The following is a 72,089-nucleotide window of genomic DNA, read 5'->3' on the forward strand; positions in this document are numbered from 1 at the left end:
AGACTGACTGATTGACTAAAATATAGGGCAAAGCAAACAGATTGTTATGGTCATCAACTTAGAAACCTTATACAAATGCCACTAAAATTCACAAACAAGAATTCTCTTATGGATAAGTGCTGCAACGGTGATCATAAAAAATCATTTTTCGTCTTTCAGTGTACCACAATGCGTGATTATCATGCAGATGCAAAGTTTGTCAAAACAAAATTGCAAGTTTAAAGTTTTCACCGGCCGAATTCAATGTTTTTTCAAGTGGAAAAAAAGACAACCTGATTCGACTGAAACCTTAAGCGCAATGATATATAGACAGGTGTAGGAAAGTTAGAATGATACCACTTGCAGCGAGCCCATCAAGGATGATTCTTTCGTTTTTACAGCTTTGATTAAGTGTCAGAATTTGCATAACAATCATGACAAACTCTGCTGGTATGTGAAGAGGTCAAACATGGTCACTCTGCCGTTGACAAAACGGTCCATTTATTTTTACTTTATAATGTTTTTTAAATACAAACGAGAGAACGAATCCTCTTGCAATCTTATTATAATGAAAGGCCCTGTACGCCCTCTCTTGTAAACTTCAGCGAAGTTTGGGGATATGTCTCTCCATCCTCATTTAATATACAGTTGTATAGGTTTGGTCTTCATAAATTATCACTTCAGTTCATCGTTTCAAAAGTGTTTCAAAGCATTTTGCACCGAAAATTGAGTAACCCCTATCTTCCTCTCCGCATTTTGAGTAACCTCCTTGAAGTTTTCAATCATTTGAACGACCCCCTCACATTCCTCCGACCTCCCCGGCCGTAAATGACGACTCCCAAACCTAGAATGAACTGAAGGTAGGATGTTTATTTTGATGAGCTCCACATAAATATTTGGCATTTTTTCAGAAAAAGTGCAGTGAAACCATTGAAATAGGACAGAGTCCTACAAGCCCCTGGCCAGCTTTATTATCATGGTAAAATTCTAGCTTGATAGCCTGTGACTTTCAATCGTAACTTTCATTAAAATTCAAAGTTTTGCTAAGGCGAAAATAGCCGTAGTGTATTTATCACATTTCATGTTAGAAATAATCTCAGGAAATAATAAACATTTGTCGTTACAACAAAATGAGGTGAGTTGGGCACTGAATGTATCAGTCTGTTACCCTGGCAATAATTCCCATCACGGTGTGTTGACGATACTGCTATAAGTAAGAATTGTAAAAGTTGGAACCGGCCTTTATTTCTAAATCAATACCCGCATATTCAGTATCGTATATCAGGGCATCAGCAGAATTATTTGCATACAACTTCAATTTACCCTCAATATATTTTTGCAGTGATGTGATTGATATAATGGTAAGAATGAGGACAGAATCATAAGCCGGAAGAGACATCATATTTAAACACTGGAGCAACATGTTAACACATCTCGTGTCGACTACCCAATGTTCGGAAATCGTATAATCATATAAATATCGCAATGTCTATAAGATAGTAATATAAACTAATCCTCCCTTCTCCGAATCAGTTAATACAGAAATTTGTTGAAGAAAGAAATTAGAATATTGCTACGTACAAGCAGTCCAGGATAAGTAGGTCATAGAAAATTAGTATGTTTTCAACCAGATCAATAAACACCTAAGAGTTTAAACAGAGAACTAAGCTTTGTGTGAAGGTAAGGCCATTTAAAGAAAATTCTTTGTTTGCCGTACTTAGATTTTTGAAAAAGCCTACCTGCTAGCCAGGGAAAAAAACAAACATATGGCATGCAAAAACACAAGATAATTAGCATAAGCTCATTTTGATTTTGGTTTCTCTTGAAAAAATAAGATTTTTCTCTGTAAAAGTGATAACATTGTGTTTGTTTTTCTTGATTTTCTTGTAAAACCTACAAGCATGCGGGCGGCAAACAAATAAGCGCCTACGCCCAATTCAAGCGCCACGTGCCGTGATTCACAAATCACGTTCAGCAGTTTAAGCTTGAAACAGATGCCTTTTCACCCCAATTTACTTTATAGGTCCATCTACAATAATAAATCACCATCCGGGCTTCAACGTCGCCTTCTACATACATGAAGGGATGACGATCAGACCAGTAGACCGAAGAGCTCAAACAGAGAACGACTTTCACTGTCATCTATCGTGTTACATTTAGTCAGTGTGACGATGCGAAAGGAGACAATCCCAAATAACAAAGTGTGACGAGTCAATTAAGATTTCATTTTCAAAACAATGATTTCATTTTCAAAACAATGATAGAGTCCTCGTTAAACTTAATAGGACGAATGTTTTGACCGGGATGGGGGGGGGTGGATATTTGGCCATGGTGTGTTGCTCTGAATCACCTTTACACTCACGTCTAGAGGGTGGAAAAGAAGCCGCAAGGAAAACATCTACGACACGTGTTGTTATGTGACCGGTCAGTAGATTTATTTCGTTTCGCAGTGGAGGCACAAGCATTGTATTTTAAGCGCTTGATGCTATCTTGGTGAACTTGAACTAACAAGCTTAGTGAGACTGCTCCGGACGACAAACATCGATGTCATTCCTGGATAAGATCGTCACTCCAACATACAATGCCTGCTATTGTTTAAAATGTGATGACAAGTCACCAGTGACTTTTTTATTCGATGGTTTTCAGATCAATATAGAGTGAATAATTCGGCCTACTGTGCTACTAGTTATCAAATGTAATTGATATTTATTTATAATTAAATTATCTGTTTGTTTGTTTGTTTGTTTGTTTGTTTGTTTGATTTTTCGAACTCCAACAAAGGTATGGATTGTTTCACCGCTTCAAAATTACCTGAGGCTGAACTCTGGGCGTGATTGAAATCTACCATCTGTCTTTCTGTACTTTGAAATTCATAGGCAATGCAAATAATAACATTCCGTTTATTTATAAGTTGGGGCGCGTTGATAGTTTTCTATCGGGACTCGTCTCCTACAAGATATTTGTCGGTATGATACTGAGTGAACGAGTGCTGTGTGACAAGCTTGATGATCTCGCCTTAGCAATGACAACTTAACGACGTTCATATATACAACAATTAGGCAGCGAAGGCCATGGTACAGCAGTGAACGACCTGTAAAGGCTTTGTTATTTGGGATTGTCTCCTTTCGGTTCAATAGAGGTCAAAATGTAGGGCAACAAGTTCATTTAACCCGCTTATTCTGTGCCACTTAGATCACAGCTTAGTAACTTCCTGTAGAAACACTCAGTGTTTCGTTCACACCTGGCGTTCTAATTCTTCGTGCAATTTCTAATGAGGTCATCATTCATGGCGAGTTCGGTTTATTTTAACTGAAAAACATGGTGTAATTATCTGTATCAATGGATATGTTGCCATTAGAAATGAACGCTTTTTGTTTTTGCAACAATACACACCTCGTGTCGACCCTTTGCTTCAATCAAAGATTCATCAAATGTTTTCAAATCAAAATCAATATCGATTTGTAATACTTCTCTACTACGATGAAAATCTGTCTTTCCGTGTCACTGGACTGGTACTCGCCTCGCTTAACAGTCGTCGTGCCTTGTCGGTCTCTGTCTGTCCATTTGCATATAGGTATGTATATTCACTGATGAGCACACCCTTCGATCAAAGCAGACGCATAGATGGTTGGTGATTGATGCCGACCCATCACTCCAAATCAAGCCTAGACATCGCGGTGTTTACCGGGACAACGTATATATTGTATGCTATTTCCCAGAGTTCGAAAGATATGCAACTACCAAAATCTTTTTTTCATTTGCATACTATTACAATATAGAAATCCATGATGAAAGTGATCTATGGCGCGTAGTCAAGGCCAAAATTCGAACTCAACATTCTGGATTCGTACTCCCTATTTGGATTTGAACTCGCAATTTTCAACTTTCGAAGTCCCATTTTGCATTCGTACAAGGCCAAAATTCTAACATTCCATTTTGGATTCGTAGTCGCCCCTTTCGTCTATCGAACTCCCCATTTTTTATTCGCACCCGCTGTTTTAAACTTTTCGAACTCCCCAATTTGCTTTCGTACTCACAATGTTCAACTTCCGAAGTCCCATAAAGGTCCCCCTAGAGCACTAGCCAGCGAACACAAGCCAAAGTGAGCTTACAGATAGTCAAATGCTATTTACAAAAATCGTCGGTGTTATTTTGCATGAAGCTACTCATTACCGTGGACGAAAACGACAATTCTCCGCGCTGTGTAAATATCCCAGCGCTGTGTGAGAATTGTCGTTTTTGTCCACGGTAACTCATCACTTTGTTAGGGAGTCCAAAACACATGAGTGACCTTGCAGTGGCAAATTCAAAGATGACTATTGACACGCTAAGATATTTTAAGAGACATATTATGTCGACTGGTTAAATCAAACTCTTCCTAGATTATGTAAAAATTGCTTCTAATAGTGATTTATTTCTACCACGAATCACCTTGCGCTCGGGAAGGTAGCCTATGTTCAGAAGTAGGTCGAAGCGACCATGGGGGCGACCGGGCGGTCGGCAGCCTCCCTGCGATTGAATACAAACCCAGGTACTATAAATAGTATAATGTATGCTCAAGAGTGCATCATGACAAAAGACACCATTTCAAATAAACTTGAATGAAAGCAAATAAAATGGCCTACCGTAACTAAACGTTTGCACCGTACCATGTCCTATGACCACGTGACCTATCCTGTTTGTTTCGGGTTTTCATTAGACCATAGACTGCCTATTCGGCCATGTTTTACTTCTTCTGTCGAGCGACAGATTTTGCTTGGTTGGGAACATTGACCAAATTATCGGCAAAAAGTATGGACTCAGACGTGAACTGTTGAGATAGTCAATTACAGGTCAGGGTCAAATCTAAGAACTATCATCCCAAACCATGGCGTGGAAATAGCCAACCAGGCTATTGACACGCGCGTGTCAATAGCCTCGACCTTTTCTAATAGCCGTCTTGCTCGTCTTAACTGGCCTCTCTCTGTTGATCGAGGCGCATGAATGATTTTGTCATTAGCCGACATGATAGTGACCGAATTAAGTGGTAGCGGCGGCAAATCATGGAGTTATAGCTTCACAAATGTTGCTGGTTTATAATTTTCCACCCTCTTGAACATCACACTGTCACAGGAATAACCATAAAACTCTCAAATGCCATATGACGTAACTATGACGCTTTCTGACTTATTATAGTCCAGAAGGAAAAAACGTGGCCAACTGCAATTAAGCAACTGAGGGATGCCTATAGAAATACTGACAACTGCTAAGAAAATCGTCGATGGTGCGACTTCGAGTAAAAAATCGGGAGTTCGAAAATTATAAGTACGAAAGTTTAAAAAGCGACCACGAATCCAAAATGTGGGTCGTCTAGAATGAGAGTTAGTCAAAATTGCGAGTTCGAAAGTAAAAAAAAATATAATAATAGGAGTACGAATCCAAAATGAATGTTCGAATTGTAATCTTTTGCGAATCCAAAATGAAGAGTTCGAAAGTTGAAAACGGCGATTACGAACAAAAATGGGAGTTCGAAAGTTGAAAATTGGGATACGAATCGACATTGGGAACTCGATAGGCGAAAATGGGAATTCTGAATCCGAAATTGGGAGTACGATCTCCTAAATGAGATTGATTGTTGGAAATTGCGATTACGAGTTTATCTGGGGAGATAGGACCATGTGTGATATTTTAATCTAATTAATATATTTATAGTAAGAGGAACAAATGTTTGAGTAAAAGTCGTGTGAACAGACATTTTGAAGGGAAACGTTAATCTGTAATTAAATATATCAAGTTGCCTTATGGGTAATTCAGGCATGTTATTTCACCTTACTCATTATATAGGTCTCCTCTGTTCATAACACCCCTGAAGATGAATTTCTTATCAACAATTCATCTATGAAAATCACCTTGAATGTCAGGTTACGTTATATAGTGAAGTAGTCTTTGAGGAAAATTTGTGAAATTTACCCGAATGCAGTGGCTGGTTACAACAGTACCTTGAAGGTTCAAAACAGTGGTCGTTAGGTGTGTAAATAGAACAACTCCAAAGACTTCAAAACACGAAAATGTGTTGACCTTTCGGCATTACCTTCATTGGTGAACATCTTCTCTACATTGTATATACCAAGCCAATTGTTAAACTTGAATAATACAATGCTTTCTGTACACTGTTCAGGCACGACTGGGCGTAAATTACCACTCAGCGTCGAATTTACAACATATAATGACGTTGCTAGGTGACATCAGCGGTGCCCGTTATTAATGTTTGTCGTGTGCTTCAAAATATGTCTATAAACACTCCGTAAATTATGTTTGACACTTCTACTTAATCTACGTTAACTATGGATATTGATACAAACAGTCAAAGGATGGTTATCACCAGTCATTGTGAACGTTTTTTAGAGGACTCAAATGTTATTTTTCTTTCCCTATTTCATTTGTCTCGAGTCGACATTTTTACCATTGAGTTCCAAGTTGGCAGTCATCAACACCGCTTGCACTGTTGCCCGTTTACATGTCCATAGTGATCTTATTGCAGTATTTTGGTGACAACTAGATTGACAATTAAAAATATTGTCATGTGTATTTGTTGATATTTCGTCCATCTCCATCTTCGACGAAAGGTATAGAGCAAATACTCATCTCGTGTAAGACAAAATATCCCCAACTCGTGTGAAAAATCTGATCCCAGGTCCTTGGGGTGAGAGGTTCTATAAGTCTCACTGAATAACAGTGGGGATTTCAGTAGCTCTAGTGCGAATAAAGCTGCCAAACAGTTCTCTCCACTGATTTCGGCAAAAACCAGAATTTCTCACCTTGCAGTGGTGATAATGACAACATAGTCTCACCATAGCAAAACTCTCTCAAGGTCAATGATTGCAAAAATATTCATCTTTCGAAAACAAAAAAAAAGCCTTTGCTAGCCTACATTAGGTAGTTTCCTACATTGTCTGCTAAAATTGTGATATTTGCCAAAATGCACTATTACAGGCTTTAGCCATTACCTTGAACTTTTAACCAGGTGGTCGTCAAGATAACCGCCTGTTTGGTGTAAATAAGACAGATCGCTAAAATGTGTGACCGTACGACAGTAACTTCATTGATGAGCATGTTTTTCATATATATGCATGTACCATGACCATTGTTAAACTTAAGGAATGTGATGCTTTGTGAATAATGCTCAGGACAATATGTCGCCAGTCATTGTGAATGTTTTTATAGGAGTATAATGTCCTTACCCATTCTCTCTTTCATTTGTTCGGAGTCAATAGATCTCAGCAGTTCTTTTGAACTTAAACCAAGTGGCCGTCAAGATAACCGACTATTTGGTGTAAATAAGACAACCTCGAAAGTTTCTCAAGACTTCTACAATGTGTGGCCTTTTGACAATACTTTTATCGATGAGCATCGTTCTGATACCAAGGCCATCGTTGAACTTTAAGAATGTAATGCTTAGTGAATACTGGTCAGGCAAGCATGTCGCCAGTCATTGTGAATGTTTCAATAGGAGTCCAATGCCACTATTCTTCATCGTCTGCACTGTGACCCGTTAACATGTCAACAGTGATCTTATTGTTGTATGTTGGTAAAAATTAGGATAAGTAAGACATGGCCTGCCTTCGGTTTCCCGACTTTGCCCGGTGTTTGTGGTCACCAACCAAGTCCAGTTTTTACTGGATGTCTTTTTCTGTGGTGAGTAGTGTTGACACCTATAGCCACCACCTTTGAAAAATGAAAAAGGCATGTCGAAATTTTCTTTAGCCCCAAGTCATGCATGCAATTGTAACGAGGTCAAATATCTACCGCTTTTTCTAATGTCGACCTTTGTTTAAAGTACTAAATTTCATATTTTTCGATGGCTACTGTTGCAGTTTTAAAGTTTGCTGCACTATGTTAACACATTTTGAGCACGCATAGTTTTTTTTTTCATCAATTTCCCAAATTCACGTCTGGTACACGTTCAAGTCACTTGAAATATAGAATTCCTTCACTCATAAGTCATGTGGTTTTATTAGGCATTTCAATCGAACACAAAAACTATATAAAGATTTCTCAACTCCAAAGCAATTTAAATTTTATCTTTTCTTACAATATGAGGGAAAGCCATCAACGCCATATTTAATGTCATTGCGAGTAGGAATGAACGAATTTCAAAATGTCGATCAATTTCCTCTACAATCATGTTTGTAAGCCTGCTTATAGTTTCAATGTTGTCAACAGATACACAAATTCAGTACCACCGCGGTCATTTATCAGATTCAAGAAAATGCATCACCAGTGACCAGTGAGAATTTCAAGTCTCACAGGACAAAAGTGAGGATGTCTCACATAGCTAGTGAGAATTAGGCCATCAAACAGTTCTCACCACAGGTAGGGAAAGACACGAATTTCCAAGCCTGCAATGGTGAAAATGACAGAGTCTCACCATAGTAAGACTCCCTCAAGACCAATGTGATAGACAAAATATTCATCTATCGAAAACATCATCATTTGCTATCTTATATTACCTGGTAACCTATTTTTCTAGTAAATTTGTAATATTTACCAAAATGCAATGACAGCTTATAGCAGTGCGTTTAGCTTTTACCCTTCCTTTTTTCAAGATAATCGATTGTTCTCTGTAAATTAGATAACTCCAAGTTTCTCACGACTTCTAGAACCCTCAAATGTTTGACCTTTTGACATCCCTGCATTATGAGGCAACTTCCTAATATATCACGCCTATTTCTGAAGCCCTGTGATCGTGATTCGTTTTTGAATACTCGTCAGTCAACGATGCCAGTGTCACCATTCAACAACACTCGTCAGCTTTCACTAAGTCTCAACGAAGATGCCCTACAGCAATGAGTGGCAATTGTCCTAAATATAATTTCTGAGGACGACCAATGCTCATAATTAATCTTCTGTAAAAATTGGATGAACCTTAAATTGTATCGTCGTTGGAAAGCGACGTGATTTTCCTTTTTCACTGAGCACTAAGACAGGGGATTTAGAGACACCACGGAGAAATATTTGTTGTGTGCATGCATATAATAAGGGGTTAAAATTACACTGTCTAGTCTCATCACTAAAATAGGAGAATACATTATAGAGATTCAAATCAAATAAACTTTATATATAATCATGCCAACGCTCCATGATATGAAAACATGTGGCATCCTTCAACTTTTCACCGGATTTGTCGTTTGCTGAACTTGTCATCACAGATGGTAACGTGTCAATCTAGCTATCCCTAAACTCTCTAAACTTTCAGATTTCATGGCATCAACGACTGTCAATATTTTCTTTACTCTGCCAAGTGCAATGTCTAATAGATGATGTAAGCTGCTGTAAGCTAAAATAAATAAATAAAAAATAGGCAGGAAATACGAGTTATTATGAAAGCAAATTTGAGCTTTATTTCGCTTCCAAGGGTGTGAATATTTTCAAAGCATTCGAAGAAAGAGAATGCAGAAAATACTAGTAGTTAAAAACAACATTTTTGAAATATAGAACAAGGTGACCGATAGAGGTGTCGGATGTGGAGTTGATCATTGAATTTAGTATAAACTATTTTAAAGGCGAACCATTCATGTCATCAATAGCAACGTCATTAAACTCGGTTGTCATACTTGTAACCCTTCGTTGAAATTTAACAATGACCTGTTCGAATTGCTTTGTTTTCTGCATCAACCATCTCTTCTTTCAACAGTGTTCTAGATTAATTCGATGAGTGTTTTTCTCTGAAACGGAGAAAATTTATCAATCATGTTATTAAGTACAATATTATTTTCAAAACTTGTTTAAAACAACCATGCAAGTAAGATATTATTTGTATTATATTCTCCAAGATCGTGAAAGTTGGACTCAAGCTTCATTGATTTAAGTCTGAATAAGTCGACAATAAGTTCTTGATTATTAGCAAATACGAGAACTTTCTTTATTTTTGTACCCTTAGTTGTAATTAATGCGTTTGTTAGGGTAGTTTTTTTGTGTGTATGCCCATGTGGGCAAAATAAAATCTTGGAGTCATTATACCAATAACCGCGCCTTCCGTGAGAGCCTTTTTTCTATGTGTCTCATGTAGTCGCTCTCCGTTGGCCTATGTGTGCAAATGCGTGTCTCCACGTAAATTTGTAAGATAAAAGAAGGGCCTCGTTACCATTCTAGGTCAAATTGCGACAAAAATGTAAAAAGGTCAGAACGCAGATGCCCGTCAGCAATGTTTATGACAAACCAAAAAAATAATCTTCTAGAGCGAAAAAAGGTCATAAATAATTTTCAATGAGCATCAAAGGTAGGTTAAATAGTGATGTTATAAGTTGAACATTTGACATGTACATATGGAAACTGCACACGTCTTATCCCTGACAAGTGCGAATAATACATATGTTGGTGAGTGATGGAGAGTGTATCATTATTCTTAATCATCTAGCTTTAATAGAGATTTGCTATGAGATATTCAAATATTTCTGTAATAAATGTAATAAATGGCAAATTATATAACATTATTTATCATCGGTAGTAAACCAATATAGTAATAATATTATATAGGGCTCAGCCCTTGGTGTCGCGCCAGGGGTTATTAAAGATTGGCAATGAATGTTATTTGTATTGATTCATGATAAACTGTAATTGTTACTTCATAAACGTTTATATGACAACTATGCCCAGTTTCCCTCTGATGAAAGCAGTTCACGCACTTACACGACGTCAAACCCTGCAGCAGGGCAGGTATAGATTTTCTGTAGCGTGTAAAAATTTTGGACAAAAATTGGCAATTTTTACAATGATAACAGCCTATTGCGTTAAACAAGGGACGTATTATGCAATAATTATCATTGCAATGGTAACCGCACTGCTCACCTTCCACTTGCCAGCTGAAAACTATAGCGTTCCGTCTAAAACTTGCAATTTTTAAATCTAATTATTGACACAGGGGGCGCTCTCCTATAATTCAATCCTAGCATTCTTTGCGTATGCCCCCGTTCATCTGCACGACAGTTTTCTCCGTTTATCTATATCAACGATACTTTGTATCAGCGACAAGGTGTATAATAACATTTACTGGCTAATAAAAGAGGTATATTTTATAAAAGGCATGTTATATCATAGTAATTTGTTTCGTATTTGTTTATTTACGAGTACTCAAAAACAAACATGGCGGTGCCCATGAAAGAAGGGTACACTTCCGGTTACTCGCATAGTATATTATGAATAAGCGCATGCGTAGTCAGTAAGCCGCTGGCGCGACTATTAATTATTTCAACAACATTATATGATTTCATGTGATATTTTCGCCAAGTTACACGTCACTAGTTTTCTTTACAAGTATATAATCATTTTTAAATTTGGATCTAAGTTTGTAGGCTAGAATATAGTCAACAGATATAAACGTTCAGTACCCAAGCAACATTTCGAGCATCAGTGCGCAGACGCACAAGTCATCTCGCCTAAGGTGACTTGGGGTGGAGGAGAGTGTAAGAGCTGATAATGTTCTGAATGCTAGGACAAAAGTAGGAATGCCAAGGACAACATTTAAAATACGTATGACGGCATATTAAATGCCAAGGACAACATACTGAATGTCTTCAGCAACATATTGAATTATTAGGACAACATATTGAATGCCTGGGATAGCATGCTAAATGCATAGAACAACATACTGCATGCGCAAGACAACACTGTATATTTCTAGGACAATGCTTTGAACGATATTTTCAATACACATCACAACATGATAATACTGAGGCTTGACAACATGATATTAGACATCTTAAGAGGCAGTCGTGGCTTTCCATATATCGTTCACAAAATACATGTGGGAATCGATGCCGTACCTTTTAACTATTCCATGTCATCGTTACCAGAAGTAAGTCATGCAAATAACAGCCAGTGTGGCAATCAGGCTGTAGTACAGTACATGAACATTTGTCCCGCCACCGCATTCTGAAAAGTAAAATGGTGGATGCGTTACTTGCAGGTCAAGGTAGTATGCATCTCGTGTTATACTATGGAGAGAAACTAAATATGATACTTTCGAAAGCCTAAGATTTTTCTTACACCGAGACCTTTAAAATGAACACCAACAAGCGGTAGAAGGGAAAAAAACTTGATTAACAAAAGACTCAGAATGTCTGTCTCCTAGGTGTATTCCACCTTGAGTCTAAACAAAAGATTGCATTTAGTGTGTCATGTTTCATACAATTGATTCATAAAATGCTGAACAAGTAATAACGCTGAGATAGGACTGAAACTCGAAATGTCTTGCTGATGATGTAAATAAAATTGTCGTATAGTAATTTTGGTTCTTCGACAATTGTCTATCCCTATTGAGATCGAAATAGCGTATCTTTTATATTTTAGTTTTTATATTTTGGTTTGACAAGCCGTTACCCTTGGGGCATTCACGATATGCAAGACAAATATTTTCAGCATTATATAAATTTAATTACAAATATAGATCGTTGTTCTAATAAAATTTATGTTAACTAATTACTGTTATTATATGAAGGGCCTCAGACAAAAAAACAAAATGCAATAACTTAAAACATCAGTGGAATATGATAATTGACAAACTTTGCCTTTTCCTTACCTGCTACTTTCTCACCTCCCTCAGTGGTTGCCGTGTCTAGAAGTAAAATATAGCATAGCGACAATGACTGTCCCGATCGTTAACATTACCATCAATGTGGGATAACAGACAGATAAAGAATTTAACAGTGGAGTCATCCTGAGTAAATACGTGATATTGATGAGTCGGGTGAATTGATGAGTCGGGTGAATGATATTGATTGTAAGGTGATGTGCCTTTCCTACCTGAGCACTTGGGAACTTCATTGTCCCATTGCCCGTCATTGCATGTAAGGGTGCCTTCGCCAACGAGATGGTAATCAGCATTGCAGGTATATGTGACAGTGTCATTATGTGCAAAAGTGTCTCCTTGCTTCTGTGCGTTTTCAACTGATCCAGGGTCAGCGCAATCAGCTGTAAAGTGAATATCAAAGGATTGTTCATGACAAATCTATATAAAATGGTATTTCATACGCACATATGTCTCCGGAGTATACCGAAACATTAATTATTATTTCAAATTATAATATAATACAAATAGTTAGTGAGATTAAATTTTTGAGCATATGAATAAGGGAAATTTTGCTCGACATCTTTCACAAAACGGAGCAATGAATTAGGCGTTTACAAGAAATTCTTTGTTTGCCGTCAGCGTGCTGGTAGGTTTTTAGAGAAAATTAAGAAAACAAGCACAATGTTAACACTTTTACAAATAAAAATATTATTCTAAAAGAAACCAAATCAATTTTGATCTCATGTTTATAGACTCGGTTTTTTAAGTATCTAAGGATAGCAAACGAAGAATTATCTTTAAATGGCCTGATGTCCCGAGTTAAATGGGTTGTTTTGTCCGGTTTATAATGGTAACAAACAGCGTCGCACGACCAGGGTTATCCTTTCACTTTTCTACTCCTAATACAAAACTGAAAATGAAAACAAAGAAACAGGCAAGCCTACCAAAAGGACAGTTCCTTGTACTTATTGTTCCTCCGTCTAGGGATTCGCTAATCACCGCGCAGATGTGAGTGTACTTTGCACAGGCCCCGGGAACGTCTCTTGTTATCGTTACAGTTGCACCAGTATTCGAGGCTTCGCCATTAGCGCTGACTGCGATGTCTGATGCACCAGAACCTAATGTTGCTGTATTAGCACTACCTTTTGTTGTCGCAGTGTAGTAGCTATCACCGTTTGCATAGTGCAATTTCACCGCCGTCACTGTATTGTCGGTGCCGCCCACGTCACAGACCACTATATCAAACGTGTATGTTGTTTCGTCATTACAGAGTGCTGTAGTTAAAGTTGCTGGTGTCGTAATTGTGAAGCTTTTGACACCAATATCTAAGGAGAGGAGATCAAAGCACAATTGAAGCAATTAATTTTGATTGAAAATGCGTTTCGCGACAAGGATATTAATTTGCTACAATATTGGGAAAAATTGATCAAATCATTTTGATATTTTCACGACAATCATATTTTACCATGACTGTGTCATATAAATTTTGGGTATGTAATGGGGTTGCCGGGATTGAAGCTTACACCTTTTAAATTTTATCGCAGGAAAATTCGAATTTCTTGTGTTTAAAGGTAAGATTTGGATTGTTTTACTTACGGTAGCGACGAAATTTTGAACTTCGTTGCACAGAGCTGTAGAACAGTTGTAGAAACCACGTATTTTGTAAAATTAACACCACCATACAGTGCGCTTTTAGTTCAATATCACCTGAACGGTACTGAAGATTCACAATCATACATGTTGAGACGATTCAGTAAATGTTGTAGTGCAATTGAGATAGATCAATAATTACCTTGAGCAGTTGTCCGAGAGACTACTAACGTGATGACCGCAAGAAATACAGCCTTCCTGAAATTAGAAAAGATAAAAATAAAACTTTCTGTTTCCGTCAGAATTGGTACGGTCTAAGATGACTTCCATGACTACGTGTGTTTGGAAGATGAAAGTGTCTTGAATCTACATAATGTATATCTCTCGTCCCTGTATAGCTTACTTCATTTTGCTGGTTTCCAATGATTTCTGAGGCGATTGCTGTGTTGTATCAAACTGTCCTTCTGTCAGTTCACCAAGTCATTTTATTTACCACGGTCTCGAGGGGCGTGTTCTTCTGGAGACCAATGACAACACACCGTAACTGTAGACTTATCTTTATTGCTGTCAATTTTACAAGTTACACCCAATCACAAAGCTATAATATGGTACGTACCCGAACGCTTTGGGCGCTGTGTCGTTGACATGTTGACACGAACTTCTTCGTTGATTGACCCTAGCAACATGACTAGTTGTCTGTATGCATACGAGAGCATCAACCGAATTTATATTTCAGCTGTCTCGCTAGCTTGGTAGTGTCCACAAAGCCGCCGAGACCATTTCATTTCAGAATTAAGTGAAGCCGTTGATGACTATTCTAACGCTCCAGTAAGTTACCTTGAACTCGGGACTGACAAGGTTAAACGATGCAATTCATTAAGAATTATGGCTTATTATAAACTCATTTTCAAATATTTGACTACTTTTCCCGACGTCACTTCGGATTTACGCTTTTTCAGCACGGTATACTTCGATATGCAGCATCAACATTGCCATTGACATGGACAAACATTTCGAAAACAGAAAGATAACAGTTCGACCGTTACTGGAGCGTTAGAATAGTCTTCAACGGCTTCACTTAATTCTGAAATGAAATGGTCGCGGCGGCTTTGTGAACACTACCAAATTAGCTAGTTCATCCGATCCACGAACTCGTGAACTCTTAAACTTGGTCGAAGTGGGTTGTAAAAAACACAATAGCTTGATGTAGGACATCTCTCTCTCTCTCTCTCTCTCTCTCTCTCTCTCTCTCTCTCTCTCTCCTTTCGCATGGAAACTCAGTTCCTGTCGTTAAAAAGTCAACTGTGACTTGTGCTCTATGTGCCTCAGCGAGGACGGATGCACGTCGTAGAACAGAATAGGACTCCGCCATTTTGCCTGCGCCAAATGATTTCATTTTCGAGTAGGATGAAAGTTTGCAATATTCTATTTGTAAATGAAATGAAAAACGAATAGAATAGTCTTGACATAATCTGAACTAACCAGGAGAAAAGTTCTGTGTCCGTGCCTCGCAGCGGTCATAAGGTCATATTTCTTTGTAGCGTTCAAGTTCAGGTAGTATGAGTTTAAGAAGTGGAAGCCTTAAACTTTGTTAAAATTTTCCTTTTGAAAACTTTCAACCATTCTTTTACAAAATCAAAATTAAAAATCGGGGGTAACCATGTAAAGCCTCGTACTTGATAAACCAATAACTCAAAACTAATGTACCGACAATTCGTCACGATGGATTTTAAAGTCGTTGGTCTGGCTCACCCCCTAGTTTAGTGTAACTTGTTCGTCAACTTCTGACGTGCAAGAAGAGCATGCCATGACGTTATATGTTCAAGGAAGGAGTCAACTAGTTTTGTTATTCAGTATTCAGTAAACCTATATACACCATGCTCAAGTTGTGATGCTACGATATATTGAATTATCTCACGAGTAGACGAGATTTTCGAAGGGTTGATTTAGATGCCCTGTGTGAATAACAAGTCAATCGAAAATCAATTTTTTTCCTCGTATTTCACGAATGTTGTGAGTCCGAGATGATATCGAATTCGGAAAGCTCAGCCTAAAATTCATTCATCTGATTCACGATATATGCTGAACTAAAAATTTATATAATTTTCCTTTTATTCTTTTTATATTGGACACACGCACATATCATGTAAATTCAATCATCCCCTCAACCTTAACCTGCTTGAGGCTGTCAAAACTCTAGACGATGATGGCGCACTGAGTAGGGGCAGCTCTTGCAATGTAACAGTAATTAGCATAACAAAGGCGCGCGATGCTAGGGGTCAGGTAACGGTCATTCTTTGTCATCTCCTAAAATAGCACTATCACTGACCACTGGCAGGTGTAACTCCTTGATTTGAAATAGATGGAGTGCACAGTAAGTGAGGCTACCCACAATTCCCCTTGGTTTGTTTACTCAGACATTTTTTTTTACTTTAGACATGCAAATTTTCTATGTTACGAACGTTAAAAAATCAAAACCCTTTCTTTTGCCGACACAGATGCAACTTATTCCCTTAGTTCCCTTGAAAATATTGTGTATGGCTGTCAAAATCTATGAAGACAAAATTACAAAATTGATATCTCCTCTGCGACAAAGGGGTTGATCTTCTCATTATTCACAGTGAGAAATCAGAAAATTATGATGATCAGAACTATGTTGCCAGAATTTTGAAATATGGACCCAGTTGTTCTGTGTACAGAAGAAATTTGCTTCAGTTCAGTGAGTGATCTCCGTGTGTACAGATCATGGAGGATTATGGGTAGCCTCATTTACTGTGGAGTAAGCCAATCGGGAATACGTTAGTGAAAGAATTGGCCACATTAGAAAATTACGTTTCTCACTCAGTCGCCTCATTACATGTATCGGAGATTCGGTTTCGTTAAAATTAAAATTTAAACCCAAACTTTATCGGTAATTTATTCATTGCAGTTTCATCTTCATATTACGTCATCTCAGGCTGTGACGTTTAATGTCACTGTAAATTTTTATAAAAGATAACGTTGACTTAATATTTTTTTTGAATACGGTCACTTTGTTTATTTTGGCACCATTTTACAAGTGGTATAGCCACTGTTGTGCAGATTTGTTGTTGTTTGAATATTTTTAATATTATTTTTTGTATTTGCACAGTTAAAGTATAAAATTCTCACTTGTTTAGGATGTTTTAAAAGTTGAAAACTTTGTGTTTGACATTTATTATTAAATTTGTCATTTGCTGCCTTTTTTACAATACGAAAGGTGTGTGTTCCGTTTTTGACAGGATACACTTTTATGTAAAAGTGGTTCATCACTCTACATGTATGAAATGCAATATTTCATTGCTATTGTAGATGAAAACGTGAACAACAATTCGTTGGATATGCCATGGAAATAACATAAAAATTCCACCCATCGACGAAGTGAATTAAGAAGCAAACGAAATTCGCTGCCAATATAATGATTTGTGGTGCATATATTGTCACTAGCACGACCTTCGTCTTGTCTGTGCATTCCGAGTGTCACACATCAGTGGCAGTGGCCTCCTGAGTTGTAAACTTAGGCGTGATATTAGTTTTCAGACCGTCTCAAAACATTTGGCATAATATGGTGTTATGTGCAGAGTTGCAATGAATCGATGAAGTGGACTGTAAACTTGAAGGACAGAGAATTGAAATATGTTAAACGAGTAAAATCCACGCCTTAGCTTTATTTTTTCGCTATATGAGCTCATAATAGTCTATAAAGACGTCAAGTTGGAAATAAGTCTGAAGGTGTGAAGCCAATCGAAGTTCGTATGGCATACATCCACATGCCTTCAAAGGTGTTGGTTTGGGCGAAGGTTTGAGAATCCACAAAATAAAGACAATGATTAGCGGTAAAATGCGAGAACTGAGGAGACTTGGACAACGATGAATAAGCCACCTACCATTCATCGGAATAGTATTGCAACCTGTTGGAACAAATCTATAAGGCATTGGCATTATGTACGCCGGTCAACAGAAATTGAAAAGCAAGCACAAATATCGCGACCAATGACTCCAATCACCAACTGTCTGTCACTGTGTCGACTCAAGCTGTATTTGGAATTCCGGAACTTGGATTCATAATAGATTGTTTTTTTTGTTTACATGCGTGTATTCATAAATTTCCATAATACAGCCTGGCTAAAATCTATTGGGAGGCATATCACAAAGATAAAGACACAAATTTGTGGACAAAAAATTAAACCAATTAATAACATAGTTTGAACAAATGTACAGGTGTGATTTTTGATCTGCAGAAGAAGTAATGCAAATGAACACATACAAAGATTTTTTGGCCGTCATATTGATTATTATTTGCATTTGAATGAACTCTGAATTCTGTTATGTAACTGTGCCGTCTTTGGCAACGGCTATATTGAAAATGGGTCAATATGGCCATTGCCGTGTGGGTCAGTTTGTACATGACAACAAATTTGATGAATAAAACGTGAGAGGGGACATATTGTACCCGGAATGAGACGAAAATATTGCCGCGATCACATGAACTAACTAACCCTAACCCTAAAAAGTCTGTGATGGTCTTCATTTGCTTGATTTTGTGTTGGGTGAAGCACGGTGGGAGCCAGAAATCGGGGTTAGCTGACCAAATTGTCGGAACTCCATTCGCTTCGGTCGCTCCGTTTCGCCAAATTGGTCAGCTAACCCCAATTCCTGGCCCACACTGTACTTCACCCGATACAAAAACTAAGCAGTCGGATATTGTGACAGTAATTTGAAGAAAGTGCAAATTTATATTATTTTATCCTTATTAGTTAGTCGGTGCCGCAATTACGGAACGTCTGTGTTTTGTGTACGCCGATTTTGACGTCATCAGTTTGTGGCTATACCACTTGTAAAATGGTGCCTCTAGTGATAATATGGGAGCTTTCTTGAGGAATTTGATAATTTGCAGTCTTTTGAGAAAAAAATCTACCACACACGATTACAAAGAGTTTCCATATCCGACTGATAGAAGACACCGGTAACAGAACGTAAGACATTTTTGCCTTTAACAAACAATTAACCCCTTCCTGGAATTTTGATCCGAAATACACACTTAAAGCTTTATACTGTAATTTATTCACTGAGAAAGTATTTTTAATTAAATCAATTTTTAAGGTGAATTAATCAAGCTTGATGAGTACAGATATTCAATTTGAACAAATCTCAATCTTTTATTGTTTAAAATACTTTTCACATAGAAATATAAAACTAGGTGCACGAAGTCAGAAACATGTGAGTTTACGATATGAGCTGTCCTATTTCGTATCGATGTCCTATTTTGTGTTTGTTACCATGGGATATTTTCACACTCGTTGTGTTAGAGTACAATGTGTTAACGATTTTGGAAAGATGAACCAACCTGAACGAGCAAATAAACTTTAGCCGCCGATTTTCAATACAAAAACAGTGAAAAATTCGCAAACCCGCGTGAAATATCCAAGAAAGCCATGCAAATGTCACGGACACAAATATATCATCGCAGAAGTCCTTCGCCTGTGGTCATGTGAGATTATGACTTCGTTTTTAAATGCGTCACTTTTTAGGCAGTAAATGCAACGTTGGTCAAGGCAATGTCGCTTGTTCAATGTTTTCACTGGTCAATTCAGGTTATTTTACAAGTTGATGAACATATAGAAAAGTTCATAGAAATGTAAAGACTTTAGCCATATGTCATAATGAAATGCGTATCCTCATTGTTCCCCGACAATAACACATGCTAACCAAAGCGTTTAAATACGGCAATTGCCCTTTTGGTTTGGAATAGCGATGTCTTTATCTGGTTGAACTTTAACACAAGATTCCTTATTATGTTTAATGACTTTCCAATGGGCGTACGCTCGCTTTAGAGTATTTCAGCATACCCTCATATTATAAAAAGAATGGCATGTTTTGCCAAAGGAGAGAGAGACACCATTACAATAGAGCATAGACATGTGGCGTTTCTATCATATTTGTCACCTTAATATTCTAGCTCAATACCAAGAAACTTCGACTTAATTTTACATTCACAAAGAATAGGTGGTCAGGCAATTTTTGAACAGGCGTTAAAGCAAATGAGAGATCTGAAATCAAGAAGTATGTTCCTAACATGAGGTGCAGTAGTACTGATGTCAACCCATGGCTTTTTTGCTGTTGTACATGTCACCTCATATCATATAGACCTGTGGTATCTTCGATTGTGTCTACATGCAAAGATGTGAAAAGGTAAACCGAAGCCCATGAAGTTGAAGTACAAATAGAAATTAACACTTGCGGGTACAGTCTCTGTATCGAGATAAAAGTCTTTCGGACTGCAAATTTTAAATAAAAATTTCAAAATTTCGACTTGAATGCAATATACCGCTCCTGAAGTTAGTCTCATGTGACCCTTATTACAAGCCTTCCAACGATCTACTGAACTCAGGTTTAAGGAAATACTTATTAATAAGTAACAAGGCTGGTGGAAATTCGTGACAAGAGAAAAAGACAAACTTTCACAGAAGAAACATCGTACCTCTCTGTATACAGCAATGTGACGGTAAAACAGGTAAAACAACACTGCCTGGTTCACATTGAAAGAGTATTAACCTTTTAACAAATTTGCATAATACAGCGCAAGGAGGTTCTACGAACAATATTACTACAACCTTTGTTCGCATGGCCCACAGCATTTTAAGAGAGGTCAGACAACAGACAACCGGTGTCACTCAAACATTTCCTTTGTTCACTTCGTGTCGCTGAGACTGCATTGTCATACAATAGCTTTCCCAGAGAGAGAGAGAGAGAGAGAGAGAGAGAGAGAGAGAGAGAGAGAGAGAGAGAGAGAGAGAGAGAGAGAGAGAGATCATTGATTTCATGTCGCTTAGACTTCTGATTAGATATAAATCATCCGGCTTATCATTATTAATAATATTTTCTTATTTTCTTTTGCTAATTCTGTGATACTGGGGACTCTAAGTTTAATATCACCTTCTTTCAGGCGATACGACCTCCATGACACTATTGCATTTCGTCAACACCATTTGAATTGTACACTGATGTACGTTTATTGTATATTTTTATATGTTACCAGGTTCGTCATTTTAGCTCCACAGAGTGTGCAAATTGAGTGCGTCTACACATACAGGTAAGAAAATGTGAAAACAGCCTGCAACAGAAAGGACAGATAAATTGTCGATGCCTGCGATTTCAGCCTCTGTATATCGGTAATAACCTGTTAAAGATAGATATTTGCCTACTGAAATATACCGCCCAGATTTTGCATATTTTCAAAATCATGAATCACACTGTATAACCAAAAAGAATTAACATCATCAGTATCACCAAAGTTCATATCTGAAGTAGCAAATAGTAATTTATTTTTTTGTAGCTGGCCTTGTTCTCGGTGATGATTACCATAATGCTTGGTAATTGAGCACAACTAACACAAACGAAGCATCAGAAATGGAGCTTGGAACCAATCATGTTTGCATTCCAATCTCGTATACATTGAAGCAGACGGCAACTGGGCGCTCGCAAATATTGGCATTAAGTTCAGCATTGAGAGGTTACATACTGTCAAAGACGTCAATGTGAATTCCATGTCGTTTTGTTCACCACACATCTTATTGTGACAGTGACTTTATTTCAAGTTTTAATTCGCCTAAGTATATGTAGAAATAGCAACATTGCATCATAAGAGACGTCCCAGGCCCCTTCACTTCATTCACGTCGATTTGAATGCTAATTTGAAAAGCTGAACTATAAGTTTATTTTACGTTATTTATGAAATATGCTGAACTAAATAATACATTACTTTCAAATTACTCTTTGATATTTGACACAAACACATACTATGTAAATTAAATCACCCCCTCAACCCTGATCTGGTTGAGACAGTCCAAACACTCGATCGACGATGATGGCGCTCTAAGTAAGGGCAACTCCAGTAGCGTAATTAGCATGAAAAAGGCGCACGAGTTTTTACATTGAAAGCGGCCAGACTACGGGTCAGGAAACGGTCATTCTTTGTCCTCAAATTCTACTACCACTTGCCACTGGAACATGTACCCCCTTGATTTGAAATGACTGGAGTCAGAGAATTGTGTATACATATCATGAGTGAAAGAATTGGCACATTTGAAAATAACGTTTCTTATTAGGCCGCGTCGTTTAATGCATTGGAGAATTGCTTTCGTTCAAATTAAAAAAAAATCGAACCCAAACATTATTGGTTATTTATTGCAATTCCAATATTTTCATTGCTTCATCTCCTGCTTTGGCGTGTATTGTCGTTTTAGATATACTGATCGCGATGCACGGTATTTGCGGAGAAAGGGACAGTATTTGCAATAAATAAATAAGTAAATAAATAAACAAATAAATAAATAAATAAATAAATAAATAAGTAAATAAATAAATAAACAAATAAATAAATAAATAAATAAATACACCATTGCTGTTGATTTTACCCATTATTTACATTGCACTGAGGATAGATAATATCGCATCTGAAAGGAAGGAAAAAAAGTATCGTTAACTCTTTGTTTATTTATCATATTAGATCGATGAACTTTTTCAAGAGGGTGAATTTTCCTGGTAGGTAGCACATTGTGGTTGACTTTCAACAGAGAAATTGCTTATTCACCGATATTTGCGAGAACTGTTTATCGGGTAACTTTACAATTTTTCTTCGCTTGTAAGTGTGCATTTCTATTTCATATTTTTTTTTTTAAACTGGAAAAGTTAAAGGCGTCTGTACCCCGGCAAATATTCGCCTTTTGAATTCACCTTTTGCTCGTTTATACTGACATGTGTTATCAAGTGGAACGAGGACTCCGGGGTGAAATATTTTTAAAAGGCACTGTGCGTCACAGTTGACAATTTGCATCTCCATTGACCAATGCGTGCGTTCTGCCAGTGTGAGGTGGTTTCTGCGTGTAAGTCCAAGCAAGTAGATAGATGGCAGCCTTTATCCAGAAGAAAATGAGGTCTATGGACGCTGTTTGATATTTTCCACGTTGGAAAAAGGCAAAATGGTACTTCGGATTTCTATACAGTAATGTGTCTATCGTATTCTTCGGATTACGAGAACTTCTGTTAAACAACATGTTCTGTTAAACAACATGGCTTTTGCGGCTGCCAGCTGCTCCAGAACTCACTGGTCACAACGAAGTTGCTCTTTATTCACGGGTAAGTGAACTTACGTCTGTAACACATACAGATAGCATTGCTAATTCATGATCTGTTTGGATATAGAAGGCACCTTCAATTGCTACTTAACGATAACGTTGTGATTCAGTCATCCATACACGTATGAATATTTCCCGAAATGTTCTGTCACCTCGCCGAGTGGAAAGTCCTGTGTCGTGCAATTTAAGTTGGCCTAGGTGAGGCCCCTGCTGAGGTAAACTGTAGTTGAAACCCTGATCAGACTGTGAGTTATCAGTGCTGTACATTAAGGGCCTCCATAACAACATTGTAAGCATTTCTTTTGCCTTCATTCTTCACAACTATTGACATGCTTGTCAAAAACACGTTGTATTCATTGTTACTACAATCAGTTCAAGTTGAATGGGGGAATAGAATTAAGAGGAAAAAAAAAACGGTTTTGCGATTTCCCCACATTTTTGAATACATGCCGTGGACTGTCATCTTGTCAACATCTGGTACGTTATTTGAAAAGAGAGCGTTTAATATAGTAACAGAGGACGGCATTGCTCCATGGTCTCTGATTTATCTGTCAAAACGATGCCACTCTGTCTGGCCGAACGCGACTGTTTTGTCCGACCTAACGCGAGTCCATTGTCCGACCTAACGCGAGTCCATTGTCCGACCTAACGCGAGACCATTGTCTGACCCAAAGCGACTCACTTGTCTGATCCAAGGCAACATCGCTTGTCAGACCTAAAGCTACCCCCTTGTCTGACTTTTTTCGTCTGTTTTTTTAATATCCAAAACTAACTATTAAAAAGGCACCCTCTGTCCTATGGAGAGCTCGAGTTGGTCATCACAATTGGGTTTGTTTCACACTCTATCAGGTTATGTCATCCTAATTAGCTTACAACCCTAACGCTTTTGTGGAGCCCCATGGATCCGAGTCGAGGCACTTCAGCTTAAAACATCTGAACGATTTTTTTACGATGACGTGTCTGCAGAAAAGCACTGCAATAAATCCTGATTGACTAAATTGCAATCCTTGTCAACGTCACTATCAGAATGCGATTGTGCTCAACACGTATAGAAATAGGCCAAATGCATTTGTCCATATTAAAATAAAAAAACGCGTCAGTGAATGAAAAGCTGTTATCGTATTTGGTAATATTAACTACAATATTTTGCAGGAAGGACAACTTTTCTGTAATAGTCGTGAGAACAAACAGAGATATCGGAAATGTAATTTGTGATATTAGAAATAATTTTTGACTGGAAGGTCTCTTATAGTAATGCATATAATCTTGATCACGAAATATCGTAGCTGTGAGCCCATAGCTGTAGTGTTTTAAGACCGTTATCCCTCAACCACAGCTATAGCAACTTCCATAGACAAAGTTCCAAATCCGCTCGCAAGCACCCTGTGCGCAAGTTTGTTCGACAATATTTCGAAAAGTTTACATCCAAACTAATAGTTGCCAACACTCATCGACAGCTTGGTTATTAGGGACTCACTGCAACCAAAAATCCGCTCAAAATTCACCAAAATATCACCCTTTTTCAAACTGTGGAAAACCTACGACTTTATCATTGTTATTTGTTGTTGTTTAGACCGAAACTTAATTCTGTTTGTTGTTGTTTACCGCGTTTATTTTGATTCCGGAAATTTGGCAAAATATGACATACTACAGTCGATGCTTTGAACACTTACTGCGCATGACATAAAAACTTCGCTCAACAGAGACTTTTCTAGAGCTTGGACACAGTTATGAGAATCTACGTACAGGCGATGGCTGAACTTTGACCGAAATGCACATTTTTCAGGACACTCATTACTGTGCATGTACTATGATTTATTTGCGTGGACTGTGTTACATGGACATATTTGTTACAAAGTTTCCGGCAACAGTTGCTTCATAGTTGAATTTATTTGTGTTATTTTGTCGTGATTCTGGGGTTAAATTCTCATTACTACCTGATTTTCCCATCATGCTTTTAAAAAACCTACAATGGCAACGCACATGGATGAGGCGTGCTGCTCTGTACTGTGAGTTTACACGTAATAAACCAATGTTTTTTTTGTTGATCGAGAACTGTGAGTTTCTTCAGTGTCACTGGGAATGATCGGCGGCCAATATCTCTACACTAAATATTCCCCACAAAACTCTTCCTGACATGACTACACGGAGACCGCCACTTTTTAAGCGTAAAACTCTCGAACGAGGCTCAGTATAGCACGTTACCATAGACGAATATACTAGAATTATTATGGTACGTCAAACACACCACTGCTGTTGATTTTACCCATTAGTTACATTGCACTGAGGATAGATAATATCGCATCTGAAAGAACAATAAGGTATCTCTCACTCTTTGTTTATTTATAAGATTACATCGCTGAACTTTTGCAAGAGGGTGAGTTTTTCTGGTAGCATATTGTAGTTGACTTTCACCAGAGAAATAGCCTATTCACGGACATTTGCGAGAACTGTTTATCGGGTAACTTTACAATTTTTTCGCTTGTACGTGAACATTCCTATTTCATAAGCCATTTAAAATTAGAAAACTTAAAGGCGCCTGTACCCCGGCGAATATTCGCTTTTGATTTCACCTTTTGCTCGTTTATACTGACTTGTGTTATCAAGTGGAACGAGGTCTCCGGGGTGAAATATTTTTAAAAGGCAATGCCTGCCTTCTGCCAGTGTGGGGTGGTTTCTGCGTGTAAGTCCAAGCAAGTAGATGGATGACAGCTGTTATCCAGAAAAAATGAGGTCTATGGACGCTGTTTGATATTTTCCATGTTGGAAAAAAAGCAAACAGGTCCTTCAGATTTCTTTACAGTAATGTGTATGTCGTATTATTCGGATTACGAGAACTTCTGTTAAACAACATGTTCTGTTAAACAACATGGCTTTTGCCGCAGCCTGTTGGTCAAGGACACTGGTCACAACGAAGTTGCCCTTTAGTGAACATACGTCTGTATCACATACAGATAGCATTGCTAATTCATGGTCTGTTTCGAAATAAAAGGCCAATTTCGCACTTTGAATTGCTACTTAACGATAACGTTGTGTTTCAGTCATCCATACACGTATGAATATTTCACGAAATGTTCTGTCACCTCGCCGAGTGGAAAGTCCTGTGTCGTGCGATTTAAGTTGGCCTAGGTGAGGCCCCTGCTGAGGTATACTGTAGTTGAAACCCTGATCAGACTGTGAGTTATCAGTGCTGTACATTAAGGGCCTCCATAACAACATTATAAGCATTTCTTTTGCCTTCCTTCTTCACAATCTAGAAAATCTAAAAATACGTGAATCCACTGTACCATTGTAATTTTGTGTAAATGTTAGAGGTGTACGCGGATGTAACTATTGACATGCTTGTCAAAAACGCGGTGTACTCACGGTTACTACAACCAGTTCAAGTTGAATGGGGGATATTTAGAATTAAGGGGGGGGGGACGGTTTTGCGATTTCCCCATATATTTGAACACATGCCGTGGAGTGTCATCTTGTCAACATCTGGTGCGTTATATTTGAAAAGAGAGCGTTTAGTATAGTAACAGAGGACGGCATTGCTCCAGGGTATAAGATTTATCTGTCCAAACGATGCCACTCTGTCTGGCCGAACGCTAGTCCGTTGTCCGACCTAACGCGAGTCCATTGTCCGACCTAACGCGAGTCTATTGTCTGACTCATAGCGACTCACTTGTCTGATCTAAGGCAACATCGCTTGTCTGACCGAAAGCTAAACCTTGTCTGACTTAATGCAACCATTATGTCAGTTTTTGCATTGATGTCGGTTTGTGGTAAGGAATCACGTTGTTACAGCAACAACACATCGCATGTTGATACTGGACAATGAAGTCACCTGACAACAGTGCTTTCATATTCGGTCCAGTGGTTGCCAAGGTGATATAGTAATATTTAATATTTCAACATCATTATATCATTTGATATTTTCGCCAAGTAATCCTATTCACGCTTATACGCAAGCATATGAGCAGTATTCATTCAGATCCTTGACAGTAGGTTACAAAACTGTCAATAACTTTAACATTGAGTATCCTAGCAACATGTCGAGCACTTTTGCGCAAATGCAGTGAGATAGACTCTTTGACTCGCACAAGGTGACTGGGAGGTGAAGGACAATGCATGGACAGACATGTTCTGTTTTTAATAAATCGAGTATGGGAGTGGTCGCCGTTGTATTTTGTTTGAGAGCGGAATTTCAAGGAGTAAACATCTTTATTTTCATCTGTGATTACGAAACCGCTACAGAATAATACAATTACGAAGCACAGGCGACTTGTTCAAATTGCTTTGTTTTCTAGATTAGCCATCTCCTCTTTCAACAGTGTTATAAATAAACGCATGCAAAAAAACACACATTCTATGTAACAGTTGTAACCATAGATGAATCTTCTAGAAATATTGTTGTACAAATATCTCTGAGCAGTCGGTAATTTTCTTTACACTATTTGATATTGCCTCGAAATATTCCTATAATTTACATATAATAGCAAATTAAAATTCCAGTAAGCAAATGATCTTTGTTTAGAAACACCACGAAGAGTTACTTTGTGTGTTGACTCGTTGTGTCTGATCAATTTTCCATGTTTACGAAAATGTTGTGACAGGTGTCAATAGTGCTTTTATCTTCAGTATAGTGGTTGCCAAGGTAGCCCGTGTGTTTGTTTTTTTTAATTGAGATAACACCAGCAGTTTCTCATGACAGTAACTATAATTTAAGGTATGACCTTTCGGCATTATCTGCATGAGTAAGCTTTAGCAAACCACATATCACGCCAATTTGTTTAGCCCCTGCTAGCATGGAGTTGACAAGAAAGGGCTTGTCACCAACATAGGTTCAAATTGCGACAAAAGTGTTACCAGGTACGATCGGAGTTGCCCGTCAGCAATGTCTGTTAACAACATGTTCTGTTAAACAACATGCCTTTTGCCGCAGCCAACTGCTCCAGAACACACTGGTCACAACGAAGTTTCTCTTTATTCACGGGTAAGTGAACATACGTCTGTAACACATACAAATAGCAATGTTAATTCCTGATTTGTTTGAGAATAGAAGGCTAATTTTCGCAATTTCAATTGCTACTTAACGATAACGTTACGTGTGTTTCAGTCATCCATACACGTATGAATATTTTCCGAATGTACTGTTACCTCGCTGAGTGGAAAGTCCTGAGTCGTGCGATTTAAGTTGGCCTAGGTTAGACCCCTGCTGAGGTAAACTAGTTGAAACCCTGATCAGACTATGAGTTGTCAGTGCTGTACAATAAGGGCCTCCATAAAATCATTTTAAGCATTTTTTTGCCTTCATTCTTCACAATCTATAAAATCTAAAAATACATGAATCCGTTGTACCATTGTAATTGTGTGTAAATGTTAGAGGTGAATGCGGGTGTAACTATTACAAAACTGTCAATAAGTTTAACATTGAGTATCCTAGCAACATGTCGAGCACTTTTGCGCAAATGCAGTGAGATAGACTCTTTGACTCGCACAAGGTGACTGGGAGGTGAAGGACAATGCATGGGCTGACAATGTTCTGGTTTTAATAAATGAAGTATGGGAGTGATCGTCTTTGTATTTTGTTTGAGACCGGAGTTTCAAGGAGTAAACATCCTTATTTTCATCTATGATTACTAAAGCGGTACATTATAATACAATTTCGAAGCACAGGCGACTTGTTCAAATTGCTTTGTCTTCTAAATTAGCCACCTCCTTTTCAACAGTGTTTTAGATTAACGCATGCAAAAAAATACACACATTCTATGTGACAGTTGTGACTATAGATGAATCTTCTAGAAATGTTGTGGTACAAACATCTCTGAGCTGTCGGTAATTTTCTTACACTGTTTGATATCGCCTCGAAATATTTCCTATAATTTAAATATAATTAAAATTAAAATTCCAGTAAGCAAATGATTTTCGTTGAAAAACACCACGATAAGTTACATTATGGTGTTGACTCGTTGTGCCTGATCAATTTGCCATGTTTACGAAAATGTTGTGACAGGTGACAATAGTGCTTCTATCTTCAGTATAGTGGTTTCCAAGGTAGCCCATGTTTTGTTTGTTTGGTTTTTTTTTTAATTGAGATAGCACCAGCAGTTTTTCATGACAGTAACTATAATTTAAGGTGTGACCTTTCGGCATTATCTGCATGAGTAAGCTTCAGCAAACCATATATCACGCCCATTCATTTAGAACTTGCTAGCATGGAGTTGAAAAGAAAGGGCTTGTCACCAACATAGGTTCAAATTGCGACAAAAAGTGTTATCAGGTACGATCGGAGTTGCCCGTCAGAAATGTTTGTCTCAATCCCTCAAAATCATTCTCCCAGAGCAAAAGAAGCTCAACAATATCGGTTATGTCGAGACTGCACATATATAAACACGAGAGCATAATTATTAAACTATGCGACCTTATCGACAGAGATTCAAGACTGCTTCGCACTAGTGACTCTCCGTCTAAAAGTGTTAGAATTTCCGTATCACTGGCGAGAATCACTCTGCCATACAGTTCTCAACACACCTTAGCGCAATATTTCTACAAACAGGTCTGAATCGCAAATAATGTGCCTGGAGGTAATACGACGTGCTATGATTGTCTTATAATTGTATTTGAAGTAGCAGGCACAACATATTTGCTTGTAAGTCAATCAAACAGACACAGTAATTGAAGAAAGATACAATTGATAAAATACGTATTTTTGTTGGTAAATTTAGGTACTTCATTACATTCTCAATACATCGGTCAGTCCAGGTATCCTTTAAACGGAAAGTCCTCAATCTAAGGTTCTCTCATTAGTGGTAATTGACATTGGCTCTCTATGTGTTTTCAATTATCCCTCCTCATTTGAAAGTTATTCACAGATATTCACACTGAACGCCCTCAAGACCAACGCGTAACCAAATATTTGAAAACACCATGATTTACTAGATTACAGTACATAAAGACGTACTTTGTCTGGTACTTTAGTTGAGTTGACAACGATGGTTTCAACATTTGACGCAGTGGTCGTCAAGGTAACCGACTATTTGATTAATAAGTCAACTCCACAAGTTTCTCAAGACTTTACTATCGACAGTGTTTGACCTTTTGATAGATGCTGGACGTGAAGCATCTTCCGCCTTTATATTGTTCCCATTTGTGAAGCCCTAAAATCGTAATTCTTATTTCAATACAGGTCAAGCAACGATCAGAGTGTCATCATTTAACAATACATATCAGCAGTGTCACCGGGTAATAACGAAGGTGCCCTTCAGACATGTTTGTAAATTGTCCTAAAAAAAACTCCAAAGGACAGCCAACGCTCATAAATAATCCTCAGTGAAAATTGGCTTCTCCTTAACTTGTATCGAGCGACGTGCTTTTTCAATATGAGCATTGAACCATGGGATTCACAGCTACCACTGAGAAATGTTCGTCGTGCTCACACCTAGACTACATATATCCAATCACAAAGAAATACAGTACTTGATTAAAATAACAACAGTTTCCATCACCAAAACAAAAGAACACAGGGAAATTGGTAGACAAGAAAAACTTAATATATAACATCATGCCGAAAACCCATAATATGAAAATGTTCGACGACGTCATTTAAGTTTTGAGCATTTTTATCGCCCGACGAGTCGTCACAGATGGTAACGTGCCGAGCTAATTATCTATAAACTCTATAATCGTTCCGGTTTTTCACCATCAACTTGAGGCAAATAGTTCTTTACTGTGCTCTTCTAAAAGTATGTTAAAAAGTGAAGAAATAAGTTAAACGTTTGCAGTGTACATCTCAATGCGGCTTATGTCCAATTATAGACATTTGCATACGGGTGAGGTTTTTGGTCTCATGGCTCTTTAATGATCTAGTCTTAACAAATGTGCTTTAAGACTTTCAAATATTTCTGAAATTGATATAATGAATTGCCACATTATATCACATAAATGTCAATTAGTAGTATTGTAAGTTAGAACATTTCCAAAAGGTGTAAACATTAAGTATCCTAGCAACAGTTCGAGCACTAGTGCGCAGACGCAGTAAGGTTGACTTGTTGACTGTCACAAGGTGAAGGACAGTGCATGGGCTGACAATGTTCTGTTTGTATCGTATCTCAGACGTGTTGAAGTATCAGAGAAGCATCCTATCAAGTTGCTTGCATGCTATTTTCTAGTAGGCCTAGCATTTTTTTTATATTGTGTACTATACTAGCGTTTTCGAAATATTTGACTTGGGAAGGCCTTCGACAGGGGCCTGAATAGAAAATCTGCATCTAAGCAGGTGAAAACGTGCGTTGACCCTTGTAAAGTTATACATTAGCATAGGACTGCAAGTCAAACTATGTTCTTGAATCTTAAAAACGTTGATGATAAACAGATTTGTCTTAACTTTGAAATTGTTTGTGGTGAAAATTACTCTGCGTTAACAAGTATTGAGTTTGTTGTAAATGAATTGTTTATTGTTTTTGACTAGGGAACTCCCGTGGGCAAATCACCATTTGGGGATTTCCTTGGCAACTGAGAGATAATGATGTCACACAAACATCAGGAGTACAGGAGCTCCCATTATGCCTTCCTCACCTCTTTTCCTAAGCGTATGCTTGCGTCAATTTTTTAGTTATTACCAACATACAGCTTAAACCGTTTTGCTGTAAAATATTTGCCCTTAAAGTACAATTTAATACATCAACAGTACTTAAATATACAAACAATAAAAACAACAAAGGATAAAAGAGCCCCTTAAAACCAGAAGGCAAAATGATAAAAAAAGTATTCAGCTTGGGCCATTTTCAGGGTAAAATATAAACAAACAGGTCATGTTATTTACTATTAACCCACAATTTGTTCAGAGTACCATTTCCTGCCATGATAAATCCAATCTTATTCGAGTTGTCTGTCCCGTCACTGTGCGATGTTGCTAACAAAGAAAACACTCAAAAATTTCCCATGACACCAGTAGTCCCGAATGCTACAAATTTAAAAACCATTCATAATCATACTTTGAGACCTGAAGGGTAGTCAACCTTTCTTTTCAAACTCTCCTCTTCACACAATAGGCAGACTGAATGGGTGTAAAACCATACAAACTGCCAGTCTGTCTCTAGGTAACATCGACAGTAATCAGCAGCAATGTTATCCAATTACTATCATGGGTATTATGGGATAAGTTAAGACTCTGGACTTTGAAAGGTAAAAAATAATAGAAAAGACTACGTCTTAAATCTATTGGTCTTGCTTACAGATAGACTTTCCTAAAAGGCTGTTGTTGAATCGTTATGTATGATGTTTGGGCTACTAGTGTCATGAGTAAGTTTTCTCGCTCCAGGTAACATTAGAGACACCCTTGGATAACATGGTCACATGCTTTTAAACCAGGTTTAACAAAATAAAATCATTGCTCAATCGTACTTGGTATTGGTATTGAAAACTTTAGACTTATATTTGCAAAAAGAAGATATATTTTCCAATGCAAATGCCGAAAAATGTTTACCGAGACAAGTTGACTGGTTGAAAAGGTTGTAAATGGAATAACGTTTGAATATGCAAAGGCGGTATATGTTTGCATTAATTGGTCTTTCTTCGCTAATAGTACAAAATGTCACAGTTGCCGTTGCGTCTTTTAGCGCCAAAATTTAATCTTCTGAATTCTACTTGAATTCCATTTCAAAACAGCAAAAAAGACCTAATGCTTCGCCGGAGAGAACGACAAAGTCGGTTACTATTGCAACAATATTTCATAATCGCTCTTGATGATGGACTTTGAGTAAAATTCAAAGTAATGTCCCCAATATCTGTCCCGATTAAATCACCTATATGTGGCAATTTTATGATTGGTCGCTAATGTTCCTAGTCATTTCATTCGACATATACTTCGTCGTTGTGTAAGTCCATAATCTGATCGTAAGTAAATAGCTTTGTCCGAAACGATTTGAATAGTTTTATTCATGCATGATGCAAATTCGTCACTACGCCTATAGTAGGCCACTAGCCAATAAAATTGAAGTAGGCGTTGCTGCATATCCACTTATTATCTATAACAAGGCAACGAAGACAGATAACTTTTCATTTTGAATAGACTGCCTGCGTGCTTGAGCGGGACAAGATGAGGTACGTTTTGCCTTCCAGTGCCTTATTGAAAACTCGCAAATAAGCAAATGTCATACGTTTCTATACAGCTAGTTATGGAAAGCCATGACTGACTTAAGTGGTCATATCATTTTGTGCTGGGAATTCAATATATTGTGCTAGGCATTTGATATGTTGTGCTGGGCATTCAATATGTTGTCATGGGCATTCAATATGTTGTGCTGGGCATTCAATATGTTGTGCTGAGCATTCAATATGTTGTGCTGAGCATTCAATATGTTGTGCTGGCATTCAATATATTGTCATGGGCATTAATATATTGTGCTGAGCATTCAATGAGTTGTGCTTGGCATTCAATATGTTTTCCTGGGCATTAATACATTGTGCTGAGCATTCAATATATTGTGCTGGGCATTCAATATATTGTGTTGGGCATTCAACATGTTGTGCTGGGCATTCAATATGTTGTCCAGGGCATTAATATATTGTGCTTGACATTCAATGTGTTGTGCTTGGCATTCAATATGTTGTCCTTGGCATTAATATTTTGTGCTGGGCATTCAACATGTTGTGCTGGGCATTCAATATGTTGTCCTTGGCGTTAATATATTGTGCTAAACATTCAACATGTATTGCTGGGCAATCAATATGTTGTGCTGGGCATTCAATATGTTGTGCTGGGCATTCAATATGTTGTGTTGGGCATTCAATATGTTTTGCTTGACATTCAATGTGTTGTGCTGGGCATTCAATATGTTGTCCTTGGCATTAATATATTGTGCTGAGCATTCAATATGTATTGCTAGGCATTCAATATGTTGTCCAGAGCATTAATATATTGTGCCGAGCATTCAATATATTTTGCTGGGCATTCAATATATTGTGCTGGGCATTCAGCATGTTGTGCTGGGCATTCAATATGTTGTCCTGGGCGTTAACATATTGTTTTGAGCATTCAATATGTTGTGCTGGGCATTCAATATGTTGTGCTGGGCATTCAATATATTGTGGTGGGCATTTGATATGTTGTCCTTGGAATTCAATATATTGTCCTGGGTATTTTATACGTTGTCCTGGGCATTTTATATGTTGGTTATATAATGATGAATACTTGTTTTATACACCCATGATGCAATGGCATGGGCATGTGTTAGTTTTTGGTGTTCTTAGTATTCTTTACATACTTGTTTAACTTTTGGGGCAATGTTATCATATCTTTTCGCCTGTCAAAAAAGGGGGGGTCACAAGTTTTCGTCCTGAAAGGAGGAGGTCTATCTACTTTTGAAAACTGATAACGTAAACTCACCCCTCTCCCTTTAGAAATTAAGCGGTTCCTATACTACAAAATACAAAACTGTTTTCCGCTCTCACGCAGCGTCCCCTTTAAATATGAAACAACACACTCCAATTTCTACTGGCCTGTGTAGTTTTACCTCACTGTTCTTCTGTTTTACACACTGCCACAAAATACGGCACCCTGGGTATAATTCAATATTTCGAAAAGTTTACATCCAAACTAATAATTGCCAACACTCATCGACAGCTTTGTTATTATGGACTCACTGCAACCAGAAATCCGCTCAAAATTCACCAAAATATCACCCCCTTTCAAGATTTTCCTGACAAGGCTACCCGGAGACCGCCACTTTTTAAGCGTAAAACTCTCGAACAAGGCTCAGTATAGCATGTCACCATAGATGAGTATACTAGAATTATTATGGTACGTCACTGAGCCGTTCTGTCTTATGCAGTGTATGAGCGATCGCCTTGTCATATACCTGTCCCTATGTTTGTCTGTCTGTCTGTCTGTCTGTCTGTCTATCTGTCTCTGTCTGTCTGTCTCTCTATCTGTCTCTGTCTCTCTCGGTCTCTCTGTCTCTTTGTCTCTCTCTCTCTCTCTCTCTCTCTCTCTCTCTCTCTCTCTCTCTCTCTCTCTCTCTCTCTCTCTCTCTCTCTCTCTCTCTCTCTCTCTCTCTCTCTCATAATGTTCCTGTTCATCCCATTTGTGTCAAACTGGCGTCAGTGTACAGCATAACGTTACATATAAGTCACGTGACAATAGTGCTTTCATATTCGGTCCAGTGGTTGCCAAGGTGATATAGTAATATTTACGATTTCAACATCGTTATATGAGTTTATATTTTCGCCAAGTTATCCTATTTACGCTTATACGCAAGCATATGAGCAGTATTCATTCAGATCCTTGACTGTAGGTTACAATACTGTCAATAACTTTAAACATTGAGTATCCTAGCAACATTTCGAGCACTTTTGCGCAAACGCAGTGAGGAAAACTCTTTGACTCGCACAAGGTGACTGGGAGGTAAAGGACAATGCATGGGCTGACAATGTTTTGGTTTTAATAAATCAAGTATGAGAGTGGTCGTCGTTGTATTTTGTTTGAGACCGGAGTTTCAAGGAGTAAACATCCTTATTTTCATCTATGATTACTAAACCGCTACAGTATAATACAATTACGAAGCACAGGCGACTTGTTCAAATTGCTTTGTCTTCTAAATTAGCCACCTCCTTTTTCAACAGTGTTTTAGATCAATGCATGCAAAAAAATACACACATTTAATGTAACAGTTGTAACCATAGATAAATCTTCTAGAAATATGGTGGTACAAATATCTCTGAGTTGTCAGTAATTTTCTTTACACTATTTGATATCGCCTCGAAATATTTCCTATAATTTGCATATAATAGCAAATCAAAATTCCAGTAAGCAAATGATCTTCGTTGAAAAACACCACGATGAGTTACATTGTGGTGTTGACTCGTTGTGCCCGATCAATTTGCCATGTTTACGAAAATGTTGTGACAGGTGACAATAGTGCTTTTATCTTCAGTATAGAGGTTGCCAAGGTAGCCCATGTTTTGTTTGTTTTGTTTTTTTTAATTGAGATAGCACCAGCAGTTTCTCATGACAGTAACTATAATTTAAGGTGTGACCTTTCGGCATTATCTGCATGAGTAAGCTTCAGCAAACCATATATCACGCCAATTTTTTTAGCCCCTGTTAGCATGGAGTTGACAAGAACGGGCTTGTCACCAACCTAGGTTCAAATTGCGACAAAAAGTGTTATCAGGTAACATCGGAGTTGCCCGTCGGCAATGTTTGTCACAATCCCTCAAAATCATTCTCCCAGAGCAAAAAAAGCTCATCAATATCGGTCATGTCGAGACTGCACATATATAAACACGAGAGCATAATTAATAAACTATGCGACCTTATCGACAGAGATTCAAGACTGCTTCGCACTAGTGACGACATCCTCTAACCTTTTACCAGTTTTCTCACCGGACGTGTCATCACAGATGGTAACGTGCCGAGCTAATTATCTATCAACTCTTTAATCGTTCCGATTTTTCGCCAATAGACTGCCTGCTTGCTTGATTGGACCAAGATTGGGTAAGTTTTGCGTTGCAGTGCCTTATTGAAAACTCGCTAAAAAGCAAATGTCATACGTTTCTATACAGCGAGTTGACACATTTGAATTATCATTGTTCTTTGGTTTCCGTCCAATTACGGTAACTGTTGAATTTCATAATGTGTTTGAAAAGCGAGTATTCTTTCCAAACAATTTTTTTCTAGAGACCAGAGAACTACTAAGTCGATTAACAAGAGAAATAGGATTGCTGTCAGTAAATATCCCCGGCCCGGACAGTCAATCGATTGAAGTGGGAAATAAAGCCTGATCGGAAGAACTAAATACGATCTAAATAGACATTGGGCCCACTATACTAACCGATTATATAACATTTACTGTCCCAGAAAAAAGAGAGACTGAAATAACCTTAAGCTCTTTAGTTTATATGTTCCCTGCCACCTTTAATACTTCTGGGGGATTCTGGACACATTTTCGCCTGTAGAGTAATGAAGCAAACACGTAAAGGAACACGAAAATCCTATTTTTCATTCCAACATCTACATAGGCATACTTAATCAGCAGATCACAAAACTTAGAACGTGATCTACGTTTAATTTCTTTTATCAAACATGCTATGCCCGTATTGCCATTGTCCTATTACCTAGAGAATACTGATATGATTAAGTATTTTAACATGTTAAAATACAAATTATATTATATCATGCTACCATGAGCCATTCTGATTGGACGAGAGCTCATTTCACCGATGCTAAAATACTGTTTTAGCACTGATAGCGGTGGTAAAACGGGCCGCTAAACCAGCATTTTCGAAAATTTCCCACTCGCTGCATTTGAAAGTATTTTATTGGCGCCTATTACGTGCTTTTATCACAGTGCAGACAACGCTGTCATTGTTGTATTTACTGACTTACTCTTTTTCAAAGTCAAGAACGCAATAACGGTCATTTTCTGCAGAGTCGTTATATTGTGAAAACACTGATGGCATATTAGAGTCTGATTAAACTGTGTCCTTAGGGTGTCAATATCATAAATCTGTCTACAGTTTCCGCACGAAGCTTGCAAAATAAACTTGCAATCTATACAGTGATTACATACGCACAGTGTTGTTTGAGATTTGGTAATTATAACACTATTCAAAAAACTGCTGCTGCTGCTGCTGATGATGATGATGATAATGATGACGTTGATGATGATGATGACGACGATGATGTTGATGATGATGATGACGACGACGACGACGACGACGATGATGATGATGCTGCTGCTGCCGCTGCTGCTTATGATGATGATGATGATGATGATGATGATGATGATGATGACAAAGGTATTGTGATGATGATGATGATGATGATGATGACCGAAATGATGATGATGATGGTTCTAATGATGATGATTATGATGATTATATATGAGATTCATTTTTATATTTGAGCGAGGATTTTGTCATCTGCTGAAAGGAGGCACCGATGACCAGTGGTTAGGGTAACGGACCCACTGTCTGAGCATGGTCAGTTCAAGACCCGGTTCAAGTCCCGGTAGATCCAGAATAGCGGATTCACTGTCGGTGGAAGGTGAATTCAAGACTCTAACTTGGTGTTGTGCCCTTGAGCAAGGCACTTTTTCTCCTCAGTGCTCCATTTGAGTAGTGGGTTATGGGTACCTCATCCTGTAAATGGGCTAGTGCCCGTGGGGTGATGAACAAAATAAAAATATCGATATACATTATTTGCATCTCGAAAGAGAAATAAATAATTTGACCCCGTACAGCACGAGGAAAGCCATTTTTCATGATGTGCCAGAAATGTAAAAAAATGATGCTATTTTTTTCTATAAAATTTCTAAATGCATGCTCCCTGCTGACATTGTACTATGTTTATGATAGGATCTGTGATGTAAACACATATCAAAATTATCAAAATTCTGGTTACAACTCATTACACACAATGTTTTTGTTGCAGCGGAGGACCATTGAAAATCTCAAGGTATTGTTGTCATGCAACAAACTTTACACCGTACCGAAATAAATATGTTCGAGGGCTCGAAATTAAATTTTGCCCTGGTAGTCCACTTTGGCTACCATTTTCTGAAGTTGGTAGCCTAGTGACAATGGCTGGTAGTCCATGCATATTTTTAAGTGATATTTTTTTCTATTAACAAGACAAGAAATTGAAAGGCTATTTTTCAAGACTCTGTCTATGAAGTGACTTTTCTAGTCATTTGATGTGAATACATGTACTTGCACACCTTTAATACCCAAAGGAAACAGATATAATGGACAACAGTGATCCTCAAACTTTTGGTTAACTCTTGTTTCATTCTCAGAGTTGTATGCAAATTTAGTAGTCGTCATGACAACGACCGTGACCTTCTCAGCACGTGCATGAGACATACCTCAGCATGGCTAACAATAGACCATGTTAGAAAATAGATCAGAGCACCTTTTGTTGCCCCGTAGACATCAAATTTCCGGATATTGAAAGAGCACGCTTTTATTCCGACTTCATATGATTAAACATGCGGACTTAAACTTTCTACCCTCTTCACATTAGTAATCAGCTTGGTTATCTTAATATAGTATTCTCACCTATCGAACGCAGTCAAAATTTGTTCGAATCACTCCTTCATGGCAGCTCAGTGGCTGCAGCTAAAGGACGTTGTTTTCCAGACGTTTGTACCACTTAGATAATAAGATCTAATAAAATGCATCAAACGATCTGTGTGATTTCTTCCACGTGGTAAAATTCTAACACCATCCAGCCAATAGGCATATGCTCCTTAGATCTTCCAGTCATAGCCGTTACCTAAATCTGTTCGTTATAATAGCGCAGCAAGCAGCATACTGTTGTTATGTGAACCTGATTATAGGTGTTCCAGACAACGCCAGCTCGCATCTTCGCGATTTCAATGCACTGTGCAATTGGGAAAAACAACTTTTTAGATTTTAGTTACCTCATCAATAAGATTTTTCATTAGCATATTCTTTCATTTTGATCTATGACAAGCAATAGTATTGTATATCGTTTGGTTGACCATAAATATACCGCTCGACATTCGTGCCGGCCAATCAGTGGCAATTTACGGCACATTGAAATCTGACATACACTTTAAAAGTGAGCGTAAGTTAGGTTTCAACAAAACCTTACCGGCATTGAAAGCTATCACAGCAGCAAATGCTACCAATTCAAGTAAAGAAATGGTTAACTCAGATTCTTAATCTTCAAGTAGTGCTCCTCTAGTTGTTGAGTGTATTTAGTAAAGACAGTCATTACCGATAACAATTTTACTTTCTTCTTGTTTTAAAAGCAAGAGATAAACCGTTATTACGATTCGCTAATAACAACAAATTGAAATAATTGATTAACGTAAATATCTTTTTAACTTTCCAGGGTAGTTTTATCGCTTCTTGTATCAGCTTTCCTGGTCGGCGATCCATATGAATGCTTTGCACAAGGTAAGTTTCATATCTGTAATTGCTAATAAAACAAGTATGACAACGATATACACACTGCTAACATTAAGCGGTACCAAGTTATCCGTCAAAATTTCAATTATATCTCCTGCAAGATATATCACTCATACATCAAAGTAGTACACTGTAAAAATAGTGGACGCTAGACGCGTCTTTACGCGTTCAAAATGTACATGTCGGTGTTCAAATTTGAACGGCTAGTGTTCATATTGTTAACACTAGTGTTCATATTATTAACAATGATGTTCTAAACCTGAACACGATGTGTTAACAACCATCTCCTTCAAGTGTTCAAAAACTCAGCATCACAGAAATTTTACAATACTGTGAAACAATTAACAATCTTTTGTGTTTTTTACTTTACTATGGCTATATTAAATTTACTATTGCTCGCTGTCCGACAAACTTACACGGATTTTGGTTTAACGAATTTCACACTAAGTGAAAAATATCTCCGGTCTACAATTGCTGAAAGCATGTTTTTTCTAAAAAAGGAAGTACACAAAATAATTTTACACGTTTATTACGGGTTGAAATTTTCAAAATTTGAAAAGAAAATCAGAAAACCCCAATGGACGTTTTAATTTTAACATCGGCGTGCAAGAGGCGTTCTTCTTCTTAACACTTGGTGTTCAATTTTGGTGCCTTTTCCTATCCCATGATGCATCAAAACGGAAGTTGCGACATTTTTCTTGTAAGCGCACCCTTAAGTCGTGATCGTGGGGAACAAGACCAGAAAGGGTAAGTTTTCTCTCCAAAATAGTAAAAGGTATTAGATTTTGAAGCATCTGTATTATTTTCCTTCGAAATTAATTGTATTATACTTTGAAATAGCTTAACTACGTGAAGAAACCTGTTTTCTTTCAGTGGCTGGTATACCAACAACTAGCTGTGAATACGCAGTGGTACTTTTTGCCATGGCCTATCGATCGATCTCACTCGGGTCAAGGGTCAACGCAACACAACTGTAGCGATAACCCTTGACCTAAACGCGATCGATACGCCTTGCATAGTACCGTTGCGTAATCACAGCTAACACATGTCTTTTTGTAGAGAAAATCGCATGTAAAACATCAATTAAACATCGTAGAGTAGACAATGTATTGTTTCATCATATGAGAGTTTGGCTTTTTTTATTTTGATCAGTTGATTAAAAGAAGAAGCAAATACTTTGTGACAGTATTGAAAAGAGGCACTGTATATGAAAGTCTCCCCTTTTCCTTAACCTAATCAGCCCCTTGTCTTTCATTTAAAGTCTCATCTCGCCATATTACCTATTGTTGCATTATTTTCAGCATGTAAAAAGTTGGATTTAACTGAAAATCGAAGAGTTGTTACAGAAGCTGGTGGTACAGATAATGAAGAAGATGAGTGTACAGGTAGCTGTCTGGAAACAAGCTTGAGAACTTCAGTTCATCTCTAATGTACATTTAAACTTCCAAGGGTCAGTAACTGAATTTTGATAAGTTTCAGTATTTTTTTTCTGCATTAATCTAAGCTTTGGTAGCATGCTATGATCAACTAAATGTTGCCGGAGAATAAGCTATCACAGACGTGTAGTCTCCCTTATCAGATGAAGGGTGGAATGAAAAATTAAAGCTGAAAGCGACAGAAAATTCAGAGTAAAATTGTCCAATCTGAATTACAGAATTTTCTAAAATTTTCACTCTGAATTTTCTGTCACTTTCTGCTTCAATTTTTCATTCCCCCTTGCATCTGATGAAGGAGACTTCACGTCTTTGGAAGCTTATGCCCCTGTAACATTTAGTTCTAAGATCATAGCCTGCTATCAAACCTAAGATTATTTTGTATTGTAGCTCAACACGTCTCTTGTTCTTAGCAACTGGATTTTAGCTTTGCTGTCAGCTAAATAGGTGGATGTGTAGCATTGTCCTCAAATTTGTACATCCCAAGGTTTTTCTTCAAAACAGCCTGTACGAATCCTTTAATATATGGATTACAGGTCCTCAGGGATTACCCTAATCAGATATGTTCAAATTCTGATGAAATATGCAAATTTATATTTTTTATCCGAATTGTGCTCTTTTTGGCAAAAATCTTTTACTTACGTCTTCAATATTTGGTAAACATGTCCCTAAGAATGACCTTAGTAAAATTTGTGCTGGTTGTGATGAAATTTTCAAATTTTTGTATTTCATGGCAATTTTTGTCATTTTTGGTCAAAAATTCTTAAAAAATCTTCTCCAAAACTGCTAATTGAACAGCTTTGATATTTAGGACATAGATCTCTACTGATAGCCTTTTTCAGATTGTTACAAATTATGCAGAAATTTACAACTTTGTATTTTTAAGACATTGGGATTACCAAATGTGATATATTGAAGTTATTATAAAATCGACATTTTTATTTTAAGGGTGAGTTTGACATTTTGGTAAAAAAAAAATTGTATAAAATTAATAGCAGGGTACACCAGATCTCTAATGAGAGCCTTTTTTACATTGTTCAACAAATTATGCAGAAATTTACATTTAATATATTTAAGACATTAAAGACATTTAAGACATTTTTAAGAAATTAGGGATTACCAGAATATGATTTATTCAAGTTATGATGAAATCTACATTTTTTTTAATTTTAATGGTGATTTTTACCATTTTTGGTTAAAAATTTTATAAATATTAATAGCAGGGTACACCAGAATTTGAAAGGTCTTTACGAATATGTTTTTTCATTCAATTTCTGAGAAAGTAGATTTTTGAAATGTCACTGATTTATTTCAGTGTTTATTTAAAGATATTAAAAACAAACAAACCTTTTTGTTTATGAAGGACTTTGTTGGAAAGGAAATAGGTTTTACCCTGCCAAGGACCCACTTCTCCCACTTTCTGCATGTTGTGCCTTACTGTGACACTTTGACAACTTGACATGTTGTGTTTACTTTAGTGTGGACAACTATATACCATGTGCACTAGAGAAGCCTTGACTAACAATTTTTTCTTCAAAATGTACAATTGTCTATACAAGAGGAAATGTCTTTAAGAAACCATCTTACAAAACTGGAGTATGCATTTCATACATATACGTGTTTTCAACACAATGAGTAAGCCAAATTTTGAACATTTTCAGATGATTTTTTGTACGTTTTAAACAAGTATCAACATAAAACGTAATCCACAATATTTATGTAAAACCTGTTTTTTCCTTACTTTGTTCATATTTTTAAAACGATCTACAGTGTTTATGGGGATTTTTTATTGCTAATATTTTTGATAGAAGGGTGTTAAACATACAAAGTGGCCATGTTTATTTGCCCATTTTACAGTAAATTATTGTATTTTACTGTAGAAATTTTTTGTGTATTTTTAGAATAAAGATAATTTTACTGAATATCAGTGGTCTTTAACACCCTGAACTCCCAAATTTAAAGGTGTTTAACAAGCGTGCATCATGTGTTCTAGCCTTTAACACACTTATCGTTGAACGGCGTCCATGCGTTCAAAAAGTGTTACAGCCCTTTGAACGCGTAAATGCGTTCAATATTTTAACGCATTTCATGTGCAACGAGTGTTCTGATATGGAACACCATGGTGTTCAATATAATGTCTGACGAAAACGTAGCGTTCAAAATCTGCACACGTGTGTTCAAACATTGAATGTTGGTTGAACACGAAGTGTTAAATTTTTGAACGTCTAGACGCGTTCAAAAAGTGTTACAAAAAGGCGTTTAATTGGTGTCTTATCCTTGAACACTTCCGTTTACAGTGAAGGTAACGCAGAAATTACAAGACTTTGTCTACTATTCGGAGTTAACTATTTCGCCCATGAACAAGACTGGTGCCACTTTATAAAGTTAAATGAAAGACATAACATTGTAATTATAATTCTGCATCTTTTAAACAGAGATAACAGTGACTTCAACATCGATAACCAATGCCGGTAGTGTTACCTACACGGCTGGAGGTGTAGCCCAAACAATTAGCATAACCCTCGGGTTGACTGACACGGATGGCGGTGGTGGCCCTGGCACTGGTAATACAATTAGCAAGATTAGTGTCTATTTCACTGATAACAGAGAGTACGAAAGTAGCACTCCAGCATCGACATCGACAGCCATAGAGAAAACATATACACCTGCGAGGCTGTCACCGCCGACGTCTGGGATGACAAGACTATCATAGCCGGAGAAACGGTAGACTTGTTAATCGATGTAGCCAACTGCGAGGCCTACACACACGTCTGTGTAGTCATTACGACAGGCACTGCAAACATAGATCTAGATGATGATGGCTGCTTGCCGTTTGGTTCCACTGCCACGGATGCAGGAAGCAAGGTTTGCCCAGGTACTATTGCACACAGACACACGTACATCACGTATACTCTGAACATTTAACGAGTTCATATGATCATCTTCATTCGTTTAATTCTGCGTTTTTTATAGAACTTCACTCTATTTCGATCTCATTTGAACATCGTGAATGTCTTGAAGTCTATCGTTACAAGCAATGGATTGAACTGTCAACTGTATGTAGTCATATGATTGTCCGATTTTGTTTCTTTCTTCCTTTCAGCACCTGGTATTCTCGCAGATAGTTTCACGTCCACAGCTCCAGCAACATATACTATAGGCAAAACTACAGCCGTGGACTTCACCTTCTCTATCGGACTGATTAACACAGGCGCAACCGCTGTCGACGTTACCGGAATCAACGTCTACCTTTCAGACGACGAATCACTGACGACAAAATCAGCGGCCTTTGCCGGGGCTGGCGTTACTTTTCCCGTTAGCGTCGCTGCAAAAGCGGACGGTTCCACGCTAACTACTGGTCTTACTGCCAGCGTTGTTGCCGACCAGGCTCAGTGCTCTTCGTACAAATTCATCTGCGCTCAACTTGCTCCTGGCAATGTCATTGGTTGTACAGTTGACATCAGCAGTAATATTGACTGCTCATGTAAGAAATTTATTTATTCATTTATTTATTTATGTTTTTTTTACTTATTTGTTTGTTGTTTTTATGTTTGTTTTTTTCAAATACATTGGCCATGGTGATCTAATTTCTAAAATTTCTAAACGCTACATTTGTTATTTCCATCGGTTGAAAATAAGCGTGATTTCTCTATATCTCTTTTTCCTGTCAAAACTTCATCTGGAATTACAACCGCTGAGAGTACGAGTAGGTATTCCAAAAGGGCATCGATAATTGCTTAGCTGCACGGTTCGCCTTCTCAAAACACCCAGCAATATCGACAAATTCATAAATATAACAGCTGCATTAGACACCATGTTTACGCCTGTTTACGCCTGTTTATCCGTTAATTGTCTGAATTATGTTATTCAATGCACGCTTCACGTTTCATACGTGTGTACAATCTAATAAAGGTTACAATATGTTTTCGACGTAAATTAACTAAGCGTGAAAATCTTGTATTGCAGCTGCTGGGTCGTCTGTCGAGAAAGGTGCACTGGGCATCCTGCTTTTCCTGAGCACTGTCGTAGCCGTGTTTGTACCAGGAAGAGACTGATCCAGTATAATGGTAAGAATTCAAAGACGCGTTATTCCCTTTTTTTATAAATGAATTATTTCGTTTAATCACTCTGAATCGCTGATCATTAAAGAGGAGGTTTGTTAGTAATACAGTGTTGAAGTATGTCGACACAGCTTCGCTACAAGATGCACGTATCTGCAACTAGTGAAGGCAAAACTACATTTTTGTTCAAATATTCATCTGAAGATCACAATTTAAGCATGCCATATATCAAAGCGTTCTTGTGACGATAGGAAAGTGCATAGTATAGGACATCGCTTGGATCCATACGTATGGATACTTTTGGTATAAGGTACTTTACTTTTGTTATTGCGTTACGATCACTGCCAAAATACTTTGACCTAGGGGGAACTGGAGATTAAATAGGATATCACTATCTTAATTTACAAAGAATTCAGCTTTCTTGAAAGATTTCGAATACAAACGGGTATTCTCCTTTTTTCTTTGCAGTGTTTTACTCAAGTGCCTTGGAAACGGAATGATCACCTTACCGCCGCCATAATGCGGATAAATGGATGCAACTTAATCTTGACTGTTGTGAAATCTAATTTGATCCAAACCCTGCTCTGATGTATATATCACCAAAATTAACTCTGAACGTTGGTACTCTGCAAGCGATTTGACAAAGACTAATGATTTTAAAAGTGAATCTGAGTAAAACGTTAATTCATGTTCGTATAAATTTTCTCACATCTGTTGAAAAATGTACTGCTTTTTATTTTTCCCTTTCCCGAGTCCTTTGATTATTCATCGTAATTTTTTACGTGTTTCCAAGGCAATTCTGCTTGAGATTTCCTCTGTGTTTTGGAATTTTGACGAGTGTTTTAATTCTTAAGCCTATATTATATACGCTAGTGATTATAATTGTGCTGCATGTCTAACTCATGACTCAGATGTGAAAATAGGCAATTTGCAAGGAAATTATATTTATTCATATGTCACTATGCTGACCAATGTGAATTATAACAGTGCTAGGGATGACGTCAAACAGAGGTTGTTACAAATTTAGTGACCGTAATATTTGTAGAAAGACTCCGTACTCGAGATTCACCGGCTTGTCTGTGATTTCAGTCTGATGATAGTCTTTTGGTCGGTAGATCGCATAGTTGACTCTGAACACGTTTATCTGTCTGTCTGTCGGTAGATTTCTTTCACAAACATGCACACATTCGCTTCCCTTGCTTCCCTCTCTGTCTGTCTGTCTGCATGCTCTCTCTCTCTCTCTCTCTCTCTCTCTCTCTCTCTCTCTCTCTCTCTCCCTCTCTCTCTCTCTTTCTCTCTCTCTCTCTCTCTCTCTCTCTCTCTCTCTCTCTCAGTTCCTTACATTGGATAACTTTTACTTTATGTACGGTTTTCGACGGTACTAATTTATACAAATGACACCATCTTGGAATATCATATACGGAGGTGTGTTCATTGTGTTTGCGTGCGATTGAGTTCACCTCTCCTTCAGAGTCTGGACACACTTGACGTCCGCTATTATGGCGATCGTGGCTGAAATGACTATACTGTCAGCTAGTAGATTCTTATTTGATGATAGTGAACAGTTACAGAGGTACTGTAGTACATTTTCTCTTCATTTCTAGTGAGCAAATTACATCTTCGTAGAGTTTTATTTAGGGATGTTCTTTCTGCAATTCAGTATTTTTTTTAAAAAACATGATCCAGATGATCTTTTGTTGAACTTTGAAACATCACACCTGGAGGTGCAACTGAGCATCGTTGAAATCGTGACATCGTCGAGTGCTATCGATCGATACTGCTCACCATAGCTGGTTACATCGTGACACACAAAATCTGTGCGAATGTTATTGAACGGGGATATCTCTGTGCCTCATGTAATTATTTGTTACAGTTGAACGGTACTCCGAACCACAAGTGAGTACATGGATGGCAATGACGGCGACTTGACATGGAAACAGTCGCCCTTGTCTTCCGATCACTTTTCACTTTCATCGATGCAACGTTTGCTGCGCTGACCGATAGTGGTTTACCCTAAGTCAAAGACCGCTAAACAAACACAAACAACGGTACCGCTTATAGGAAATCAGCCTCTATCAATAATTGCTGTGGATACGGTAAATTCATGCCAAAAACATGAGTATAGTGTTTGAAGCTTTATCTGTACAATTTTGTGTTCGCCGGTACAGCTGAAACCACAAGACTGATTCCCCCTGTCATGCACCCTTATACCTGCAGGAGGCCTACAGCCGGTAAACGCACAGTCCTGCTATACAGAGCTAGTAAAAACTGCAGAATATTTTTGTATGGACGAAGTTCTTTGTCTCACCGTTGTTTCGTTTGGACGTGAAAAAATATAAGTTTGTCTCGCCGTATTGAAATACTATCGTACGGTGTATTCACGTAGTCATGACCAGAGGACCGGGCATACACAACATGCAGTACTGGCGTTCACTACACAGCATACGTGTCAGTCCGCATAGTATATTACTTCGATCTCGCGATCACCTCAACACTAGCGTGACAGTCTGCTGAAGTTAATTATTCTTTCATTTTACTCCGTTTTGATATTTCTAAGTCCGTAGGCAAGTCTACATGGAGATAGAAACGAGAGGAAAACAATTTCGTGCTCATTAATAGAGTCAAAATTCTGACTGAAATATTAGCCCATACCTGACCCAATATTCGTTAGCAGCGCAGCTAGAAATGGAAATGGGTCAAGGAACGAGAATAAGGCAACAGGTCACAGTGAGAGAGACTGTGAATTAATAGGTACTATCATCGGCGAACGGCTCTGCGATTGTTGCAGCTTCAATACATTTGAAATGCCCTCTCGAAAAATGTTCTATTTGCAACAAAGAACGGTATATCAAAGAACAGGATTGGTTGTCATGTTCTGCATGCAAAGCTGACAGTCAAAATGCAACTTCAGCTAACGGCATGTCATTCATAGCAGGCGAATCCGAGTTAATGGTGATGGACATTTATTCTTTCTCGCGATGGTTTCATGTATCGTGTCTAAAACCGGGATGGGATATATACCTGGTCACCCATTCTTTCAGTATCTTTCAGCATGTCAAACAATTTAAATAGTTTCTCGTATCAAACAAAATTCACGAAATTGGCCGACTTTGTCCCTTTAAGCTCTTGGAGATATAAAAACTTTCACCGCTCAGGTTTTAGAAAATAAACAATGTAATCCCCCATATAGTTAACACAGGAATGGTGGCCATTTTGAATTTCAAATATTGCAAAATGTCGGGTAATTTGTTCGCTAGTTCCAAACTTTGAGTAGTGACCCCCGATTTTTATCGTTGTTTGGTAAGAGAACGGTTGAAAGTTGCATTGCGGAAAGTTTGATCAAAAGTATAAGTCTCTTACTTTCAAGGCGCATACCACCTTAATCATGGCGTTTACAACGGGTGGCGCTAACAATATCATTCACTTTCAACGATATCCCTTCAACGATTGGAATTTTGAGCAGCTTTGGGTAGAGACGAGACACAGGATCACGACACTTTGGAGGTAATAATGATGTGGTATACAACAGCTCAGCTAAACCGAGATTATGCACATGATATTTTCTCAACTAATTGCACAAAAGGTTTCGTCTCATCGAGTCGGGGGGGGGGGGGGGTCTCATCACAGAGTATGTTACAATGCAATGGTGACAGGACTCAAAGCTGAACTGTAGCTATTTGAACAGAGACTGCAGTTTGCTGAATATCATCTGCAATAACGCCGTTTTGTCATGATGTTAGATCAAGAATTTCTTGTAAAAGGCATGCAACAAGGGGATGTTAGGCCTTTTAAAAAATTCTTTGTTTGCCGTCCTTGGATTTTTGAAAAACCTACCAGCCAGTCAGGCAAAAAAAACAAAAACACAGACAACTAATAAGAGTATTAACAGAAGCTCATATTTTATTTGGTTTCTTTTGGAAAAAATAATGTTTTTATTTGTGATAGTGTTAATATTGTGTTTTGTTTCTTAATTTTCTCTGAAAATCTACCAGCACGTGGACGGCAAACAAAGGTTTATATTTTGAAAGCGCTTTATGCAAAGAACGGCTACTGTATGTGACAAATTTCAATGCAGCACCGCGAGGGGCGACATAGAGGTCAGTCACTTAATCTCCCTTCTGTTTGGTTTGGCAAGGACAAACAGAAACCCAGCCATGTACCTTAAAATGTGTCACTGGTAATCTCGCATAACAGCGGAGAGTGTTTACATGACCGACAAAGTGCGAGTGCGTTGTTATAAATGTGCCGAGTTTGTAATTTCGCTCACAGTGCCGCATTCAAGAGGCGATGTCCACATTTGTTACCCAGCAATTATAGCGCTGTAGTATAATGAGTATATGACACTTCTTTACAGCAGCATGTTCACTGCCAGAAAAGTAGTGTGTTAGTAAAGAAATCCGTATAATCCCCAGATGCCAACGCTGAACCTTTATCGCACAATTCGGGAGGGGGAGGGGAGTGCCTATTCGTGATTTGCATGCGGTGCGCCTAATAAATATTTGGGCCGACTCGCAGCGATTTCGAAGCTGTTATCCAATTGGTTGGCAGAATCTTACCGTTATAGTGAAATAATACAAATAACTCCTAAGTTGCTGTGAATAGTGACAATCGACCATCAGATATAACCTTGCAAACACGCTGCGAGTCAGCCGAAATATTTGCCTGGCTACCCACTCAGCAAATATGTGGGGATGTTCACATATATCTTGCACTCTTTGTGGTAAACATCGCATTTCGTAAACTAAGACGGTTAAAATTAATAGTCACATGCCAAGCTTAAGCATCAAGTTCATATTGATATTGGATTGTTACTCATCACGTTAAGGGAAATTCCGACATGGCGTCAGTCGTGCAAAGGAGTCAAGGATCAAAAGTCAACATGTACCATACAGATTCACATTCTGAGCACAGTCTGGTTCCCTGACCCATTTCTACCGCTGGCTGCGCTGCTAACGAAAATAGGGTCAGGTATAGGCTAATGTTTCAGTCAGAATTTTGACTGCATATTAATCATGAGCACAGTCACGTGACAAGGTAATCTGATCAGCACATCTGTAGTGGTAAGCTCAGAAATTAGAAGACGAAACATCGGACGTTGAAGTTGTTTGCACGGCTTAAATTTTAAGTCTCCGACTTTGTATTTCTATGATGGCATTTAGTGATGAAATGACGATTATCGTCTATATTTTTTTCTCAGACGTGACCTGGTGACCATGGTGACCTTTGGCATGTACGGCAATGACTCAAAAATAAATGATTTTTCGTTTTTCATTCAATGTCGACATAGGATGCTTGGTTCGGGAAACTATGGAGGTAAAATGACTCCATGGGCATACGAAATCTAAATTCGAAGGTAGCTCCAAGTTGAAATAAATTCAACGCAATCACTGCACTCGTACTATTGACCAATGATAGCCATGCTTACAATAGCCCATACCTGACCCTATTTTCGTTAGCAGCGCAGCCAGTGGTAAAATGGGTCATGGAACTAGACTAATTCTGAGCAGAGGCGGCGCTCTTACCCGACTGATGCAACTGTCTCAACATGCCAAGACATTGGTAATTTACAATCCCTATTTGGACACATTGGTAATATACAGTGACTGTGATTCTACGTGAAATAAAGTACAATGTATGAGACCATGTCATTAGATCTGCATTTCTGATGATAATATGGCGAATATTTTTCGATCTACAGTGAATGTATCTAGAGATACACTTAGTGATAAGACTATGAGGATAGTGAAAGAAATACCTTTTTCAAAACTCTTATTCAAACTCATTCAAAACTATTATTTTTCGTTGCTTCTCTCTCTCTCTCTCTCTCTCTCTCTCTCTCTCTCTCTCTCTCTCTCTCTCTCTCTCTCTCTCTCTCTCTCTCTCTCTCTCTCTCTCTCAAAATCAAACTCCATGATAAGTCGTGGTCACACGTGGCTCAAAGAGCGATGAGGAGCAGTAACGCAGTAATGCCACCGTATAAACTGAACGACAAAATGAATTCAATGCCAAATAGAAAGTGTCTCCAACATTTTATTGCCACTAATATGATAGCCGTTGAGAAGTATCGACCGGGGTCCTACGAGTGGTCAAAGATGAAAAATAAGACTTGGGAACGAAAACTGTTTAAACTGTTGGTTCCCTTTGCGATAATCCATACATTTACACCACATGAAAATGAAATGAATGAAATTTTGGGTGAAAGTTCATATGTTGAGCAAGTTTGAGAAAATGTTGTGTGAAATCTTGGACGACGTTGTGACAAATGGAAAGAGACAAAAAATATATAGGAATAACTGTATATTTCGAACTCGTTTTAAAACGGTGTTGCTATTCCGCGCTTAAATGACTTTAACCATTGACAGTAGTGATTAACCCACTCGATTCATAAAGACGGAGAGACAGAAACAGACAGAGCGGCAGAGGGGAAGTAATATAAGTACGGAAATGTTTTGAAGATGTCACTGATACATCATAAATTGTTATGGGAAGTACGTCGACACAATCATGATCGACTGCATTCTGTCGTGGGTATTCTTGTCAGTCGACGTGAAAGTGGTATTCCATAGTACTCTGATTGGAAGCACCTAAATATTTCACTATCAGCCTTGCCATCGATCATTAAACAATTTGCCATTCGAGGAGGCAGCCCTCAGTTCTCTTATTACGTGCTTTAAATATCAATACAATCTGCACTGCGGACAGTAGTTTTGAGTAGTTGAAATTTTCATCGGTAAATAATGATTGTATAATACACAGCGCCGCCAGTGTTCATATTCCGGAACGAGATAGCTGATCACGGAGGTCAGTGTTAAACCTCTCCTTTTTTTCAGTTCAACAAACGGAGACAGTGTTGTCTTACGCCAAAATCACAAAAGTGCCATCAGAGAGCGTACGGTGACTTTGATTCCACCCTTTTTTTGTGGGCGCGACTCAAGATTGTGTTTGCAAGGTAGAAAATGACCTAATTTTTTGTTAAACATTTAATACATTATCCGTTCGCGTCCCTCTATGTGACAAACTTCCTTGACTCTTTAAATACTATCCGTGTTGCTTACGGCCTCCACTAGGAATTGAGCCTATGTCAACGGATCAATATGGTATGTTGAAAACGCAAATGCTGCGTTGTCTCAATGCCGAGTTGAAGCACCTCCCAATTGTGACACTCGCACGGAATTAGGGTATCCATCCAGAAAAGGGGGAGTTTTATGATCATCTAGGTGAAAACACGTTAAAGGGATACTATTTTATAAAAACTGATTCGTGGGACGTGGAACTGATTCTGCCTCAAGTTGGCTGCTTGGACGGGCCATCAAAAATTATATTCAAGCAATAACCCCCGCCGCAGCAGGGTATACATGAGATTTTGGTATAATGCACGACATATAGCACGAGCCGATAAGCGAGTGCTATATGGAGCGCATTGTACCAAAATCTATTATATTATATCAACTTGTGTGTCTTTGTTGCCCTACTTGGGTATTTTCACCACTTTAAGCGCCAAATGCAGAAAACGGACGTCTGAGAGATCGAATGTCGGAAATTCTGCGCCCGAGACCGAGCATTTTTATAAGTTTGGATTACGTACACGCACACAGTATCCTACGATAAATACGCAATACGTTTATCAACATTGCATTTTATTCGCATGCAACACGAACACCCTACTTGTCAAAATATACCTGCTGCAGGCACAGAAAACGGGTCAAGAGTTCAAAAGAAAAAGTAACAATTTTTTCGTAAATTTACATAAGAACAATAGCCCTGGCTTTTTGGCACACTAAAAGTTAGTAAAAGTAGATTTGTCTCATTTTTGTACGGCATACGCGTATCGACCGTCGCGGCATTCAGAATTGGAACAGTGAAGTTACAGGATCTATTTTTGATGGATAATTTGGGCGTTAATTGTACCAGAAAACAAGCAGTTTTGAAATAATCCAGACGTGCGATGACTGCAACTGTGATCATAACAGTTGTGCAGATTGTGTTGGACATGTTGCCCGATGCAGCGAGAGCTGGACGCTGACACTGCTCGTTATGTCAAATTTCGTCGCAGTCGCTAGGAGTCATCCAATAGTTATTTTGAACTTCTTGGTCTGCATCGTGCATCGTTAGGACACCCAGGTCTGATACAGCCCAAACTTCGGTAAAGAATATGTGACATACCGTTACGGTGAGGAAGTGTCAATTTATTAGTGTATGAACTATACTAGCTTCATTTTAAAGAGAGGTACTCAGTTAGGATATATCACGTCTCGACTCACGGAAAGTCCACGGTGCATGCGCTGTCGCCATAATGCAATAATTTGTATACATCAGTTCGTTACCACTCTAAATTTCACTTATGGAGTTCGCGCGCACCGGAGACTGTATGCTCTCTGTACTTACGTATCGTTTATAATCAAACCGGCGGGTGGCAATATATAGGAAATCATGAAATCAGGCTGTGTGAAATGTATATTTTGTTTAGAAACGAGCATTTAAACGTAGGGTTTGTGCGAGGTCGTCGGCGATTGAAATACGCAGTTAAAGAGTGTCGAGGAGTTCAATTTTTCGAGAGAGGGCCGCGGTAACGCCGGTTAGCCAGATCATGGTCGACAAAACAGTGATGCAAAAATATTTTATGTAGCGTTTTCCGAGCCCCCTTATACTGCAAAATGTTACCATACAAATGCCAACATGTCAACAGAGGGGAATCCCTCTATCTGGATGAAACACTGCACGCCTTGCTTTACACTACATAGTACATGGAGATCAGCTGGTAAATCAGGATTGGCCCGATTGTATAGCAAATGCGTAAATTATCTTTTAACCCTTCATCAGGAGTTAAAAGTCTGAGAAAGTTAGTATGTGGTCTTGTCCGTAAACTCTAATATACTGACAAAAGTTGTGCCTATTTTGTTACATCTATGTCTCATTGATAGACATCAGCCATATTTGTTTCACATTCTCATTTTATCTTTAACAAGGAACGATCATCCTCCTTACTATTCGCGATTTATTTGATAATTTTACTTGTGTGTTACAGAAACCGACAGTTGGCAATTCGATAGCTGATACACAATATACTATTAATAGAATACTGATGGTAGTGATTTATCAATTGGTCAAATCACCCGAAATGAATTACAGAATGTGAAAGAAATCATAATCCTTTACGTATGATATCATGATTTATGTATGATTGACAAATAACACTAGAATTATGACAACACACAATATGATACCTTTCATAGATTTTATTATTATGAATAATGTAACAATACTCAATATATTTTTCACTAATACAAAATTGTAAGTTAAAAAGTTAACGTGGAACAAGCAGTGATAAAAAGTTTTCACCTAATTGAAATAAAATGTAAAGAGTTTCCATGCTTTCAATGGCAATTTAAAAGCACACATTCAGAATGCAACATACCACTTCACAATATATCACTTCTGATGCTCATGTCAGTTGAAATTGTATGCGAATAATCAATTGTCAATGACTTTCAGGACAAAATTACTATTTCAATGAACCTTATGGGAAGCTTCAACATTAAAATATTGTTTAGGACTTTCCATGAGTGTTATGGACCCTGCATAGTACCAATGTATTCTATTTGTCAAAATTGTGTGGCTGTATTCTTATAAAGTCTTACAAATATCCTACATTAAAAAAGGCGGGTATTTGCTGGTACTGATTGACTACTGCATGGTAAATTTGCATTCACTTGTAACATGATGTGCTTAAACTTCAATCACATGAATTTTGTTCAGTTCATAAAGAGTTTAGCTTCCTGTTGTGCTACTCATACACTCAATCTTACTAATAGTAACATGATGTGCTTAAACTTCAATCACATGAATTTTGTTCAGTTCATAATGAGTTTAGCTCCCTGTTGTGCTACTCATACACTCAATCTTACTGATATTGATGGTTACAATAATAGTTACAATAAATCAAATCGTTAATTCAGAGAAAATGATTTTTTGAGCAAAAATGCAAAAAATTACCCCAAAAATACAAATATAAAAATTTTACCACAATTTGAACATATCTTACAAAGGCGAACCCCGGGACCAGGCGTACCTTTTGACGAACACTCTATGAGGAGAAGATTTTGATCCAAAATGGGCAAATTTATCGCAAAGGCAATTTTCAAAACTTTAACCACAAGTTGAACAAATGTAACTGGAATCACCATAAAGAACCTGCATACAAAGTTTCAACAAAATCTGGTATGTGGTTACAGAGTTTTAGCAATTTGCTTGAGTTTCCCTTTTTAATCATTTACAGCCTAGACGATAATTACACCTGACATTGTTGGCAACTCCTCAATTACACAGCTTGCCTGTTTCCTGTTCTGCTAACAGTTCAGTGCAATCAATGCTCTTTCCACAAGTTTCATGAAGATCAATCACTTGTTCTCTTTAGAACTGAACTTTGTGTTTCACATGTATGTCACTTCTTGTTTCTAATCGTGTTCCCATTTTGTAAATACATACTGTAGTGTTCTAGACGTAGCTATGTCAATCATGCATTTGAAGCAGAGCAAATATGTAAGTACATGTGAAATACTTCATAGCTAAATATTTTGAGTCAGAGTGTACTACGTCTGAGCTATTTGAAAATACTTGACCACATAGGTAATACAACATGGTCATGGCTTACCATGCAGGAGTTTTCAGGTTGTATTCATTTTGTGTAAATACAGTGATGTACAAACAGACTGGAAGTACCGTTACACAAGGAAAACAATGAAACATAGGGTCAAAGTCCCTGTAGCTACTTTAGGCATGGACAGTATAGAGGTCGTACATAGCATAACACCAAATATATACTGAGTGCAGAGGTCCCTTGGCAATACAATGTTATACGTATTGTTATGACAGAAGAATGTTTCATTACAGATCCATATTTACACAGACATTCATCTGTAGCAACCATAGAAAACTGTCATTTATACCTACAGTGTCTTTGCAATCCGTCTCTGACACTAGGTGGACACTTATTCAGGCAGTTTGACAAAAATGATATCAGATGAGTAACTTTTGCGAAACAATGGTTTTTGACAAAAAATGGTAAAACTTGTGTCAAAATACAAAATAGAAGATTTCATCACAATGTCAATATATCACACAAGGATGACCTATAGGAACCTGTATACCAAATATCAAAGCTATCAGACAAGCAGGTTTTTAGAAACACACTTTTTAACCAAAAATGGCAAACATTGCTCCACAATTATAAAATTGTACATTTCATCATATTTTGAATATATTACATGTTGATAACCTCTTTGAACCTGTATACTAAATATCAAAGCTATGACAATTATTTTTTTATGAAAAAGATTTTGACCAAAAATGACAAAAATTGCCTTAAAATACAAAATGCTTTTCAGCTTACTATTTCTTCATGTGGGGGAAGAGATGAAGTCTGAGGGTGCTAGGTCAGGAGACTATGGTGGGCACGTAGAATGAGTTTGAAGCCACAGTCACGCACTGTTGCCATGTCAATGACTGACTTGTGAGGTGGAGCATTGTCCGGATGGAACAAGACACCTTTTCTCAACTTTCCCTCGTCGTATTTTTGTCAGCCTCCCGTAACTCCCTCAACAGGTTAGAATAGTACTTTCCGTTGATAGTTTGTCCCTTTTCTAGGTTGTCATCTGAAGAGTTGAAATATATTCAAACCAAGCTTCATTGATCTGGCATCGCTCCCTCATAGCTAGGCTCAAAACTTTTCACCAAACCCTAATATGTGCAAAATCTATATTACTATACAAAGCTAATGTCTGCATCTTCAGGCTTATGCCTTTTCTTCTTGACACAAGACAACTGCTTCTTTGCAAAGTACCTCGTCTACATAGTCAACTGCGTCAACATAGTCAATCTGAGTACAAAAAAGGAAAACATAGCAAGACAACTTAATATACCTGTGTAGTGTTTTGCAACAATGAAAACTGATGTTTTGACGGGGGATGGTAAGAGGTGTAAAAGTGTATGATAAAATGCATTATTACTTTCTCAAATCAATGTCTCTTCAAAATACTCTTACAACACATCAGCTGTACAAGAAAGATGTTTGGTGAGTGCATAGTTACATCATCAGTATTTCTTATTGCTCACAGAATTTAAAATTGACTGAATGTTAAAATTCCCATTATCTTGATATCTACATGATTGCTGTGAGTATTGTTACAAGAGATTCATGCACTGTTTGTGAGGATGATGGTCATTATGAGGTTTTATGTGGTATGAGAGAGACTCCATTCCCACGTGACAGGTGTGTGACTCCGACTGGGCCAAAGAGCAATACAGATAAAATTCCCATGTCATCGCTCGAACTGGTTCAGAATAGATCACACACTACAAACTTAGATTGAAGAAGAACATGAATAAGTCACACCACTATAGTGGATGGAGATGTGTTGAACGTCTCCATTCCCACATGACAGGTGTGTGACTCCGAATGCTTCAATTGTAAATTGATAGAATGTAACTCTCATGTCATTGCTCAAACTGGTTGAAAATAGCTAACTTAGAAATAAAATGAAGGAGAACATTGATACGTCACACCAATATAATAGTTGTATATATCTTGCAAGTCTCCATATCCACGTGACTGGTGTGTCACTCTGACTGCTCCAAAAAGTCATGCATAGATAAATTCCCATGCCATTGCTCAAACTGGTTCAGAATATCTCACCAAGAAATAAAAAGAAGGAGAACATGGATAAGTCACACGATTTACCGGTAGTGGTTGGAGATGTGTTGAGAGTCTCTATTCCCACATGACAGGTGTGTGACTCTGACTGCTCCAAATGTCAATGGATAGGTAAAATTATGATGTCATTATTCAAACTGCTTTTGAATAGCTCATAAAAACATAAAATGAAGGAGAAAATTGATAAGTTACAACATTATAGTGTTTAGAGAAGTATTGAGAGTCTCCATTCCCATGTGACAGGTGTGTGACTCTGACAGCTCCAAATGTCAATTGATACAACAAAATTCCCATGTCAATACTCAAACGGTTTCAGAATAGGTCGCTAAGAAAGAAAATGAGAAAAACATGATATGCATAAATAATGGTTGGAGATATGATGTGAGTCTCTCCATTCCCATGTGACCAGGTGTGTGACTCCAAAAGGTCTAAATTTCAATGAATACAACAAAATTCAAATGTAATTATAAAAAGTGGTTCAGAATACATCAGGAAACCTTAAAACAATAGAAGAAGATGATATAAGTCACACAAATATGGTGGTTAGAGCTGTGTTGAGAGACTCTCAATTCCCACACGACAGGTGTGTGACTCCAAATGCTTCAAATGTCAATCAATACAACAAAACTCCCATGTCAATGCTCAAAATGATTCCGACTATATCACCAGGTAAGAAAATGAAGATCAACATTGATAGATAATGCCATACCAGTGCTTGGAGAAGTGTTGCGAGTCTCTTCATTCCCACGTGACAGGTGTGTGACTCCGAAAGGTCTAAATTACAAGTGATACAACAATATTCAAATGTAATAATTTAAAGGGGTTCAGAATAGGTCAAGAAAACTTAAAAGGTAGGAGAAGATGTGTAAGACACAAAATATGGGGGTTGGAGCTGTGTTGAGAAACTCTCCATTCCCACGTGACAGGTGTGTGACTCCGAAAGGTCTAAATTACAAGTGATACAAAAAAATTCAAATGTAATAATTTAAAGGGGTTCAGAATAGGTCAGGAAAACTTAAAAGATGGGAGAAGAATTGTCAGACACACAATATTGTGGTTGGAGCTGTGTTGAGAAACTCTCCATTCCCACGTGACAGGTAGGTGACTCCCAAAGGTCTAAATTACAAGTTAAACAACAAAATTCAAGTGCAATAATTAAAAAGGGTTCAGAATAGGTCAGGAAAACTTAAAAGATAGGAAAGATGTGTCAGACACAAAATATTGTGGTTGGAGCTGTGTTGAGAAACTCTCCATTCCCACGTGACAGGTGTGTGACTCCCAAAGGTCTAAATTACAAGTTAAACAACAAAATTGAAATGTGATAATTTAAAGGGGTTCAGAATAGGTCAGAAAAACTTAAAAGATAGGAAAGATGTGTCAGACACAAAATATTGTGGTTGGAGCTGTGTTGAGAAACTCTCCATTCCCACGTGACAGGTGTGTGACTCCCAAAGGTCTAAATTACAAGTGATACAACAAAATTCAAATGTGATAATTTAAATGGGTTCAGAATAGGTGGGGAAAACTTAAAAGATATGAGAAGATGTGTCAGACACAAAATATTGTGGTTGGAGCTGTGTTGAGAAACTCTCCTTTCCCACATGACAGGTGTGGGACTCCCAAAGGTCTAAATTACAAGTGATACAACAAAATTCAAATGTGATAATTTAAATGGGTTCAGAATAGGTGGGGAAAACTTAAAAGATAGGAAAGATGTGTCAGACACAAAATATTGTGGTTGGAGCTGTGTTGAGAAACTCTCCATTCCCACGTGACAGGTGTGGGACTCCCGAAGGTCTAAATTACAAGTAATACAACAAAATTCAAATGTAATAAATTAAAGGGGTTCAGAATAGGTGAGGAAAACTTAAAAGATATGAGAAGATGTGTAAGACATAAAATATTGTGGTCGGAGCTGTGTTGAGAACTTTTCATTCCCATGTGACATGTGTGTCATGACTCCGAATCAGTGTGTGAAATTAACTTGAAATGCATGCTGGTCCGAAGGACCAGTAGCAAAGAGAATCTGCTGGTCCTTCTTGATGTATGTTGGTCCAACAAAAAACTAACAAAATCCTCTTCAAAAAATGTACTTTCAATTGAAAATAGGTGATAACATGGTACATTATCAGCCTCTCCTACTCTGGTGTTGTTATACAATATTGATACAAATAAATGAACAAATATGTATTTTAAAATTTAAGTTTTTTTGCTCAATAATATATGCCATGACTAGAGGTAGGTATCACCAAGAACCAGATCCTTATGGGAAAAGTTTTTATAGTTCATTCCAAAATTACCAACATGGTAACATGGGGGAAAGGTCTTTCAGTTTTCATTCCAAATTAATATGAGAAAAATTCTTTCAGTGCTCATTTCAAATTAACATGGGAAAGAGTCTCAGTTTTCATTTCAAATAAACATGGGGGAAAAGTCTTTCCGTTTTCATTCCAAATTAATATGAGAAAAATTCTTTCAGTGCTCATTTCAAATTAACAGGGGAAATAGTCTCATTTTTCATTTCAAATAAACATGGGGAAAAGTCTTTCAGCTTTCATCTCAAATCTCTACTACATTGGAACAAGTCTCCAGTCAGTTTCATTTACACCATCAGCCATTTCAAAGAGATCATGGGCAATATCATCCTCAGAGCAGCTAGAGTCTCCAAACTCAAAGTCAGATCCATCGTCTGATTCTACATCAGTGTCCCGATCTGTACACTCAGTAGCAACTGCATTTGCAGCATCTGCCTCCTCTTGCAGAGTTTCCTGTTCTTGAGTAGATGCAGATGCAGTGACTGTCACAGCATCTGTCAGCAACTCCTTTTTACGTCGAGTGAAGCCATCCAGACAAAGTCTTTTGATGGACGGTTATTCATACATATGGCATGGGCATTACGGGAGAGATACTGAGATAGCAGAGTTTTGTGAAGACCGCACTGTTCATTTTTACAGTGTTGCCTCAGCTTTGGCGCATTACGGTTCTTAGCACAGGCTCTAGAGTCAATGCAGGCGAACCGCTAGCCGCCACTGATACAATAAAAATCAATTGATTTTTATTGTATCAGTGGCGGCTAGCGGTTCGCCTGCTTGACTCTAGAGCCTGTGGTTCTTAGCGTGTTCCACGGCGATTTTAGGAAACTCTGACTGACTGTGTGAGGCTAAATTTGAGTGTCTAAAGTTGTTAGTGCCAACCACAAACGGACCCTTAGAATAAGTTGAGAAAACAGACTTACAAGATATGCGGCTACCTTACGGGCAGAGAGATCGCCGTTTGCTCGTCGGCATGGTATGCAGTACATACATCTTCGACTTAACCAGTCGCGGAACTCATTCTGCCATGAATGCTGAAAAGATCGCGGTTTTCGTCTTTCTCGATCAGGCAAAAAATAAATAAATAAATTGTGCTGTTCCGATAACATGGTTTTCAAAAATAAGGTAGGTTGGTCTGCAGGGATTTTTTTCCAATTCAATATTTTTTATATTCAAATATGCATTTTTCAGGGGTTCAGGGCGGTCAAACACTGGCCAAAACATTTCCAAAAAAAATTATTATACATATAAAAGGAATAAACATAAAAGACATCCTTGTTCAAGTAAAAATCAAATGCCAAGTATTATGAACACTTGATTTTACGGGGTTTTTTTTCTTTCTTTTTCACTTACGTGTGTTTACGTAGCTCTAAAATGTGTGGGGTCAGCAGGCAAAAAATAGGGTAGGTCGGGTTATCGGAACAGCACAATTTTTTTTCTTTGGCCTCATATTTCCTTCGTGCCTGTTGCTTCTCCTTGTCGTTTGTTTTTGTATTTTTTTTTGGGGGGGGGTGCCTCACACCCTTCAAAAACACGCCACATATTGGAAGGGTGATCCGAAACAGCGTAGTCAAGTCGCGCGAGTGTGACAGCAGACTTGCAAGACCTATGACCTTTCTAACAAACTTTGTTAGTATCAAGAATTGTGATAAGTCAAAATAATAGCCTGCCCGTGAAATTGGCCAATTGCGTGCGTTATTTTAAAAAGTTTTAGCTGTCGCGGCTGTCGTTCTCTGTTCTAGGAAAAACTAGGAAAAACACTCATGCAAGCGGGATCGGACCGACTCATAGTTGGATACATAGCCAAACAAATTCGATTTTCAAAATTATTATGTGAATTTTGCACTGGTCCGAAGGACCAGTGGTCTGGAAAAACTGCTGGTCCGTCGGGGATTCTGTTGGTCTCGGACCAGCGGACCAGCGTTAATTTCGCACGCTGCTCCGAATGCTCAAAATGTCAATCAATACAACATAATTCCAATATTAATACTCAAATTGTTTCAGAATAGGTCAACAAGAAAGAAAATTGAGGGAACATAGATAAGTTACACAATTATAGTTGTTGGGGATGTGTTGACAGACTCTCAATTCCTACGCGACAGGTGTGTGACTCTGAATGCTCTAAATGCAAATCAATACAACAAGATTCCCATGTCAATGCTCAAAATGATTCAGAATATGTCACCAGGAAAGAAAATGAAGATCAACATTGATAGATAATTCCATGCTAGCGGTTGGAGATGTGTTGAGAGCCTTTTCATTCCCATGTGACAGGTGTGCAACTCCAAATTTTCTAAATGTCAATGGATATCATAAAATGTCAATGTCAATGCTCAAATACAATATGTCACCAAGGAATAACATGAAGGAAAACATTGATAAGCAAAACCATTATTATGAATAGAGATATGTTGCGAGTCTCTTCATTTCCACGTAAAATGAATGAGATATGGATAAGTCATAGTCATAGTGCTGCAACATTGTTGCGTCTCATTCCCTCCTGTTGCAAGTCTATCACAAATGACAAAAAATAATACTCACTTTGTGCTCATGCACTTTCTGTATTAACAAATGTGGTGGTTTCAATCGGGTTCGAACTCACAACGTACGGTACCCTGTCACCTAACGGAGAAGACTGTACAGTTGTATGCAGTATAGATATATGTACGAACAGCAATAGTTATTTGAGGGAAGCGCTTGCGCAAAAGCCTGGCCTATGACCTTTGATCTCATATTCCGTGACTAAACGTGAGCATTCCCACATGACACATTCCATTTCCCAGGTGACAGGCTCCCTGTCGCGCGCACTACCCCTATCCTAAATTTGGAGGGTCGTTTGCGCAATCGCAGATTGGATGACCTCGGTGAACTTTGATATGTGCATGCGTATTCAATCCCAGAATGCATCAAACAGATTACAGTGGGAATCTATGTACGTTCGTGTTGCCTACGTTATCTGACGCGGAAATGGACGATGACCGGCCACAGTGCAGCCGGTAACGAATTACAGTCAACTCGCACCTTTCCCAACCCGCCCAGAACCAACTTGCCCAATTCCAACTCGCCCGATACCAAGTCGCCCGATTCCAACTCGCCCGATGCCAATTGCTCGTTGTTTGAGATGTAGTTGTAGATTCCATGTACCCGATGGCCCGAGGCCAGCTAGCTCTGCCCATGTGGTGGGAGGCCGTATAACGCCGGTAACACACAGCCCTGCCATGCAGAGCTAAAGGCCAGCTATTGTCATGCCGAGCCAGTAACTCGTAAAAGACGGTCCTACTGTTCCTAAAGACATGAGCCAGTAACTGCAGTAACTTTCCCTATACGTAAAGAAACCGAACGAAATTTATTCTTTCAAGAGATTTGCAAAACATGAAATTCGCAAATAAAAACTTTTCCGCGTTGGCACATATTTCAAGCCCTAGCCGCACCTATGGTTCTCAATGTTAGAAATATTTGTTGTAGGCTGTTTTAAGAAATAAAACTTTTTTTTTTACGTACCAAGTACTCATAGGCCTAAAAATTGCAAATAGTATCGGGCGAGCTGGCATCGGGCGAGTCGGTATCGGGCGAGTTGGAATCGGACGAGTTGGAATCGGGCGAGTTGGTTCTGGGCGGGTTGGAAAGGTGCGAGTTGACTGGTACCCGGTAGGCTAATAATGCCGGGACCGATCACTTAGCGAAGGTAAATAGGTTGTTTACACACCAATTTCAAGCTGATTTAGACCTCAATATTCGCTTTGGCCGTACATTTTCGTCCGTGTTCATAACTGAGCGCCCATTCATTGGTAAATTCCCGGGGACAATTCATTGGTATTATCACTTTTTTGTACTATAATGATGAAGTTTCGGAATGCGAATTAAGTTGAACTTGAAGGCGGCGTGCAAAGTAACTGATTTCACTCCGTGCCCAATGTGTCTAGGTCGGTTCTGAATGTGTGACATAGGCCTACACGTGTTTGACTAACACAGTAACAGCAGTGTATCTGTATTAAAACCTGTATTTCAAGCATGCTGAAGCTTAACATATTTACGATGTGGTTTAACTTTATAAGGGACAGTGGAAAGTACGAAGTCAATGTCAACCCCTACCCACGTACTACCCTATAGTGTGGGGTATTTGGAAATAATCTTAAGAAGTTTGATAAATGCCTCAACCCCGGGAAAGACAACGTGGAAACATTCAGTCAATAAACATAGCTCTTTATCAAAAATCTGCACTTCCAAAGTCTTTGAACCATTCACAGTTCGGCGATCATCAATTTCGCTGGCTTGACCAGGCTAAACGAATACAATTTAGAAGGGTAACCGATTTTCAAAAATGTCCCCCAACGTCCCCCATCAACGTAGCTCAATGAAACTGCCATCCTTTGTTCATCTATATTTATCGATTGAATACCTGAATGACATTGCTCACAAACACATAAGTACGCGAAAATGGGACATTTTTGAACTGCAGGTGCTTGACCTGTCACTGCCGATACTGAAAACATTGAGGTCACTATCGCACTACGTCAAACAGAAAGCTCGAAAAGTTGGCAAATTACGACTTATCATGCTCTCTTGCTGCCATGATGTTGTAGTGAGGTTAGTCACGAGGTTAACCACGACCGAATTTTTCCTTAGTCTTGCATAGCGTTAAAACAAAGGCCGAAATTAGCCGATGTCAAAATCAAAACACGAAGACTTCGAAGTCAGTGACGTAATCGAGCTGAGATCTGGGCATGCGCAGTCGTTTGAAAACGACCCTCCAAATTTAGAGTGGTAACGAACTGTACATAGGCTACATCACACCCAAATATGCTGCTTCAGAGATGTCTTTCATCATCAATCTCAATCATTAATCTGTGTATGAAAATTCGGTCTTCGGTCATGAAAAAAGCGACTGTTTCGGTGTATCTCGAGGGTCTATGGTTTAGAATCGGTACGTTCAAATACACCGACTGGGCAATTTTCGAAAATGCTGGTTTAGGGGCCCGTTTTACCACCGCTATCAGTGCTAAAACAGTATTTTAGCATCGCTGGAATGAGCTCTCGTCCAATCAGAATGGCGTATGCTAGCATGATGTAATATAATCTACAATATATGCACGAAGGGCGCCATTAAATAAAAGTGGCATGAAATGAAAATGACAGGAAGCATTTGAAAAGAAATTTGACTAAATTTGATATTCAATAAATCTTCAAGGCCCCCCTTTGAAATGTCATTTATTTCAGTTTCAATTGGCATGTTGTAATGTTTTTTTTCAAGTTCCCATTCTGTAAAATCTCACCCTCCAGAGGTGTTTGTGAATGCAGCCTAACACAAAAAACGTTGGTTAATTATGAAATGACTTTCGATACAACCTTGCATTTTTTTTCTCCGTTTATACACGTACAATCCTAGTTCATTCAATCATGTATAGCTGCCTAATTGAATACTAATCAGCTACTTCGTCGTGAAGAGGGACATTCGAAGTAACGGCCCCGCATGCTCATTGAGAGTGGTTCTTTCGTTTTTCACCATGCGTCACGTGACCGATTTCGTTGGACAGTCATAACCGATGCAATGTCAAGATGTCAGACACAGTCACACCACAGTGGGTCAGACAGACAACTCTCTTATACTGCCTATCATTTTCAAAATGACCCAACGAGTTATTGGTTTATCTTTCCGCTTCATTGCCTTCAAATGAGGCACATCCTCACTCTTGCTTGTTTTTATTGAAATGCATACTAATAAAGTAGCAAAAAAGTAGAGCTTGTACCAGTTTATGTTTGCGAAAAGGCACATTCCAGCAAATTGCAAATCATTGCGCCCTGTTGGCTATTCGCCTGTAATGAGCTCAACATAAAAAATAGAACGTATACGGTTACTTTGATATTTATTGAAGTAGGACAGATTGAACTGTCTCGTAGGTCAGTTTCTTTGGTTGGTAAAACTCTAGCTCAATATCTATTTATTTTATATTCGAACGTGGCCTGGACACCAAAACAGTATATTTATTAGAAGAAATTCAATGAAGAAAGAAGGGTCCTGCTTGGTAAAGTAGCCGTAAATCCCTATCATGACCCCATTTCCATCAGCCGAACATCTGCCAGAGTTAATGTCCAAAGGTCATTTTAAAGACATTTTCAACTGATGAAATGGCGAATTTTATATTTGATAAACTGATAGAATAGAAAGCTTTTTGTCTTGTCCAGTCGAAATGATTTCAATGTCTTAAATCGAAGGGGGAAAAGTTCAAGGGAGGCTGTAGCTACACTGTGGTAAGCCTAATCTATGCTCACAACGTTGTCACAGTGTTGAATTAAAGTGATATGTCCTTGCAATTTGTTCATATCTATTTTCAGCTCAAAACCAAACGTTTTATATAATAAAGAATTTCATGTGTTTGGCAAACAACAGGCAGATCGGATTGCAAAGGGCGCTCCTTCGCTTTGAAAATCAGCAACATGCACGAATGGCCTAAATGTCAGTCTTGGTTCGCCTCCTGTGCAGATCGACACAGGCAGACCTGAAACCGACCTAGTAAAGGTACCTGCTGTCACCGCGAAGTATGCCAAAGGAATTACTAATTATTTGTCGTTTCGTATCAACAAAGTGCGATAGCATTGTAGTAAAAGTTATGTGCCAAATTTTATGCTGTTCATTCAAGAGGCGTATGTCGACATTATGTTTTTCAAACGATCACATCGCAATGTTTTTACCCCAGTAACAGTACCATACCTATCAAAGTATCGTATATATAAAGAAACCCCTACATAGTGGTGGCTTTTCCTTTAGGGAGTGGTGAGTCGTCAAGATTGCAATGTAAAGAGAGATGAGTGGCTATCGGTGACTTTCAATATGACCAGTAAACATGTGTCTCTCTCAGAAAAAAGCGTCAAGGTGAACAATATATTTACACATCAACGTAGGGGAAATCCCGACATGACGTCATCGTGCGAGGAGGGTCATGGTTCGGAGGTCACCACGTACTATGCTGATTCGCATTCTGAGCAGTAGCCTGTACCTAGACCAACAAATTAACCTGAATGTGCCGAGATATGGTGATACATGTATACCCGTAAGACATATTCGTAAAATACAATATAACTTTGATTGTATGTATGTATAATAAGGTAAAATAAAAAAATAAGGGTCATATTTGGGGTTGGTTGAAGTTAAAAAAAACCAAAGCTCGATGTCTTATCTATAAACAGTTATAATACACAAACACCAAAAAAGTCATCATTATAATTGCTGCATGACGAGGGGCACACAAAGAAGCGCCACTTGCTTATCAAAGACGATTCTTTCGTTTTTTCAGCAGTTTTTCAACGATGTAATATGCATATCAGTCAAATAGATGCTGTGTCACGAGTGTCAGACACGCTCACTCGACCATGGGACAACAGATGCATTCGTTATTCTGCATAAAGTTTACAAGCAAGTTAAAGTTGTTTCTTAAGACACAGGCATACATTCACCATGGTACGCTTTAGCAAACTTAGGCCATGTGCCTTTTAATTGACGAATAAAAGTAGTTGTATAAAGCACAGTACCTTTAAGACATTTGTGCCTTTAACAGACTATCAACTCTTGCTCGAGTTTTCATCTGAAATACACAATTAAAGCTTTATACTGCAATTTACTAACTGAGGAAGCATTTTTTAATCAAGTCACTTTTTGAAGGTAAATTCATCAAGCTTGATGAGTATGGATATTCAATTTGAACAATCTCAATCTTCTATAGTTTAAAATACTTTTCACATAGCAATATAAAACCAGGTTCTTGAAATCACAAACATGCCAGTTTACGATATGAGCTGTTTGTTGATAGCTTAGATGTCGTGTTTTGCGTTTGTTACCATGGATGTTTTCACGATCGTTGTGTTAGAGTACAATGTGTTTACGGTTTTGGAAAGGTACACTAGCCTGACAAAGCAAATATTTAGCCGCCGCTTTGCAACACAAAAAACAGTGAGAAATTCGCAAACACGCGTGAAATATCCAAGAAAGCCATGTAAATGTCAAGGACAAAAATCTATCAATGCAGAAGTCCTTCGCTAGTGGTCATGTGAGATAATGCCTTCGTTTTTAAATGTGTCACTTTGGACGACATACATTAAGATGCAACGTTGGTCTAGGCAATGTTCAATGGTTTCACTGGTCATATTAGGTTGTTTTACAAGTTGATGAACATATAGAAAAGTCTATAGAAACGTGTATAGACAGTAGTATACATCATAATGACATGTGTATCCTGATTGTTCCTTGACAGGGTGGGCAGCGATCAGAAGCACCCCACTTGATTTGCGTTCGTCGAATAATATTCCTTCGACTTTCAGAATTCTTCAGGTGACAAAATTTACATAATAACAATAACACATGCTTACCAAAGAGTTCAGACACGGCCATTGCCCTGTTGGTTGAAATAGCGATGTTTATCTGGTTGAACTTTAAAAAAACTTAAGCACATGATTCCTTTTGATGTTTCACGACTTTGCAATGGGCATCTTAATGTTGCATCTTATTGAGAGTTTCTGCATTCCCTTATATTATAAAAAAATATTTGTTTTTGCCCAAAGGAAAAAGGGACTCTATTGCTTTAGGGTATAAACATGTGACGTTTCTATAAGATTTGTTACCTTAATATTCTAGCTCAAATATGAAGAAAACTTCAACTTAATTTTACAATCATGGAGAAAAGGTCGGCAGTGTATTTTTGCACGGGCGTAAAAGCAAATGAAAGTTCTGAAGTCACAAAGCGTGTGCCCAACAAGAGGTGCAGTAGTACTGATGTTTTTTTCTGTTGTAGCTGTCACCCAAGGTCATATTGACATTGTTATCCTCGATTGCGTCTACATGAAAAATGTGAAAAGGTAAACAGAAGCCTATGTGGTTGAGGTGCAAATAGATATTCAACAGTTGCGGGTACAGTCATTGTATCGTGGTAAAAGTCTTTCAGATTGTACATTTTACATAAAACTTCAAAATATCGACTTGAATGCAATACATCCCGCCTGAAGAAAGTCTTCCAACAATCTCCTGAACTCTATCGTAGTTCAAGTACATACTTAGTAATAAGCAACAATACTGATGGAAATGTGTGGTAGGTCGTATGATAAGAGAAGAATGCAAACTTTCAAAGAAGAAACATCTTGCATCTCTGTATACATCTGTGTGACGATAAAATAACCTAATATATAAATATAACACATCTTCCGAGCTTCATTGACATTTTGTTGCTAAATTATATCAAATATAACATTGCCTGGTTCACATTGTAAGAGTATTTAACCTTTTAAACAAATTGCATAATAAAGCACAAGGGAGTTCTACAAACTAAATTGCATCTAACTTTGTTCGCATGGCTCACAGGGTTTAAAGAGCTCGAGAGGTTAGACAACGGGCAACCAGTGTCACCCAGTTATTTCTTTGTTCGTTTCGTGTCGCTGAGGGCTGAGGCTGCACTGCCATACGACAGCTTTCCCAGAGAGAGAGAGAGAGAGAGAGAGAGAGAGAGAGAGAGAGAGAGAGAGAGGAGAGAGAGAGAGAGAGAGAGAACTATCAGAGTCACCCTGTAAACCCTCAATGCAATGTAAGATTTTTTAATCTGGTAATGTTTCGTCACAGAGGTAAGGGCAGGGCAGCCAATATCAAGTGTTTCTGTCGCTTCTTATATTTTTCCCCTGGAAAGCCTCATCAGTTTGCATATTTGATATTACTGAAACTGATCCATTTTCCTGACATGTTTTGCCCTCATCGCTTTTTTGCTTTTAAATGTCAGTCCCTTCGGGCTTGTTATAGTTCTCCTCTGGTAAGCTGTCAGCTTGCTTGCAAGTCACTGAGTCGGTCTGCCAGTGTCTCTAAAACCGTCGAACCGAGAAGTTGTCCTTAATGACACTTCAGTCATCCGTGTTCTTAAAAGGAAATATCACAGAAAATATCGCTCCTGCGTGAACGAGGCTGGAAGAAGATCGCTGGGATAAATAACTTTTCTAAGCACATATCCTTGGTCTTTCAGTACTAGTCGAGACAATTTGGTCGCAGTGAAAAATTTGAATAATCACTCATGTCTTTAAGAGTGCGCACGTGATCGGATGTCTGCAACGTACATTTGATTGGCGTATACGGCTTCAGTATTACCCAAAGACACATCTTCTCTGGACGATTTTGAAATCTAGAAATGAGGCATGACGGTTGTGTGCTGCTGTGTGACTGTTCTTAAGAGTGAATCTTTATGCTAGTCGATACATGGCTAGTATAAATTGAAGCGATGCTATACACAATACGTGTTTAGCTTCCAGGATATTATCTTAACAAATCCTTACTGATTATGGGATCGTCGTAGACAACTGCAGCCTACAGGAATGAAAGGATTTATGCAGACAAAAATCGACCTCAGTAATCGGTGAGTAAAAATTTTCATTATGTATAATACTGTCCGGCTTTACAGGTGATGGCAGATCAATGACGTTTTATTAAATTGTTTTGTACCCTGTGACCATTGACTGTGATCTTCCAATTATTCTCTGGTTTACTGTGTGTGAAATCACATTTTAGGATAATCGGTGAAATAAGTGATGAAACCATCCGTTTAGACTCTTTAACTTTTTATGATTGTCAGACAGACAGAACAAGTGTTCAAATAATACCACGTGTTAAGTGTTTTCACCGGTACAATTAGGTTTTATAGTTGACCAACGATAAGTGACCCATCCAAATGTTTAGACTTCAGGAATACTCATAGGAACACATTTAATGTTGTAGCTGTTGCACGGCACGAGCAGGGAGCGCTCAGAGTAACAAGGCTCGCTATGAGTGTATCGAAGAAGATTCTTTCATTTTTACCCAGAAGGCTTCACGCAACAAAATATGCATGACGATCATAGGACATTTTAAGTCAAGAGATTAGGCACGATTAACGCGCCGTTGGTCAGAATAGCAATGTTATTATCCAGCCGAGGTCTCTTTGTAATTGACAACAACAAGCGTAAACCCAGCATGGTACAAATGTTTGCAGAGAGCTCGAGCTGACCTTACATTTCGAGCAGAGGGTAACTTGGCATATCAGAGGCTCGCCAATATTGGCATTTAGTTCAGCACTAAGAGATAACATGTTGTAAGCGACGTTAATGATAATTTTGTCTTGTTTTGATTACTACCAACCTAACTCTGATAGGAGACGTATATTAAGTTGTTGTTCGGCTCAGCGTATGTAAAACTAGCAACTTTGCCCCTCTCACTTCGGAGTCCACTTCTTATCACGTCGAGACGGATTCAAAATAGAAAAGCTGCAATAAAGATGCATTATACCTAATTCATAAATATTCCGAACTAAAAATGTATTACTTTCCTACTATTCTTGGATATTAGGCACAAAAACTCATGATGTAAATAAAACACATC

General features: G+C 38.1%; 2 protein-coding genes and 1 long non-coding RNA gene across 3 annotated transcripts; 1 reads left to right on the plus strand and 2 right to left on the minus strand.

Moving 5' to 3' along the window:
• Positions 1-8,322: 8,322 nt before the first annotated feature.
• LOC139124284 (uncharacterized) lies at positions 8,323-14,606 on the minus strand. The gene is made up of 5 exons (XM_070690425.1): positions 14,520-14,606; positions 14,319-14,374; positions 13,471-13,851; positions 12,760-12,927; positions 8,323-8,357 (listed from the first exon to the last, which is right to left on the minus strand). The coding sequence occupies exons 1-5, from the start codon at positions 14,522-14,524 to the stop codon at positions 8,323-8,325; spliced, it is 645 nt and encodes a 214-aa protein (XP_070546526.1). The 5' UTR covers positions 14,525-14,606.
• Positions 9,514-13,512, minus strand: LOC139124260 (uncharacterized). Its single transcript, XR_011549904.1, has 5 exons — positions 13,471-13,512; positions 12,760-12,927; positions 12,536-12,571; positions 11,781-11,889; positions 9,514-9,683 (listed from the first exon to the last, which is right to left on the minus strand). It is a non-coding gene; the product is annotated as an uncharacterized lncRNA (long non-coding RNA).
• An 8,599-nt stretch (positions 14,607-23,205) lies between the features above and the next one.
• On the plus strand, positions 23,206-46,663 carry LOC139123766 (uncharacterized). Its single transcript, XM_070689919.1, has 8 exons — positions 23,206-23,272; positions 37,819-38,058; positions 40,147-40,185; positions 43,928-43,932; positions 44,253-44,505; positions 44,734-45,114; positions 45,597-45,697; positions 46,160-46,663. The coding sequence occupies exons 1-7, from the start codon at positions 23,206-23,208 to the stop codon at positions 45,683-45,685; spliced, it is 1,074 nt and encodes a 357-aa protein (XP_070546020.1). The 3' UTR covers positions 45,686-45,697; positions 46,160-46,663.
• Positions 46,664-72,089: the final 25,426 nt, after the last annotated feature.

This window comes from Ptychodera flava, assembly GCF_041260155.1.
Source record: "Ptychodera flava strain L36383 chromosome 23 unlocalized genomic scaffold, AS_Pfla_20210202 Scaffold_23__1_contigs__length_28996876_pilon, whole genome shotgun sequence".
Taxonomy (NCBI): domain Eukaryota; kingdom Metazoa; phylum Hemichordata; class Enteropneusta; family Ptychoderidae; genus Ptychodera; species Ptychodera flava.

Coding starts and splice junctions, on each gene's coding strand:
- LOC139124284 (XM_070690425.1), bottom strand. Junction 13,852..14,318: donor CTCTCGGACAACTGCTCAAG/GTAATTATTGAT, acceptor TCCTCTCCTTAG/ATATTGGTGTCAAAAGCTTC. Junction 12,928..13,470: donor TACAAGGAACTGTCCTTTTG/GTAGGCTTGCCT, acceptor TTCACTTTACAG/CTGATTGCGCTGACCCTGGA.
- LOC139123766 (XM_070689919.1), top strand. CDS start 23,206: ATGGCTTTTGCGGCTGCCAGCTGCTCCAGAACTCACTGGTCACAACGA. Junction 23,273..37,818: donor AAGTTGCTCTTTATTCACGG/GTAAGTGAACTT, acceptor CAATCTATACAG/TGATTACATACGCACAGTGT. Junction 44,506..44,733: donor AGGAAGCAAGGTTTGCCCAG/GTACTATTGCAC, acceptor TCTTCCTTTCAG/CACCTGGTATTCTCGCAGAT.